Source organism: Mus musculus, chromosome 6 (genome assembly GCF_000001635.26).
Source record: "Mus musculus strain C57BL/6J chromosome 6, GRCm38.p6 C57BL/6J".
NCBI lineage: Eukaryota > Metazoa > Chordata > Mammalia > Rodentia > Muridae > Mus > Mus musculus.
Genome location: NC_000072.6, coordinates 122,374,482 through 122,446,570, shown reverse-complemented (window position 1 = coordinate 122,446,570; position 72,089 = coordinate 122,374,482). Strand labels below are relative to the sequence as shown.

General features: G+C 44.0%; 1 long non-coding RNA gene and 1 pseudogene across 1 annotated transcript, besides 1 other annotated feature; both read right to left on the bottom strand.

The window, feature by feature from the left end:
* Gm19254 (predicted gene, 19254) lies at positions 31,890–32,490 on the bottom strand (annotated as a pseudogene).
* Positions 50,248–53,966: an enhancer, noted in NCBI's record as "VISTA enhancer mm94". NCBI's record gives its function as "enhancer in: limb[3/5] | other[3/5]" and the evidence as "EXISTENCE:transgenic organism evidence [ECO:0001131][PMID:17130149]".
* On the bottom strand, positions 53,884–55,192 carry 1700063H04Rik (RIKEN cDNA 1700063H04 gene). The gene is made up of 2 exons (NR_152109.1): positions 55,040–55,192; positions 53,884–54,547 (listed from the first exon to the last, which is right to left on the bottom strand). It is a non-coding gene; the product is annotated as an RIKEN cDNA 1700063H04 gene (long non-coding RNA).
* Between the last annotated feature and the right edge of the window lie 16,897 nt (positions 55,193–72,089).

Here is a 72,089-nt window from a genome sequence, read left to right as displayed (position 1 = left end):
GTTACCTGGGTTGTTTAAAAAAAACCTCACTTTAAGCTAGGCACAGTGGCCCAGTCCTTAAATCCTTAGGAAACAGAGGCAGACAGATCTGAGTTCAAGGACACCCAGGGCTACACAGAGAAATCCTGTCTCAAAAGGGAAGAAAAGGGTGAAAGAAATTAACAGTGGAACAAGGTTTGGAATGTTCATTGTTCTGGAAAAACAACAGACTAGTGAAACACTGTGTACTTCCTAGTTCCCTTACTGCTGTGACCTTACACCCAGCCAAAGCAGCTCATCACAGCCTGGAGGGGAGGAGAGGTGCTCACTGCACCCTCAGCAGGAAGCTGGGTTGAGTGGTGGCCCACTTGCTTGTTTTCAGTTCAGGACCCTGGAATGGAGCTCCCCTTACTTGGTATCTGGGGAGAAGGCTGAGGGTGGGATAGCTTCCTACCTCAGTTAACCCAGTCTGGCAGATCTCTCAGGTGTGCCCAGAGGTTTAACTGTCACTCTTAGCAATATAGTATACCCCTCAGGTAGCAGGCCATTATCAGTCCAATGAGAAGTATCCCAAAGCCAGCAATAGCATGGCACTGAAATTATTTCTGCGAGAAAGTGCAAAAATTTTAGGTCCTGTTTTGTAGAAAACATTTGTTGAAGAATGAGCAGATTGTCTTATGGAATGACCTATAAACAGACTCTGGCACAGTCTAAAAAAGGTAAGAGTTGATGCCTCATGAAGTTAGTCCAACTCAACTTGTAAATAGGAAGCCACCCTTCATAGTAAGACGCCCAAGAATAAGCAAAAAGTACCAAAACATCAAATCTAAACATTGAGTAAATGTCAACTTAATTAGAAACGCATGACCATTGACAGATCAGGGGCATTTGTTTGCTTTTGGTTTTGGAAGTTCCTTCGATAAGCAGCAACAACCCTCAGCTTTGTTTATAAAATCCATACATAGTGTATGTAGATGACATAAGAGCTGATAAATGAAACTCTCAAAAACTGAATAGTCAAGAGAGTTTTAAGGAAAAGATAACAAAGAAAGGGAAAAGCAGCAGACAGGGATGCTTTGGGGGCACAGAGAGAACAGACCTCATCTGCACGCAAGCCTGCCAGTCTGAGCAGGCTAGCCATTAGGGTGCTCTAGTACTGCTTACGTAGAAATGGCCTGACTGGTGTGCCGTAGGAAGCCTGATCTGACAGGTGCATCGGGTCAAGAGTGCTAGAGGCTGTCAGCCAGGTGTTAGTCCCAGACCTGGGTGCCACATGCCCATGTCAACAATGTTTCATGCCTTAGTACTACACAGACACAGTTCACACACTTAGGGAACCCCTTCGTGGTTTCATAATCCTCTGAAATTCCCCGTGCCATTACCAAGGTCGCTTTTCATGCTCTTAGGATTTGCTGCATGCAGTCCAATTTGCAAAGCCATTGGCACCTTGCCTAGAATCTCCTGCAGCTACCCCTTGGTCTTTCTTGGTCCTTTCTTAGACTTAGCAAGGTCTTCTAATCTGAGTACAAAGAAAGGTTGAAGCATTGTTCCTGGGCAGACTGTTACTTCTGTACATGGAGTGATCACCAAGTAATGTTTGTTCCCTAGTAGCACATGATGAAAAGTGTAATCATGTTTCTTTCATTTTGTAAGGCATCTCCCAGCACACCCTTGACCACTGGCCTAAAATATTAGAACGTTGGTGGAATCCTACATCCTTGTAGATTTTACATCTTCTAAGAATACATCGTAGCAGGGTTTTGTTGTAGTGGCTACCTTATGCTCATTCTACCCAGTTAGCACTTCACAAATGAAATGGGTTTTGTAGTACATTATCCAAGCAGCTTAATTACGTTCCAAGAACTGCAGTGGGTGCCTGAAACGGCAGATAGTTCTAATTACTGTGTATATTCTGGTCTTTGTGTGTAATGGGATGCTCCCCAGCACCAGAGTTAATTTTATCTTTTCTGTGTCTTGTGTTATAATACCTCCGTGCACCTTTCTTGTGCTCTGGGCCATTCTCAAGTGAAATAAAGGTTACTGAGACACAACCAGTGAACGATAAAGCTGTCAGCTTAGTAACCAAGATAGCTACCACCAGAGCAAACAGGCAGAACACAGTGTGGATATGCAGGATGGAGGGACAGCTCGGCCCTAATCTAGGTTGGGCAGCAGAAGAACACAGAATTCTGACCTGGCACACACAAAAGTGTGCTACTTAAACCTTTGGAAATGGGCCTGGAGTGTAGTCCTGTGGTAGAGTGCACACCTATCTTGTACAAGGACTTTAACACTCTTAAAAAAAATAAAATAAAATAAAACTTAGGAACTGTTGACTCTTCGAATATTCCATTTCATACCTTCAGACCATAGTTGATTGTGATTAACTAAAACTGTAGATGGTTGAGGGGTATTCTGAGGGACATACTTGAATATCAAAGATTAAACCATTCCCAGAGCAAAAATAAATGTCTATTCCCCAGGGATGGGGACATTTCTGTTTTTCTTTCTTGATAGAAAAAAAAAAAAAGATAACCCACATTTACTAAATCAGAGATTATATATGTATTGTATAACTGAGTATTACCTAGTCTGTTCAGCATTACCTGGTCTGATGTCTGACATCAACAAATTTCTTTGGGTCTGAGGTGGATCCCAAAAGTGGCGGATGGAGGCCAGCTAGCCAACTACATTTCTTTATTACTTCTTTTTGCGATAGGGTCTCACGGTGCATGTCTGGCTGGTTTGGAACCGGATGTCACAGACCAGGCTGGCCTCAAACTCACAGAGATTGGCCTCCAGAGTGTTGCGATTAAAGGTATGCACCAATGTTCCTGGCATAATTTTATTTTATTTTTGTCAAGATTTTAAAAATAAACGGTTGGAAAAGCTGACTCAGTGGTGAAGGGCAATTGAAGCCTGTGCAGAGGACCTGAGTTCTGTTTCTAGCAGACATTAGGTAGCTTACAATCACCTGTGACTCCCAACTCGGCAGAATCAGACGACACGAACTTCTGGCTTCACAGGTACTGTACAACAGGTGCACATGCACACACAAATATTTTAAAATTTTTAATTATGTGTTTAACTTGGTCTTACAAGGACATGAGATTTCTGTGGGTCTTTTGTGCATCTAACAATTGTGTCAGCTATATGCATGTGCTGTGTAGCAGATTTCTAAAACTTACCCTGTGGAACTAAAATGTATATATTCATTCATTGCTTGTCAGATCATTTACCACTGCCCCAACCTGAGCCACCTCACTCTGCCCTTATCTTTTTTATATCTTGAAGGTTTTCGTGTTTCATGTCATAGCATTTCATGTGCATGTGTGTATGTACATGTGTGTGTATATGTGCATATGTGTGCACATGGTTTTTTTAATTTATTTATTTTGATTCATGGTCTCTCTATGTAGCCCTGGCTTGCCTGGAACTCCCTTGCAGTTCAGGCTGGCCTCTAACTCTCAGATCTACCGGCCTCTACCTTCTCGAATGTGGAGATTAAAAGCTTGCACCACCATGATAGCCCTGCAAGCATTTCCTTTTCTAAAAAGGGCTAGAGAGATGGCTCAGTGGTTAAGAGCACTGACCGCTCCTCTCAAGGTCCTGAGTTCAAATCCCAGCAACCACATGGTGGCTCACAGCCACCTGTAATGAGATCTGATGCCCTCTTCTGGGGTGTCTGAAGACAGCTACAGTGTACTCACATATAATAAAATAAATAAATCTTTAAAAAAAAACAATCATATCTCACCAGCCAGAGGCAGGCATATCTCTGAGTTTGAGGCCATTCTAGTCTACCGAGTGAGTTCCAGGAAAGCCAGGGCTACACAGAGAAACCATGTCCCCCAAAACAAACAATAAAAAAAGTTAAAGCTTAATCGTCTCTCATCTCATTCCATGAATATAGCATTTTTTTTGAAATTCTTGTCATCTGTCAACGAATTTGAAGCTGGTCCCATAGCTATGTTGAAAGATTGTACAAGAAACATGAAAACATATATTTTTTTAAAAATTGATTTCAGTTCTTTTGGATAAATACCCTAAGGTGGTGTCATTTCTGGGTTGTTTAGTAGCTGTATTTTTAATATGGGAGTTGGGGAGGGGACTCTACATTGTAGCCCCACGATTTCTCAGTGAGTTTTGTTGCAGGAGGTCGCGTCAGTGTTTATGATAGACAGTTTTCCATAGGAGAAGATATATTAAAGCCAATTTGTTGCTACTTGCCTCCTGTTGGTCGTACTTTAGAGCAGTGGTTCTCAACCTATGGGCTGCCACCTCTTTGAGAGTAGAAGTTTCTTCAAAGAGGTTATCTAAGGCCATCAGAAAACATATTTACATTGTGAATTCTAGCAGTAGTAATATTACAGTTATTAAGTAGCCACAGAAATAATGTTGTGGTTGGGGTGGGTCCCCACAACCAGAAGAACTGTATTAAAGGGTTGCAGCAGTCGGAAGGCTGAGATCCACTGTTCTAGAGGAAATCACTTTTGGCATTTTCTTTCATATTTTTTGGCATATTTATACTTCTTTATCTTTTTCTCTCTTTTAAAGATAGTATCTCTTGCATCTCAGGCTGGTCTTGAACTCACTAAATAGCAGAGGCTGGCTTTGAACTCTTGATTCAACTGGTTCCATATCCTAGGTACTAGAATGACATGTCTGACTCACTTATAATTATTTCTTACTTGGAGAGGGTTGTTGAGGCAGGAGCTAATGTAGCCAAGGCTGGCCTCAAATCACTATATAATTAAGGATGCACTTCAACTTCTTACCTTCCTGCCTCTGTCTCCTAAGAGCTGGGATTGCAGGTATGCCCCCCCCCCCATACCTGCATGTAGTACTTCTTAACCCAATTGGGTCATTACAGAAGCAGTGTTCTGTAGCTTGTATCCTGATGTTTTGTCATACAAGCAATCATACTGCTCTCTCTCTCTCAACATTGTATTTATTTTTATTTTTAATTTGTAGAAAGATTTATTTGTTTTATGTTTTGTGAGTACACTGTAGCTATCTTCGGATCCACCAGAAGAGGGCGTTGGATCCCACTACAGATGGTTGTGAGCTACCATATGGTTGCTGGGAATTGAACTCAGGACCTCTGGAACAACAGTCATCTTAACTGCTGAGCCTCCTCTCCAGCCATCTCTCAACATTTAAAATAGCATTTGATAGTCCACATTTGCTTCTATTATAATTTACTTGGGTGTAGCTATCTATAGAGAGAGTACTGGTTCTGTGTTAAGAGAACTCCCTTTTTGCTACATCTTGTTATTTTTAGATGCATTCGAAGAATTCTAATATAAGAAAGGACATTTACTTTATTTAGCATCTTTAATTAGGGTGACCAACTGAAAATTATTTTAACACATTACTATTCCTGGAAAAGTGAGTAATCCTGGGGGTTGGGAATCTATATACTTGTGTTTGAAAATTAGCACCTGGTCAATCAGTGGTGACACATGTCTTTAATTCTAGTCTTCAGGAGGCAGAGGCAGGTGGTTCCCTAAGAATCTGAAGCCAGCCTGGTCTATAGTATGAGTTCCAAGGCCGCCAAAGCTACATACAAGAAAAAATAGCACCTGGAAGGCTGTGGAATCACACTATAGTTGGGTCTCAAGGGAACTTCAAAATGTGGTCATAATTATCAGAATCAATAGAAAAAAACATGAGTTAAAAAAAATGCTTTTCTCTACCAACATAGTCAGGAATTCTCCTGGGACCTGGCCTAAGACAGCTGGAGGATAATGGACGTGACAGGAGTAAGGAACTGCCAGGTCCAATTAACATCTGGGGCCTGTAAAGGACCTACATAAGGAGCAAAGTCATTTGCACTTGTTTAATAAAATCAGTTGAATATTTGAACACACACTTGGGAAATATAATCAAACCTCGTGTTTAGCTAACGAGCATATGAGATCATAAGGAGAAGCCTGAAGGGAAGAGAGTCTGCCAAGAATTCAGTACAGCTCAGTTCCAAAGCCATGTTCTATAGTCTTAAATATTTTCACTGTATTCCCCTATTTCATTCCTAAATCTACAAGATAATCCATTTAAATGAAAACATAATGCTAATATTAGCTAGTCTATAATAAAGCAATATGTGTTTGTGTTAAATATATGTTGGCCACAGGAACAGATTCAGTTTGTGTTTTTAGCTTAGGGGTCACCATAATTCTAGACCACTTCCTATATGGAGAGCTCAATGGCTCTCGGTCTGATTGAGCCATATAAATATATAGTATAAATACATCATTCTCAGAGTACATCTATGCAGGTTTCCCAGCTTGAGGGGTTCATCATGAAGCCAGTAAAAGCTACCAGTTGTCTCTGCACCTGAGTCTTTACTATCTGACCTAATTATTTGACAGACGTAGTATGCAAATTTCAGTTAGAGTTAAATCTAAATTTCAGCTTTGTAGCTGGGCATGGTGGGGCACACATTCTATCCCAGCACTCCAGAGACAGAGGCAGGCATATCTCTGAGTTCAAAGCCAGCCTGATCTCCAATAGTAAGTGCTTGGACGGTCAGTGTGCTACATGGTGAGAACCTGTCTGAAAAATAAACAAGACACCCACACACATCTAAGATAATAAAACCAGAGGCACTTGGCAGGAAAAATGGATCTAGCTATATGATAACTGGCATACAGAGAGTTAACAAAAGTTAGAAAGTTGGGCACACCTTTGTAGAAGACCAGTGAAAAACTCACTGTATTCTGGAGTTAGAGGGACGTAGAATTGAAGAAAGAAAATAAGAGAAGTGCAGTTTTGCAGAAGCAATGACACAAAAATTCTGTTTGGATCATGCTAATGATTAGTCACCAATATGCCCTTCCACCTCTCCCTCTGTATTAAAATGTTCCCTGGGCGGTGGTGGTGCACGCCTTTAATCCCAGCACTTGGGAGGCAGAGGCAGGTGGATTTCTGAGTTCGAAGCCAGCCTGGTCTACAAAATGAGTTCCAGGACAGCCAGGGCTACACAGAGAAACCCTGTCTCAAAAAACCAAAAAAAAAAAAAAAAAAAAGAAAGAAAGAAAGAAATCAATTATTCTTATTTCTTCTGAGTGTTTGACTACATGTGTCTGAAAACTTCACGTGTGCAGTGTCCGAGGAAGCCATAAGAGGGCATCAGATCTCCTGGAACCAGAATTACAGATGGTTCTGTGCAGCCATTTGGGTGCTGGGAGAGATCAAGAGCATTACCTACTACCCGGTACTTGGGAGGCAGAGGCAGGTGGATCTCCAAGTTCAGCCTGTCCTGGTCTACTGAGTAAGCTCTCAAAATCGGGGAGAGAGAGAGAGAGAGAGAGAGAGAGAGAGAGAGAGAGAGAGAGAGAGAGAGAGAGAGAGAGAGATATGCTCTGCCCTGGCCTTCCCTGAATTCATCAGACTGAGCAGTGGAAGCAGGGGGTGCACCAGTGTGTCTGTTCACGGGCAGAACCGGCCTCATTCTGCACCTTCCAGTCCCGCTTCAACACTACACCCTGTATGTTTGTTTTCTAGAGACTTCATGAGAAGTCTGATTAGAGAAAGGAAGAGAAACTTTCCTGCATTGGTGTAAGACTCCCACCCATTGAAAAAAGAGGATCATAACCCAAGATGAGCACTGCCTCTGCCCAGTGCTTTCTCTTTGTCTCTAATTCAAAATGAAGGGTAGTATAAAGTCATGTCCCCAAAATGGAAGCAGACATTACCCGTGTCCTACCTTCCTCTAAAGAGATGGAATGATGTTGGGAGCCATTTTTGCCTGCTTCTGTGAAAGCCTGCCTGTCAGGCAGAGTCAAGGCAGGTCAGTGTCTACTGGTAGACTTCCTGGCCTGCTGACATAGGAAATGCTAAGATGGGATACATTTGAGGCTCAGGGTGAGGGGCTGAAAGTTTTGTTAATCTTGGTGGAACGAACATGGAGGCCTCTGGGTGGGAACAGATATCCTATGTATGTCAGCCATGGTCTCTGCTAGCTCGTGACTTTGTTTCCCATGGCACTGTAAAGTATAAAGAGGCTGAGAGAAGTAAACGGGAGGCTGGCATGGTATTGACCTGCAGCCCTCCTGATTTCTACCCTTTGTCTCTGGGTCTTCTTTCTATCTTTCCTGTAAGCATCCTCGCTCACCCACTCAGAGAACTGTTTGACTTTGTACCCACATGCCCAGTACAAAACTTCCCAGAAGTCTGAGCTTCTGGGAAGATGCTCTGTTAACTCCCAAGAGTTATCAGTCAGATTGGGAGAGAGCTTCTGGCACAATGCTTAAGGAGGTGACACAGGAAGTTTTCTACAGTCCCTGCTTTTCATTTCTCAACAGTCTACTGACCCAAATTCTGCCCTAAAGACTACTATTGGCCTGATAAATTAATATAGTTCGTCTTAAAAAAAAACAAATGGGTTTTAGGGAGTGTAACAGAGACTTAAGTGTAAAGGTATATAAAGCACAGGAAGCCGCTATAGACTCAGAGAAGGTCAGGGCTGAGACAGGGGTACATTCTGGCTAGACAGAGTAATGGACCCAGGGCTAGGACAGAGAGTACACATAGGCTGGTTTCAAAACTCAGAAGGAAAGCCCTAGACTCAGGGGAATTGGTAATATTTTTAGGTTTCCAATCAACTACACCTGATGTGAGAGGTAGATAGACCAAGGATTAAATGAGCAGATTGAAAAGTCCTACCAGAATTCAGTGGATGAGAGGACCAGGTTTGTACTGAGAGGATTTTGAGGACCCACAGCAGAGTCTCAGGAGGTGAAACTTCAACCTTCAGTACCAGTCCCACAGAAGAAAATAACATTTCAACCACCCTACAACTTGGTCTTCTAAACATCAATTACACACCCACTGAAAGAAGAAATGTGAGAGTTGGAGAGATGGCTCATCAGTTATAGCATGTACTACTCTTGCAGATGTCTTGATATGGGTTCCCAGTGTGGGATGGCTCTCAATAGCCTGTAACTTCAGTTAGCTATGAGGACATGACATTTCTCTGAGCTCTAATAAAACATGCTGTGGTGGTTTGAATATGCTTGGCCCAAGGAGTGGCACTATTAGGAGGTGTGGCCATGTTGGAGTGTGTGTGGCCTTGTTGGAGGAAGTGTGTCAATGGGGATTGGGGAGGGGATCTTTGAGACACTCCTCCTAGCTGTTTGGAAGCCAGTCTTCTCCTGTTTGCCTTTGGAACAAGATGTAGAACTCTTAGCTCCTCCAGTGTCATACCTGCCTGGATGTTGCCATGCTTCCTGTTATAATGATAATGGACTGAACCTCTGAACCTGTAAACCAGCCCCAATTAGATTTTGTCCTTGGTCATGGTGTCCCTTCACAGCAATAAAACCCTAACTAAGACTCATGCAAATGTCTAAGAGTTGCAAACCTTAAGGACAACAACAGGGATTTGAACAGAAGTGCTCAACCAACAAAGGGCCCCAGATGTGCAAGCCCCAGCCCAGGAACAAAAGACGGTGTGGAACACCACAGTAACACGTCTCTCCCCCAAATTCCTAACTCCACAGTAATGACACCCAATGAAAATGACTTGGAAGAACTCCTGAAGAATTAAAAAGAACGAGTTAAACTCTGCTCAGACAACTCAAAGAAGACATGAACACACCTCAGAGAGCAAAACCCAAGTTGAATGAAACGGGAGAGTCCATTCAAAATATGAAACAGCTGAGCAGCGGTGGTGGATGCCCACCCGCCTGCCTGCCTGCCATTAATCCCAGCACTCGGGAGGCAGAGGCAAGGAGGGTCTCTGAGTTCAAGAGCAGCCTGGAAAGACCTCCCGTGCTAATGGGTTGGAAAAAATTAATACCATTTAAATGGCCATTCTATTTAAAGCAATCTACAGATGCAATCTACAGATGCAATGCAATCTGGATAAAAATTCCAAGATGATTTTTTTTTTACAGACACGGAAGAAACAATCTCAAAAAGTCAACCTGTAGGACAAGCCGCCAGGCTGAACCCGCGTGCAGGTGCAGCATCCTATCAGATAACTGTGGTTAAGATTCAGTGTGAACTTGGGGAAGGAAACATAACTTAACCCACAACACTGTTCAAGAAATGTTCATTGACAAAGAATCTTTCCCTCCTAGAGCAACCTGAGTTTGTGATTCCCTTGTTTCTGTTTCTGTCTTTTAACAGAAACTTTCTTTTCTTTCTTACATTTGGGAGTTCCGTGTTGGTTCTCACACCACTATCTAAGCTTGGGCTGGGTGACCCGGCCATCTCTCTTGCTCCAGTGCACTTGTTGGTGAGCTTTGACACATTGAAGAGAAAAAGTAAACAGAGCTGAGCCTGCAGTGACTCAAGGGTGGAGGGGACACAGAGAGATCAGGGAGTGGCCAGTGTCACCAGTTCTTCCTTCTCTTTTCCTAGCATTGTGATTTGGTTGTGACTCCACTTCTCCAGATGTCGTCTTGAGTCTGCATTGCTAGAGGGAGCCTGAAAGGGGCCTCTCTCTTCTGGTCTCTGCTAAAATGAAGAGAATAAAACCCTGGCTACCAAGAAAGAGTTCCATCTCTTGGCAGAACGTACCAGGGTGTCCTTGGGGTGCCACCAAGTGAAATGGATTAGGAACGTACTGAAACCACATCACAGAGAATGAAAATAAAGATTATCAGGCATAAGGCCAGTGGTGTATGTGAGAAGTGGAAAGAGTCGGGGGAAATGAGGAAATAATATGCTTGAGCAGAACACTTTAGAAGAAAATATATGAAATACATAGAGGGCTGACAATATAGCTCTGTTGGTTTAGTGCACAAAGGAGTCTGAGTGTGCCTCTAGCATACGTAACACAGTGTGGTGTCGCCTGCCTGTAATCTCAACACTCTGGAGATGAAGCCAGGAGGCTCGAGAATAGAGGTCATCCTCACCAACAAACCAAATTCAACGTCAAGAAACCAAGGATAACACAAAGATAGAGGAATACATTAGAAGAGTGGTTCTCAACCTGGGGGTCGCGACCCCTTGGGAGGTTTTTGGTGTTTTTTTTTGTTTTTTTGTTTTTTTTTTTTTTCATATCAGATATTTACATCACAATTCTCAACAGTAGTAAACTTACAGTTATGGCATAGCAATGAAACAGTTTTATGGTTGGGGTTACCACAACATGAGGAAACAGTATTGAAGGGTTGCAACATTAGGACAGTTGAGAACCACTGCTTTGAACAAAGCCATTTTATTTTAGCTACATTGATAAAGATTAGTACCACTGGGCTGGGTGGCTGAGTGATTGTTAGTATGCACAAGACACTGAGTTCAAATCCCAGTAAACACACACACACACACACACAAGTACCACACCCTCACATACCCAGTGCACTGTACATGCATGCATGTGTATGTAACACTCACTTTTTTTTTCTAAAAGGAAGACCACTATTATTTGTTTGCATGGTTTTTTTATGCATCTGAGTGCTAAGCAAGTGGTCTACTTATAGAGCTGTAGCTTCAGTCCAGAAGGACCACTCTGGATAAGAAAAAAAAATTAGTTTCTCGCCCACCCCCCACCCCGCCCCCTGAGACACTGAAGAAAGAAAATGAGGAAGACACTAGAAGTGGTAAAGACTTTTTCCTCTCCCCCTCTCCCCCTGCCCATCCAGGGTCTTTCCTGGTTCAGTTTCTCAAGTACTTGGATTACAGATATAACCTATTATATAAGCTAAAATTAATCACTTTAGAGTCCACAGTTGGTGGCTGGTACTAATTTCAAGATCGTGAAAGTAAATAAGCCTCCATATATACTCAAACAAGCAACCCAAATGAAATGCAATACACACAAACACACACATACATGCACACACACACCACACACACCACACACACCACACATGCACACCACCCCACCTACACACACACATACAAACACCCCACAAACCCCACACACCACATACACCATCCATGCACACAATGCACACACACACATACCACATACACCATACATGCACACCACACACACCACATATACCACACATGCATCACACACACACCACATACACCACATGCACGTGGCATGTTTGTAGGAGAATATGCTAGTTAGTTCTTTTGTTTGTTTATTTGACTCAAGCTGAAGTCACCTGAGAAGAGGGACCCTCCACTGAGAAGATGCTCCCATTAGACTGGCCTGTAGGCAGGCCTGTGAGGACTTCCTTAATTGGTAATTGATTCACAAAGGCCCAGGCCACAGTGGAAATGCTGTTCCTGGGAGAGTAATTCTCAGGCGCATAAAAAGGCAAACTGAGCAAGCCAAGAGGCAAACAAGCAAACACTGTTTTTCCACAGCCTCGGCTTCAGTACTTCCTTCTAGGCTCCTGCCTTCAGTCCTGCCCTGCCCTCCCTTCTTGATAAATGATGAGCCAGAGCTGAGACAAGAGACCTGAAACAAACCCTTGCCCTTTATGTTGCTTTTGGTCAAGGTGTTTATCACAGGAACAGAAAACAACTAGGAAAGAGTGGCTTGTTAGAGGAAGGGCTTCAGTGGGAGGAGGAGATAGAATGAGGAAAACCAGATCAGAGTACAATGTGTGTGTGTGTGTGTGTGTGTGTGTGTGTGTGTGCATGTGTGTGTGTGTGTGTGTGTGTGTGTGTGAATCTTGATTCTGCATAAGAGAGAATCTCTTTTTTGTGTGTGTGAGTCTGGCTTATTTTGTTTTACATGATGACTTTCAGTTTTGCCCATCTTCTTCCCCAGGAGACATAATTATATTTCTCATCCTAGGATGTGAATATATGCCACATTCTTATCCACACATCCGTTGGGCATCTAGACTGAGTTCATGTCTTAGCTGTCGTGAAGAGTACTGCAGCAAACATGGCTGTACAGTGACCTCTGTGGGAAGCCAGCTTACATTCTTTGGGGAATATTTGTCATAGTTTATTTTCTTGGTTATAGCCATTCTGTCTGGGTGAGATAGAATATCAATTTTTAAATTTTCATTTTCCCAATGGCTAAGGTTGCTCAAAGCCATCAGGAAAGAAGCCATTTGTGGTTCTTCTTCTTCTTTCTCCTCTTCCTCCTCCTCCTCCTCTTCCTCCTCCTTCTTTTCTTCCTCCTCTTCCTCCTCCTTCTTCTCTTTAAAATAACTGCCTGTTCAATCCATTTGGTCATTTATAGGTTGGATTGTTTGTCTCATCTGTGTATGTGTGTGTGTGTGTGTGTGTGTGTGTGTGTGTGTGTGCGCGCTTTACTGTGTGGCAGCCTTTTAATTTCATTCGATCTCATTTCTCAGTTTTTGCTATCATCTTATCAGCTATTGGAATTCTTCTCAGAAGTCCCCTGTGTACGAGTACTTCCTTGAAGCGCATCCCCTGGTCTCCCCTGTCAGTTTCAGTTATGTGTTTAGGTGGTCAACCCATTTCTCATCAATTTTTGAACAGATTGAAACTAGTTTCAGTTTCCTATGGATGGATATCCAGTTTCCCCAGTACACTGGCTGTTATGCAGTGTGTGCTTTTAGGGACCTCTGTTGAAAGCTGGTTGGCTGGGGCTGGGGAGTTGTCTTAGTTGGTTAAGACTGATTGATCCTGCCCAGCAGTGCTGGTGCATACCTTTAATCCCAGCACTTGGGAGGCAGAAACAAACAGATCTCTGTGAGTTCCAGGCCAGCCTGATCTACTGAGCAAGTTCCAGGACAGCCAGGGCGGTTACACAGAGAAACCCTCCCTGTGTGCTAAGATTTTTCAAAACCTACTTTATTTTGGGTTCTTAAACACTTTCACACTCCCTTCTAGCTCACGGACCAGAGTTAGGGGGAAAAGAAGGTTAGTAGGAGAAAGGAGTTGGGAACCTGTTAAGAAGTAGTTCCTTGGGGCAATTTCCCTCTTCTCTGCCAGAATACCAGCAGTCCAGTTCAATAGCAACACCAAGCATGAATCAGTAGCTGAGGCTTCATCCAACAGAAACAGCAAGGCTCCACAGAATTGCCATATCGTTTAGGATACTTTTTCTTTTTTTTTTTTTTTTCTTTTCCATTTTTTATTAGGTATTTAGCTCATTTACATTTCCAATGCTATACCAAAAGTCCCCCGTAGCCACCCAACCCCACTCCCCTACCCACCCACTCCCCCTTTTTGGCCCTGGCGTTCTCCTGTACTGGGGCATATAAAGTTTGCGTGTCCAATGGGCCTCTCTTTCCAGTGATGGCCGACTAGGCCATCTTTTGATACATATGCAGCTAGAGTCAAGAGCTCCGGGGCACTGGTTAGTTCATAATGTTGTTCCACCTATAGGGTTGCAGATCCCTTTAGCTCCTTGGGTACTTTCTCTAGCTCCTCCATTGGGAGCCCTGTGATCCATCCATTAGCTGACTGTGAGCATCCACTTCTGTGTTTGCTAGGCCCCGGCATAGTCTCACAAGAGACAGCTACATCTGGGTCCTTTCGATAAAATCTTGCTAGTGTATGCAATGGTGTCAGCGTTTGGATGCTGATTATGGGGTGGATCCCTGGATATGGCAGTCTCTACATGGTCCATCCTTTCATCTCAGCTCCAAACTTTGTCTCTGTAACTCCTTCCAAGGGTGTTTTGTTCCCACTTCTAAGGAGGGGCATAGTGTCCACACTTCAGTCTTCATTTTTCTTGAGTTTCATGTGTTTAGGAAATTGTATCTTATATCTTGGGTATCCTAGGTTTTGGGCTAATATCCACTTATCGGTGAGTACATATTGTGTGAGTTCCTTTGTGAATGTGTTACCTCACTCAGGATGATGCCCTCCAGGTCCATCCATTTGGCTAGGAATTTCATAAATTCATTCTTTTTAATAGCTGAGTAGTACTCCATTGTGTAGATGTACCACATTTTCTGTATCCATTCCTCTGTTGAGGGGCATCTGGGTTCTTTCCAACTTCTGGCTATTATAAATAAGGCTGCTATGAACATAGTGGAGCATGTGTCCTTCTTACCAGTTGGGGCATCTTCTGGATATATGCCCAGGATAGGTATTGCAGGATCCTCCGGTAGTACTATGTCCAATTTTCTGAGGAACCGCCAGACTGATTTCCAGAGTGGTTGTACAAGCCTGCAATCCCACCAACAATGGAGGAGTGTTCCTCTTTCTCCACATCCACGCCAGCATCTGCTGTCACCTGAATTTTTGATCTTATCCATTCTGACTGGTGTGAGGTGGAATCTCAGGGTTGTTTTGATTTGCATTTCCCTGATGATTAAGGATGTTGAACATTTTTTCAGGTGCTTCTCTGCCATTCGGTATTCCTCAGGTGAGAATTCTTTGTTCAGTTCTGAGCCCCATTTTTTAATGGGGTTATTTGATTTTCTGAAGTCCACCTTCTTGAGTTCTTTATATATGTTGGATATTAGTCCCCTATCTGATTTAGGATAGGTAAAGATCCTTTCCCAATCTGTTGGTGGTCTTTTTGTCTTATTGACGGTGTCTTTTGCCTTGCAGAAACTTTGGAGTTTCATTAGGTCCCATTTGTCAATTCTCGATCTTACAGCACAAGTCATTGCTGTTCTGTTCAGGAATTTTTCCCCTGTGCCCATATCTTCAAGGCTTTTCCCCACTTTCTCCTCTATAAGTTTCAGTGTCTCTGGTTTTATGTGGAGTTCCTTGATCCACTTAGATTTGACCTTAGTACAAGGAGATAAGTATGGATCGATTCACATTCTTCTACATGATAACAACCAGTTGTGCCAGCACCAATTGTTGAAACTGCTGTCTTTCTTCCACTGGATGGTTTTAGCTCCCTTGTCGAAGATCAAGTGACCATAGGTGTGTGGGTTCATTTCTGGGTCTTCAATTCTATTCCATTGGTCTACTTGTCTGTCTCTATACCAGTACCATGCAGTTTTTATCACAATTGCTCTGTAGTAAAGCTTTAGGTCAGGCATGGTAATTCCACCAGAGGTTCTTTTATCCTTGAGAAGAGTTTTTGCTATCCTAGGTTTTTTGTTATTCCAGATGAATTTGCAAATTGCTCCTTCTATAGGATACTTTTTCTAGTTTGAGAAGAAATTGTTGGAATTTTTATGGTGGTTATATTGAATTATATATTGGCTAAAGTAAAGTAGTCATTTTTACAATTTGAGTTCTACTGACCGTTGAGTACGAGTGATCTTTCCATTTGCTAGTGGTTTTCTCAATTTCCTTTCTTCATGGCCTCACTGTGTTCATGGCAGAACCAGTCCACATTCTTAGTTATGTTTATTCAGATATATGTGAACATGAAGATGTAGGAACATATATCATTTTTGTTAACAACATTTCCCCATGACATCTTCCTTTGTGAGTTTGCTATTGGTACATAGAAAAATTAGCAATTTTTGTGTGTTGATTTTGTATCCTGCTACTTTGCCAATAGTGTTTTTCAGGGCTATAGTCTTTATGGTCTTATAGAGTCGTATCATCTGGACATAATTTCAACTTTTCCTTTCTTATTTGTCTCTCTTTTTTTCTTGAACTGTAACTGTAGATAAGACTTCATGTACTGCATTGAATGAGAATAGAGAGAGTGGACATTTTTCTGTTTCCATGGTTTTAGAGGAAACCTTCCCCATTTAGTATAACGCTGGCTCCAGTTTTGTCTTGTAAGTTTTTATTATGTTTGTAAGCTTTTGTTAGGTTTGTATTGGTTACTTTTCTATTGCTGTGCCAATACACTATGAGCAAGGCAAATTATTTTACAAAGCATTTACCTGGGCTTACAGTTTCAGAGGGTTAGAGCTCATGACCACCATGGTATGGAGCGTGGCAGCAGGCAGACAGGCATGGCATGGGAGCAGGCTGTGCACTCACATCTGGATCCACAAACCGGAAGAAGCAGAGAGTGTACTGAGGATGGTTGGAGGATTTTGACGCCTCAAAGCTTTCCAAATTTTCCCTAATGGCCCTCTGAATTTTATTGGTATCTGTTATAATGTCCTATGGGGAGTGAATGGAGTTCTGAGTGAATGTGTATCACTGACATGACCAGGGCCGTGTAAAGGACCTCAATGCCTCAGACCCATGTGGCTGGCAAGGTCTCCCCTGACCCAGGTCCAGACGTTGTGAGTGTGTGGAGAAAATATGAACCATAGCTTTGTCCTCCTGGATGACCGAAGCCTGACACTGCTCTCCTGCAGAGACTTCCTACTGAGGTCGGCTAACTCACCTCCTCATTCTTGTGTATGTAATAAACTTGCCACTTCCTTCAGCTGTATATAAGGGTTCTGGGCTGCCGGTGTGTTTCCATCAGAGCACAAAGTTCCTCCGATCCCAGCTTTTTCTATACGCATGGCTGTGGTGTCTTCATTCCACACTGCTTCAGTCGGGTCTATCCTAAAGCCAAGTGAGTCATATCTGTGTCTCATTTCCCATCTTTACTTTTATTGATTTGGATATTTTCTTTTGTTTGGTTAGTTTGGATAAGAGTTTGTTGGTCTTGGGCTGGTGAGATGGCGCAGTGGGTAGGAACACCCGACTGCTCTTCCGAAGGTCCGGTGTTCAAATCCCAGCAACCACATGGTGGCTCACAACCATCCGTAATGAGATCTGACTCCCTCTTCTGGAGTGTCTGAAGACAGCTACAGTGTACTTACATATAATAAGTAAATAAATAAATAAATAAATCTTAAAAAAATATATTAAAAAAAGAGTTTAAAAAAAGAGTTTGTTGGTCTTGCTTAGGTTTTTCAGAGACAATTCTAGTTCATTGAGTCTTTATATTCTTTTAGTCTCTGTGTAATTAACTCATGCCATGACTATTTAAATAAAAAAGTATCATATGTATGTGTATGGGAATGTGTGTGTGAACACAGGTGCCCATAAAGGCCAGAGGTATTAGATTCCCTGAGCTCAAGTAATAAGTAGTTGTAAACTGTCTGATATGGGTGCTAAGAATCAACCAGAATCCTTTGGAAGAGTAATACACCCTCTTAACCCCCGAGCCTTCTCTCTAGTCCAACCCTGAGCACAACTAAGGCTGGCTTTGGTTTGCTCTGGTTCTCCTAAGGCCTTGGGGTGCCCTTACACTGTTTACTTGTGATCTCTGACTTTTCAATGTAAGCAGAGCCATAAACCTTTCCATTGATCACAGACTATCCAAAAGAGGCAATTTAAGAGAGAAAGGGCTTATGTAGGGTTCCTAGTTTAAGGAATTCAGCCTATCAGGGCAGATGAGACAGAGTTCACGGTGGCTCTAGGTTGTGACTTAGCTTCCTTACATTTCAACAGACCAAGAAGCAAAAAGCTCAGGCCAGAAACAGGACTGGGCAATAATCTTCAAAGCCTGTTCCCCAGTGACTCACTTTCCCCAGCAAGGCTACACATCTTTTCTTGTTTTATTTTTTTCAAGACAGAGTTTCCTTGTGTAGCCCCGGCCCCTGACTTTCCTGGAACTCCTCAAACGAAGAGCTCCACCTGCCCCCCAAGTGCTGGGATTAAAGATGTGCACTACTACTGCCCAGTCAAGGCAACACCTCGTAAAGATCATACCACCCCCACCCCCCCAAACAGTCTTGCCATCTGATGACACGGTGTTCAACACATGAGCCTTGTGAGACATTGTAGATTCAAACAGTTGCACATTAACTCCAAGAGCTATTACGTCTGCACCCCAGGGTTCTGACAAACTGTGCTTTCATTTTATTTTAGTCTAGGAATTTAAATTTTCCTCTGATTTCTTCAGTAATTCACTGATTATTTGAGACAGTATTGTTCATCCCCATGTATTTGTATAAATTATATAGTGGGGTTTCTTGCCTTTCTCTTTAAAACAACCTACTTTCTGTGTACATGGTACTTAACACACACACACATACACATGATGGTACTTAGAGAACAGCTTTCTGTTTTTGAAAGGTTCTAAATTTTATTACTGGAAAAACACCCTAATTTAGACAAGAGTGGTGTGCCCTGAATCCATGGGAAACCCAGATGAGCCCAAGAATCGTGAAGTCCGATGCAACTTGCGAAAGAATCTTTTATCGTTTCAAGTTTGAACTCTGATCGCCTGCCTCACACTCACCTCATGAATGCTGGCAAGTGACCCCGAGTCCAGAAAACACTGGGTTTATATACAGTATAGTTAGGAATCTCCTAAATGTTCACAGAAAAGGGGAGTAGAGGGCTGTAATCATTTGGTGGAATGGTACTGAAGCTGGGAGGGCGGGTTAATGGATGTCTGTTCAGGGACTAATTTTATGTCCAGTCGTAACTGTCTGTGACCTCTGATTACCTTTTCTTCATGATTTAAACAAGAGGCTCTAGTCTCCCTTGAACTTGTTATTTCTCTCAGGTCTCAAGGACAGGCACCTGGAGAGTTCTGCTGCTTATCAGGAGGAGGGCTGGGTTTTGGAAACACAAAGGTGGGAAGGATGTCTCAAGCTGTCTCCTGAGGATGTCTTCATTAAGGGGGAGTTTTATGGGTAGTGCCATTCTAACACATATTTTTCTTTATATAAAGCATAATTTCAATCTCTCCTTTGAAGTCTTCATCTATAATTCCTGAATGCACAATGAACCCTTGAGATGTTAGTCTACTTCTTTCTAAAACCATTCCTACTGTCTTTGTGGTAGAGATCCATGAACTCTAGTGGGTATTTTACAGCATGGAATTTTTAGTGATAGTGTGAGATCTTTACTTGTGGCTAAGTCTAGGGCACCTCTTCCTTCTGTAGCATGCATTGGGTCTCCAATACTGAATTTAGTTTTCTCTAGTTGTTCTGTGGATTGCTGTCAGGAAATACCTGGGTTGTGTTATTTATTGCCAGGGTACAAACAAACCCCCTTTGGGAGTTTACCATATTTATAGGATTATCTCATAAGTAGCTTCCCCGTCAGTAAGGGATTACCTCACAGACTTCTTGGTGTTCTGCACTCGTTTGTCTAATGCCTACCTTTACCACACCTTTGACAAATCCCAGAAGGCTGAGATTTTCTAGAGAAGTCTCTGAGAATGTCTTGTCTACAATCCCTTTTCAAATGAACTTGTCTCCCACAGATAAAACAATGAACTTTTTGGTATCTAAGATTATTGGCCATTGCTTGTCCAATTACATAGTCATTAGGGCCAATATCAGCAGTAGTTCTAATCCATTCATCCTTAGGTGCTGATCAAGCTTTTATAGGTCTAAGAACTTTTTTACACTCTGCATTTGCATTTTCGGAAGCGAATGTTTACAATTAATATCTGTCTTGAATTTGGATCTGGTATTTCCCTGTTTATAGTGGATATTAATGTAGGTTTATATGTTTCAAAACCTACTTTAATAAGTGTACTTAAATATTTTAACCTCCCTTCTGGCCCACTACCCACCAGAGGTAGTAGAAGGAAAGGTTAATAGGGCAAAGGAGGATGTGGACCTGTGGACCTGTTTAAAAATAGTTCTTTGGGGAGAATCCAATCTGTGTTGTCAGACATCAGCAGTTCAGTTCACATGGATCAGCAGTGGCAGCTCCATCCACTTGCAAACACAATTAATGAGTCGGCAAATGCAGTTTGATCCAGAAGAAACTGAGAGGCTCTTTCAATCTGCCTAAATCCTCAAAAGCAGCATGAAGATGCTGGTACACCAACAGAAATTTTTGGGGGCATTTCTCTCTATGAAGTCACAATAAACGATAGTCAGCAAAGAATGGCAAGGCGAACCAATGCCGTATAGCATTGTCTGTTGGATTATATTTATACCCTTTCCAAACAGCACGTGTTCTCTCAAGTATCTGCTCTAGCAAAAACATCACATGCCCCTTTTCCAGGCAGTTCCAGAAAAACACCATGTCTCTATTCTCTGCAAAACAGCCTCCCATGTTTCTGCTTCAGCAAAAATATTCTTTCATAAGACAGTTTCCAGAAAAAAAAATCACTTGACACAATTGAGTTTCCAAAGAAACCAGAAATTTCCATTTCACATTAATCTATGTAAGAAGTCAGTAAAAGTCTCTCTGGGGCTTTGCATAATCTTCGTGAATGACATAGACCCTTTGCCTTGTTCCTCCACATTATCCTAGGCTGTAAAAGCTACTAAAGTACATTGCATAATAATAGACTCATCACAAATTGACCTTCACCTAACAATTGATCTTTCATAGTATTAACACCTTTAGACTTATCATAATTTTCTATAACTGCAGCTTCTTCTTGCCACCGTATCAGCCATTGTAACTGAGAGCCAGCTTCCAGTACAGCTGCTGCTAAGTCTTTCCAGTTTTGGGGGATAATCTTGTTTTAGGTAGCTCAGGTATTTAACATCTACCTCACGTTCTATAAGTTATTATTGTTTCTTTAAAATGTCTATCTTGTGTTTTAAAGGGATTCTAGACTAGTTCATTTTTAAAATTTTTACCATTTTCTAGCTTTTGTTCCCGGGTAACTGGGAAAAGCCAGTAGGAGTGGCTGCCTTTCCTTAGTTTCATTAAGAGGTGGTGCCATAGGTTCAATGGATTATCTAGATCCTTAATTTTGTTAGGTACCTTAGGAATACTTAGCAAGAAATAAGCATTTCTTGTTTTTTGTTGTTGTTGTTTTGTTTTGTCTTTGTCCTGTTCTCTTTTATCCTCTGTTTCTTATCTCTCAAGACTTTGTATTATCATATCTAATTTTTCTTGTTGTACAGCTATTGTTTTCAACCTTTTTTTTTTAGGAGAAATATATAAGGATTGCAATTGAAAGTCGGGAAGTTGCAATGAGTACTGTGATAGCCTTTTCTTTTCTTTTTAAAGATTTATTTATTTTGTGCATGTGAGTACACTGTAGTGTCTTCAGACACACTAGTACAGGGCATCAGATCTCATTACAGATAGTTGTGAGCCACTGTGTGGTTGCTGGGATTTGAACTCAGGACCTCTAGAAGAGCAGTCATCACTCTTAACCACTGAGCCATCTCTCCAGCCTCCTGTGATGATCTTTCCAAATAACCTTTCCAAATAAACTTTCTATCCTCTTAACTCCTACCTTTGGTGTTAAGGGATCTGAAATGGAGTTTTACTTCAGGAAAAGTCTATCTATATAATTAAAACTGTCTTTTTGGGTGGTGTACTATGATTCATTGTCTCTGCATCCCCTCCATTGTTTCTTGCTCTGGCCTTGAGGTTCCCACTGCTTCAGAGTCTCTGAAGTCTCCCTGGGAGTACAGCCAAACTTGAAAAACTGATGCTTCTCTGGAAATGGTCCTGGGTGAATATCTCCTCTGTGACATTTCTGTCAGATGTCTCCTGTCCTCTGTGACAATTCTGTCAGATGTCCTCAGCTTTCCACAACATTGGTGGGCTTTCTTCTTCTCTGATCAAGTTAGGCACCAGATGCAAAAGTAATTTTTATTCTCCTAATGAAATTTTGTCTTACTGCTCACTCTTTCTAGTTCTTTCTAAACTCAGGCTGGCTGGTTCAACTCAGCTGTTCTGGCTCAAACTCTTCTCCAAGCTGACTGATTCAATCTGGCTTCTCTCAGCTTCTCACTGAATTGTTCTGCTTGGCCTCAAATTCACTCTGGCATTTGTTCTAATCTTCTGGCATGTTCTTGTTCTCTGGCTTCAACTAACTCTGCTGACCAGCACTGTACTGCACGAACCCATGAACAAACTCAGCTCCAATTCACTGAACTCAACCGACAGAACTGAACTGACTTTCTCCCTAAGTTGCTCTTAAGTAGCTTTTCTCCTGAGAGCTGGGCATGTCCCATCTCTGATTTATTCTGTAAGATCGTTCTTTGATCTGTCCTTTTGTCTGTCCTTGTAGAATTCAAAATAAATTCAAGACCACTTAGCCCTCCCCCCACCCCGAAGGGACTTTCAGAAACATAGCGGTCAAAATGACTAAGTCTACAGCTGCCAAAACAAAATGAACTGTTCTCAGAAAAATAACCATAACAAGATTAGCAGTTCCCAGAGAAATTCCCCTACCCTGATCCACACTGAATTCTGAGAAAGACCACAAACTGCCCTGACCTTGCTAGAATTCCTTTGACGTTAATAGCTGAACCATAAGTTCAAAATGTACTGCTGCTTTGCTGACCAATCGTAATAACCCACCATAAGGGCAGGCAGAGTGAGTCACTAGGCCAAAGGTAGTCACCCTATGCAAACCAACCAATGCCTGAAAAGGTTACTTGCTATACCAATTAAAATAAGCCAGCTAGCCCTGTTGCTTAAATCTGCCCCTTACAAGGTATAAAAAGTGTGTTCTTTGTTTGTTCTGGGCCTCTCTTCTTGCCTGCATGCTGAGGGGGGTCCCCAATGTGTTGGATCAAAAAAAAAAAAAATCCTCATATGGTTTGCAGCGATGGTGGTATCTGTGGTCTTTGTGAGTGAGGGTCTTTTGATGGACTCCAACACCCTCAATTAGACATTATTGTTAGGGATTAATGGCATATGCTAAAGGATTCTAGCTAGGTCGATTAAAGGTATGTCTGCATTCTAGACAGATCACACAGACCTAGAAAACCTCTGGCTATGATTAGAGCAGCTGGATTAAAATTTCCCTATAAAGGGGAAGGGCTTCCCAACACTGGCAAGCATACGGGTCTCCTTGATAATCAATTTCAATGTGGATTTTCCAAAAGAACAGCTGACAGGAAGTGAGAGAACATATCCAGCAGCTACTCAGACAAGGATCAGTGCAGAAGGAAAAAATGGACTGGATGTTTGTTACCAGTGACTAAAACTGGGCTTGATTGAAACAGGTAAATCAGCGATACTATCTACAGGGGTTTTCGTGTGTTTTCATTATTTTCAACCTGCTAGTTTGATTTAAATTTCCCTTAATCATCATAACAAGAGTAATATAAAGGCTTAAGGATCTGTCTATTGCATTCAGAATGAGCAGTAGAAAGTTAACTAACAAGTCTCCCTTTAAGGATATAATGTCTTGTGCTGCTACCTGAGTCTCAAAAAGTCTCAAGAGAGTGCTAGAGAGGAGAAACCAGATAAGGGTTAGGGACAATTGTTAGCTATTTTAAAATGCAACTGGAGAAGTCTATTTTAAAACACATCCTAGTTTTTGGTTTTGTTTTCCCTTGACTCCTGTTTCCTTCTCCTGTGAGCTGGATAGATAGTCTTTCCATCAGGCAAGATGCGCACACAGAGTACAAAGGAATAATGAGAGTCCAGTCCCCACTTCCCACTAAACACACATGGTGTCTTAGAATTTCCATTGCTGTGATGAGACACCATGACCAAGGCAACTATCATAAAAGGCAACATTTAATTGGGGCTGGTTTACAGTTTCAGAGGTTCAGTCCACTATCATCAAGGCAGGAAGCATGGCACTGTTCAGGCAGGCATGGCACTGGAGAAGGAACTGAGAGATCTGTAGCTTGTTCTGAAGGGAACCAGAAGAAAACTGTCTCTTCCAGGCAGTTAGGAGGAGGGTCTCAAAGTCCACCCCACAGCGTCACACTTCCTCCAACAAGGCCACACCTCCTAATAGTGTCATTCCCTGGGCCAAGCATATTCAAACCACCACACATGATACCTAACAGCAAAGAGCTTAATGAAACTGAACAGATTAGAGACTAGGCTAGATAAATTAAAGTTATGAAAAGATCCTGTTGCCTTTGAGAGAATGCATTTTCTCATTTCCTTTGGTAATAGTAAAATCTGATGTGGGTATTTTACTGTTAAAAATATAACTCTTAAGCTTGAATGTTGATATCTTTCTCTAGACTTAGGAAAATCTTCATTATAATTTTGTTGAATAGATTTACTATGATTTTAGTTTAGTTTAAGTCATTCTTCTAGGGATGCAAGATTTTATCTCTTAATTATGTTCTATATCCCAGACATTTTTGGAAATTGATTTTGGAAATTGTGATCATATTTACTTGTTATTTTTCATATATATATATGAAAAATATATATGCATGTATGCCTGTTTATCACATGTATGCTTGATACCTGTGGAGGCCCGTAGAGGGTTTTGTATACTACAGATCTGGAGTTACAGACAGTTATGAGTTTCTACATAGATACTGAGAATTGAATATGGGTCTTCTGCAAAAGTAGCCAGTGCTAACTGCTGAGCTATCTCTCCATCTTCACATTGATTTTAAAATAGAACAATCTATTCATTATTCATTGTTGTCCTGATTTCTTCCTTCCTCTCTCTCTCTTTCTCTCTCTCTCCCTTTCTTTTTCTCTCTCTCTTTCTCTCTCTCTCTCTCTTTCTTTCTTTCTTTCTTTCTTTCTTTCTTTCTTTCTTTCTTTCTTTCTCTTTCTTTCGAAACAAAGTTTCTCTGTGTATCTCTGGCTGTCCTGAAACTTGCTTTATGGGCCAGAGATCTGCCTGCCTCTTCTTCCAGAGTGCTCAGATTAAAAGTGTGCACCACCATGCCCAGCCTCCTGACCCTTTCAACCAGCATGTTATATGAAGGCATCTTCTAGTCTATTGTTTTATTCCAGAAATCCCAAATGCTCAACACCAGTAAGGATGAATTGGAAATGTATAATAGTACATCTGAATAACAATTACAGATTGAATACATACAACAGTTATACCTAATGTTATATGTTAGTGTTCTGTCAATATAACAAATATAACATAATACCTGAGATAGTTGATGTGTAAAAAGAAATTTTTCATTTTTGCTGATGGTTTCAGAGCTTCCTGTCCAAGACTGTCCTGTCTGAGAAGTCCTATTCTTTGGGTATCTGGTGGGCCTGCTGGAATAGACCCTACAGACATCTTCAAGAGCACAAGCCACAGTGACTTAAGTACCTCCTACTAAGACCCACTTCCAGAAAGTTTTGCCACTTCTCAATAAAACCACTTTTTTGTTTTGTTTTGTTTTGTTTTGTTTTGTTTTTTTTCAGGACAGGGTTTCTCTGTAAAAACTGGAACTCACTTTGTAGACCAGGCTGGCCTCGAACTCAGAAATCCGTCTGCCTCTGCCTCCTGAGTGCTGGGATTAAAGGTGTGGGCCACCACAGCAATATCCTTTCAACAAGGTTTTTACTATTTTTCTTTTCTTTTCTTCTCTTTTCTTTTCTTCTTCTTTTCTTTTCTTTTTTTCTTTTCCTTTCTTTTCTTTTCTTCTTCTTTTCTCCTCCTACTTTTTTTTTTAAAAGATTTATTTATTTATTTATTATATGTAAGTACACTGTAGTTGTCTTCAGATACACCAGAAGAGGGCATCAGATCTCATTACGGGTGGTTGTGAGCCACCATATGGTTGCTGGGATTTGAACTTCAGACCTTCGGAAGAGCAGTCGGGTGCTCTTACCCACTGAGCCATCTCACCAGCCCCTCCTCCTACTTTTTGAGACAAGATTTCTTTATGTGGCTCTGGCTGTCTATAACTCTCTATATAGACCAGGTTAGCCTCAACTCAGAGATCCACCTACCTCTGTCTCCCAAGTGCTGGGATTAAAGGTGTGTGCCACCACGCCCAGCCAATAAAGCTACTTCTAAACACGGACTCTCAGGGGAACTTAGTGGTTCGTAATGCTTTTCAATTGATAGGATCTAGAGTCATCTTAGAAACAAATGTTTTGCACTATCTGTGAGTGAGCTTGTAATTGGGTGGATGGAGGTGGAAAGACCCATGCTGTATACAAGTGATATCATTCCATGAGCTGGGGAGATTAGACTACAAACAAAATAGAAAGCATGTCGATCACCAGCACTTATAACCCTCCTCCTCCTCCTATCCCCCTCCCCATCCCGGTCTCCTATTTGCAGGTACAATGTGACCAGTTGCTGCAACTTACAGCTACCATGAGTTCCCTGCAGTGATGGACTATACCCTGAAACTTCCAGCCTCTTTCCTTCAGTTTCTTTAGTTACAGCAACAAGAAAAGTAAGTAATATAGACTGACTTACCGAAACCATAGCATAAGATAACACAGATTTGATGTAATTCTTGTCCTATATATTTTTTATAATAAAAGTCCCAGTGGAAAAGCCCTTCCAGATAATGATATGTCTAAATATGATAAAACTCTGAAGCCAGAATTCTGTTGTTCTTCCTATCTATCTATCATCTACCTATCTATCCTATCTATCCTTCCTATCTATCTATCTATCTATCTATCTATCTATCTATCTATCTATCTTTCCTCTCTCTTTTTGACAACCATGGACAGCATCACAGAGCTGCAGAGCTCCACGCTCCTGTCCAACTGTAAATCTGTACTCATTAATGTACTCTCCTGCATCCTGCTCCTTGCCACTTCCCCTGTTCACCGAGAATGGAGATTAGCACAACCATTGTGTAAAACATCACAGAGGTTCCTCACATAATCTAGAATGGAACCTCCTGTGACCCTGCAACCCCACTACTGTGCAAAGGAAAGTGGACACCGCTCTACTCCCAACTCTAAGACATCAATTCCCAGAGTTCAAGTGTGCGTGAGATCGTGAGATCATGTGTCTCTTGTCTTTCTGTGTGCCCCTTAATTAACTTAAGAGAGCGCACTGTCCTTACTGATGCTCCAGGTGATGGGCACTTCCAATACTTCCTTTATTAGCTGTTGTGAATTGTGAGTGTTGCTGAGAACAGGGCGATGGGATCGCTTTGGCGCAATGGCTTCATTTCCTCTCTAGTAAGGTTTCTAGGTCACGTGGCCATTTCATTTTAAAAACTAAGTCCTTAATTTTTCCTGGCATCAGTACTGTTTTCCACAATGGATGTCCTAATTTCCAACTCTCACCAACATTGTGCAAAGGCCTCTCAATTTAGTCCACAAGCACTGTGTAATGTGACAGAAAGAGGGCGAGATTCAGCCTCACTTGGAATTAATTAACTAGACTTTGTTGTTTTGTTTTGTTTTTCGAGACAGGGTTTCTCTGTATAGCCCTGGCTATCCTGGAACTCACTCTGTAGACCAGGCTGGCCTCGAACTCAGAAATTCGCCTGCCTCTGCCTCCCAAGTGCTGGGATTAAAGGCATGCGCCATCATGCCCGGCTTAACTAGACATTTTTTTAAAAAAGATTTGTTTATTTTATGTGAATACACTGTCACTATATTGAGACACACCAGAAGAGAGCATGGGATCCCATTACAGATGCTTGTGAGCCACCATGTGGTTGCTGGGAATTGAACTCAGGACCTCTGGAAGAGCAGTCAGTGCTCTTAACCGCTGAGCCATCTCCCCTGCCCCTTAACTAGACATTTTTCCCCCACCAAATTCCAGGCAGATAATCTGATAAGTGCCCTTAAAGAGAGATTTTAGAGTAGATCAGAAGAGATTAAACACAATTAGGGGACCAATTGCCCGGTGTAAGTGGTAGAGTGGACAGCAGCTCCCACGGGAGGCCACTTGGTCTCTTACAGCGGAGGTGGTAGTCATGGGCCTGGGTGCTTCCCCAGCAGAGTGGTGGAACAGAGAAAATCAAGACTTACCCAGTGATGTCTTCTGTGTCTCTAACACATGCTGGTGTTGTGATGGAGCCTTTTTCATGGGTCTCTGGAGCACTCATATTCTGAAGTTTATTTAAACTGCAGTTTGGTTCAAACTAAAAACAGACGTGGAGAGATTCGCTGATTCAAATGCAACGTAGGTACTAATTAGATAGCAAATGTAGTTGATTGGAAAGTACTGAGCTGAATTAATGCAATGCAGCACCTGACTATTGAAGCGTATTTGAAGCTCCTAAGAAGCAAGATTGGCCCTCTCGGCAGTTAAAAGCCATTAAGCATCCATCTTTCATGGACACCCCAGGAAGGGCAGGTAGGAAAAAAATACTTTGTATATGTGTCAGTGAGCTTTCAATTGCTGTAAGAAAATCCCTGGTGGGGGGGGGAGGACAAGCTATACAGAGGAAAAATGAATTTTGATTCATGGTCTCAGAGGTTTCAGTCCGTGTTTTTGGACCTAGGGGTCAGCAGCGTATTGCCTTGGGGGCCTGTGGTTAAGCACTGAGCCTACCCCATGGCGGTCAGAAAACAGAGACGCAGAGGGGAGATGAGGTCATGATTGCTTCCAAGAGTGTGCCCTCAAATCAAATGACTTCTCTTCCTTTCAATAAGCCACACCCCCGAAGGTTCCCCTGGGTCCTTGCTGGGGAGCATTGAGGATCAGAACTGGAACAATATAGGATGGAAGGGCGTATTTAGAGAGAGGGGCTGGGGGTCTCATGGTGGTAGACTTGTCTAGCACGTGCCAAGCTTGATCACAGCACCACAAAAACCCAAATCAAGAAACTCCGGAATGTATTCTAGGAAAGAAAAAAAAAACCCATTGAATTTCATGTTTTTTAAACCCTCATATAAGATTACAAGGAAGATTATTTGTCGTAGGCAAGTGCTTATTTGAGGATTTACTTGGTGTATATCAAAACATTAATTGGATGCATTACTTTTCCCTTGTGCACAAATCAATCAAAGCCTCCGGGGAGAATCGTGAGGGCTCTGTGTTTAGTAAGCAGTGCTACCCGCGAATGAGTCTGCTCTGCCTGCTGTGTGTATGTGGCAGGGGACTTAGGAGAAATACCAAGGGGTTCTCTTGGATTGTGGAAACAAGTTCCCCAGAGTTTGCCTAACGAGGCTCTGAAGGGACACTTATGTCATGCATAACCAGTCTTATGCAACGCGTGAGCATACACACATACACATTAGGCATGTGTGTGTGTGTGTGTGTGTGTGTGTGTGTGTGCAAGTATGTGTGCACAAGTGTGTGGACAGTTGTACCAATATTAATTGAAAGCTTCCAGGTGCCAAGTACTGTACAATTACAATTCTTGGGAGACAGAATTAGCCAAACACAGTCTGCCTGGGCTCCAAACATTGCCCAGGGGAGAGCTTTACAAAGTACAGATTTGAATCGCATTCTGGGTCTTCAGAGGTGAACCAAAGACCCAAAGGTGTGGATTAAATTTAGCATCTCCATTGTTTTACTGTACATCACTGTTTACGCGGATGTGTTTCAGAAAATTACACACAATAAGACCTTGAAACAACCCCTCCAAGTTTTGAAGTAACTCCCTTTCCCATTGAAGGGAAATACATCTGGATTCATTCCACGGAGGACTCATTAACTCTGGCACCTCGTTTCTTCCACCCCACATGGTTACTATTTTCATTTCCCTCTGGGGAGCAGAGTCCCAATCTAAAATTGCTGATAATAAGGATAATAAGCTCAGAGACGTCCTGGGGGGGAACAGATGGAAAACAGTTTCCTGGCCTCTCCCTGTTGGCTGTTGGAGAGGGAGAGGTGGGCTTTCTGGAGACTTCCGATCTCAATGCCAAGAGGCCTTTCTGGCCACTGCTCCCTCTTACACTCAGCATTACAGCAGTGCTTCTCAAAGCACCATGCCTGGACCAGCAACACAAGTTCTGCCTGAGAATTTGATTCATGCAATAATCCAATTTCTTAGAACAATGGATCATAGACCCTGGGACAGGGACCTCAGAAAATGTGTGTTACCCTTGTGCTGTATTTCCACTACTAATAAATTAACCGAGACAAAAGCTGCATTCTCCCCATATTCTAGTCTAGAATATCTGTGGTGGTTTAAGTATGCTTGGCCCAGGGAGTGGCACTACTAGGAGGTGTGGCCTTGTTGGAGTAGGTGTGGCCTTGCTGGAGGGAATGTGTCACTGTGGGAGTGGGCAATGAGACCCTCCTCCTAGATGCTTGGAAGCATGTCTTCTGTTTGCCTTTGTAACAAGATGTAGAGCTCTCAGCTCCTCCAGCGCCATTCCTGCCTGGATGCTGCCATGCCATGCCATGATGATAACAGACTGCATCTCAAAATCAGTAAGCCAGCTGCAATACAATGTTATCTTTTATAAGAGTGTCTTGGTCGTGGTGTCTCTTCACAGCACTGGGAACCCTAACTAACACAATAGCTATCAGAATGAACAGTCACAATGCTAGCAGTCATAAACTCGTCAGCAACCAAGAGCTCCAAACACCGACTATTGAGAGTGTCTGTGGGAGCAGAAGGAGATAGAAGGAGTAACTGTGAAAGACGCAGAAAGGCAGACAGAAAGTAGGACACACACATACACACATACACACACAAAAAACGAGCCACACCCCATGCTCTCCATTTAGATGTCACACTGAGCCCTTAGGCTGGGGGAGAGCATATGGAAAAACAGTGGCTGTCACTCTGAAGGGCTTCATAGTGTGAGTGCAGAAAAAGTAATGCTCATGACAAGTGACAAGACAAAAAGCTGTGTCAGGCCCACAAGGTACTGAAGTTTGGGGCCACAGACAAAGGAGGAAATAGCTCTCCCAACAGCAATAGATGATGGTGGTTTGAGTTAGCATCGGGTATGGTGGCATATGCCTGCACTCAACTCTGCATAGCCGCTTCTGACCCCTCAAGTCTAGTGTGGTGCACCGAGAGGCCGCAGGTAATACACAGATGAGCTATTCTTACTGGTTTCATCAAAACGTTACTACAAAATAGACAGCATGCTGTGTTTGATCATTGGGCCACAATTAGCACAAAACCTGCATATTGCTCTCTTAAGTGTTTCCTTTAATATTACTGTTCCCAATAAATTCCCTCTGCCATGCCCTGCCCTGCCCTGCCCTGCCCTGCCCTGCCCTGCCCTGCCCTTTCCCTCCTCCTCCTCTCCCTCCTCCATTTTCTTATTTTTTCTGAGCTGGAGTGATGGCTCAAGGCTTAAGAACATCCTTAACTCTTAACCCTGCAGGCTACTCCTGCAGAGAATCTGGGTTCAATTTCTAGCACCCACACGGTCCTCATTAGCATCTGTAACTGCAGTGCCACCCATAACACCCTCTTCTGGTCTCCATGTGTCACAGGTACACATGTATTATAGAAACATACAGACAGGCAAAGCATCTGTACACATAAAATAAAATAAAATAAAATAATTTCTCTTCCTTTCATAGTAGGAAGATACATAGAATTTTGAATTTCCAAGTTTCTTTTCTTTTATCATTTTAATGTTATAAATGTGGTTTTCTGACTTATGTTGTTTCTCATGGAAATGGTAATATGGGTTAGTCACATGAGGTAGCTTAAATTCTATTTTTTAATATGATGTGTTTTTAATATTATTTAATATTTAATAGCTCATCACTGGTAACACCACATAATCAAGAATAAGTTAACAGGTTAGCATTTAAAAATGTCAACTTTAATAAGTGTACAGGTCAGCTTGTGGGGCAGCTGACCAAGATGCATAACGTGGGAGATACAAGAGACCACCTGGGGTTTCTACACTTCATTACACTTACAGAGTATTTATTAAGGTTGTTTAATATATGACTTTTCATTTGACATTTTGGAAGTCCTTTGTTGTAAGGATAATCCTATCTGCTGATGAACAGCAGCCATGATGATCATGCTGGACCGCCATGCTGGATAAATTCCATTTTTTTTCTTGAGACACTGTTTCTGTCTATATTTCTGAGGTAATGTTTACTATCTCTGCAGTGTCTGATGGCCCCTGATGCATCAGCAAATCTGGGGATATGCTTCCTTTTTAATGCTGTGCAGTTACAGAGCTATGGGAGGGATAGCACAGCAAAGCCCAAAGCTTCAGAGGCCCTGTTATCTCTTCTGCTAGGGAACCTTATAAACGGAGCATGTGGCCTCACTACCTGCACAACCCTGCTGGCAGAAGCCATCTTGCTGCCCATCCTGACGCCTGCAACCGTAGCTTGAGTTCTTATCTTCAGGTAGCATGTCTCTCTTCCTTGATCACCTTTGAGATTTCCTGGTTAGCTTTCTCTCTCTCTCTTTTTTAATAGTTTGAGTATGTGTTTAGGTATATTTTATTTTGATATTTATCTTTGGATGTCTCTGTGATTCTTGAACTTGTTTGGCATCTTCCGTGACATCTAGAAGAGTCTCACTCTTCAAACATTTTATTTATTTATTTATTTATTTATTTATTTATTTATTTATTTATTATCTAGCGACAGAGCCTCACATTTCTGAGGCTGGCCTTGAACTCACTATGTAAATACAGGAGGATGATTTTGAACTCCTGACCCTCCTGCCTATGCTTCCTGGGTACTGAAATTAAGTACAGACATCTGCTATAGCATCCAATTGTACCCTAGGCGGGGACTGAACCCAAGGTCTGTGACCAAAGTCTCCTGACTGAGCTACCTCCCCAGTCCCTAAACATTTCTTCTTTCCCTCTTCTCCCAAGCTTCCAACAAGCCGCTATGACTCTGTCCTTGGAGCACTTGGGTACTCTGCTCCATATTTCTTGCTCTGTTCTTCCTCACTAACTTTGGATGGTTTCTGTGACCTTACATCTTTGGTGACTGATTGTTTCAGCTAGATGTCCTAGTGAGCGTGTGGAAGCTGTTCATCTCTAATCCTGTATCACTATTTCCTCCTCCTCTTCTTCCAACCCTTATTCCTCTTCCTCCTCCTCTTTCCTCCAGCTGAGGTTAGACCCATGGCCTCACACCCATTGTGATTTTATTTTCTAGACTCTCTGTAACTTCCATCTTTCTTTTGAAATTCCCTACCTGTTCATGCATGTGAACATGCATGTTTTTCATTAGATCTTCTAACATACAATTTCTATATATCTTAAAGTCTTCCTCTAGTAATATCTAGGTTGTCTTTGAGTCTGATACTGTCAACTACCTTGTATTTTCACAAAAGAAACAGTTGCTGTTTTCCTCTTTTGGTATACATTATTATGTTTTCTTTTAATTTTTGTCTTTGTTCTTAGAGCGGTATGGAGATCAACCTATAGCTTTACATGGGATGTAAGCTGTCTACCACTGAGGTACATTCTTGCCACCCCACCACCACTACCATTTGAAAATTGTATTTGAGGGCAGGTGAAAAGGCTCAGACAGCAAGAATGCTAATTGCCAGTGCTGATGAATTCACTCTCCAGAACAACATGGTGGAAGGAGAGAACGGACTCCTGAAAGTTGTCCTTTGACTTTGAATAACATGCTGGGATATGTTCCCTACACCAGCTCCCCACCAAGTAGATAAATAAATATAAATAAAAAAAGAATACTTTGAGGCAGGGTCTCACTATGTAGTCCAGGCTATATATAGGCTAGCCCAAGACCTGAAATTGTCCTGCCTTAACCTCCAGAGTAGTTGAAATTACCAGCGTTTGTCAACATACCAAGCACATTTTATTTTATTTTATTTTATTTTATTTTATTTTATTTTATTTTTTTGATTTTTCGAGACAGGGTTTCTCTGTATAGCCCTAACTGTCCTGGAACTCACTTTGTAGACCAGGCTGGCCTCGAACTCAGAAATCCGCCTGCCTCTGCCTCCTGAGTGCTGGGATTAAAGGCTTGCGCCACCACGCCCGGCCCAAGCACATTTTATACTTTTTTTTCAGCACTGAGATTGAATCTTGGACATTCTACATGGGAGGCAAGCCTGCAGATGCTATATTTTTTTATTGAATACCCAGCACCATTTTGTATGTGAAATGAAACATAATTAAGAATATAGTACTTGCCCCTGGAAATGAACACATCTCTCCACAGCTGCGCAGGACAGCAGACTGAGTCCCTCTCATTAAAAGGTGTGCTGGGATGGGATTTGGCCAGGATTGTCTTCACTGAGCCACAGCCTCCCGGTTCCCTTACAAAACCTCGTGTGTAGGCTGTGTCTGGATGTGGTAGGTTTCTCATCCCTCCCTTTCCATGGAGCTCAGGCTTCTCATGTACACATGGATGTACCACACAGGAACCTCTCTCCCTCCATGTCCTTGCCTCTCTGTCAGTAAGAGGCACACAGCTTCAACAATTTCCACTAGGGTGAAGGGAGCAGAGGCAGAGGCCAGAAGAGGGCATCGGCTCTCAGTTGTGTGTAACTCCACTTCTGTGAGATCCACTGTGTGGATGCTGGAAATCAAACTCTGGTCCTCTGGAAGAGCACCCAGTGCTCTTAACTTCTGAATCAGCTCTCTAGCCCTATAAAACAATGTTTCTGATTTTAATTTGTCTTCTAATGTTTGATGTAGAGTCTTACTACGTAGCCCAAGCTGACCTTGAACTTGAAATCCTTCCCCCTTAGCCTTCTGAATGCTGGGATATGTGCGGGCACCATACTTGGCCTAAGAAGCATTTTAAAAGTTATTGTCATCAAAAAGGCTTTTATTTTACATTTACTTATTTATTGTGTGTGCATGAACGCGTGCACATATGTAAAGGTGAGAATATGGAGGCCAGAGGAGAGGCTTTGGGAGTTGGTCCTCTCCCTCCACAATGTGGCTTCGGGGATTAAACTTGGGTATTCAGGCTTGATGGCGAGCTCCCTTATTTGCTGAGCCATCTCCCCAGCCCAAGGAGCATTCATTATACTTTGATAGTTACATATACTGCTTTATGTCAAAATGACAGTTGGTTCAACCGAACCTGTATCATTGGACACTGTGTCAACGGAATGTCTTATTTTCCGGGCATCTCACTCCAACTCGCTTCCTCTAGGTAATGGTCTCTGCTTTCTTTGGGGAGTTTCCCTTGCTAGCTCCATGGGCATCTAGCTAGGTTGTCAGTCCTGGTGCCCTATCAGTTTGGCCTTGGGGTGAGCGGGAGGCACAGGCCCTGTTCAGCACAGCACCTTGGCTGTTAGGATTCACCTCTCATTGTGATGGTTGTGAGCCACTGTGTGAATGCTGGGATTCAAACGACTGATTCGAAGTGAAGCAAGTGGGTGGAGGAGCAAAGCTTTCAGTCACTTGGAGCCACAGAACTGGAAGAGCGTGCCTGGAGACCCAGCAGCCATTTTCTTTACCCTTTGAGGGCAAGCCTGAGTGTGTAACACAGAGTCTGGCCCGAGAGTGGGGACTCCTGGAGAGATGCGTCCTGATAGCCTAAGCCCACATCCTAAGCAGTCTTCCATTGTCCTGGTTCTTTCCGTTCTTTCTTCGTGTCCAAAGTGCCCAGTTTCCAGAAGCCTGATTGTTTGTTTGTTTGTTTAAGTTGCTTTGCTATGGCTCAGTCCAGGAAAGCATAGTCCATACAACCTGTAGTATAAAGAACACAGAAGAAATGAAGTGGCTGCATCTCCTCCCCCAATAAGATGTGTTCCCAGACTAGGAGATGCAGAGGCAAAGAACATGCACATCTTAAAGACCTTTGCTGCACGTGGCCAAAGTGCTCACAGCCGACTATGCCATGCATTCTTTTCTCCAGACCTATACATGTCCCTATCGCCACACAGTCACACCGATACTAAGTAGCACTGAAACTTTAAAAACTCCAAACTAGGGGTTGGGGATTGAGTTAGCTTAGTTGATAGCCTGCTTGCTTAACGCTCACAGAGTACTGGATTGGATGCCAGGAAACACATAAACCAAGCATGGTGAAAGAAAAACACAAGTTTGTAATTAGATAGAGGACCATTGCTTCTCTCTCTCCTTCTCTTCCTTCCTTAATACCTATCCCTCTCTCCCTTTCTTTCCTCTCATTTCTCTCTCTCTCTCTTTCTTTCTTTCTTTCTTTCTTTCTTTCTTTCTTTCTTTCTTTCTTTCTTCTTTCTCTCTCTTTCTTTCTCTTTCTCTCTCCCCCTCTCTTTCTCTCTCCCCCTCTCTTTCTCTCTCCCGCTCTCTTTCTCTCTCCCCCTCTCTTTCTTTCTTTCTTTCTTTCTTTCTTTCTTTCTTTCTTTCTCTCTCTCTCTCTCTCTCTCTCTCTCTCTCTTTCTTTCTTTCTTTCTTTCAGACAGGATCTCATGTAGTCCATGGCTTCAAATTTAAAATCCAGTCAAGGCTAGCATTAAATTTCTGATCCTCTTGCCTATCCTTCCAAGTGCTGGGCTTTGTGGCATGAGCCACCACCCAAGGCTACATTTGACGCCCTGCACTTGCGGGGTGTCTGTATTCCCCAGTGTGCTCAACAGAATGAAGGCAAAGGAGATCCAGGGGGAATGTGAATTTGAAATGAACCCAGAACTTAAAGGAGGAATACAGGATGTGTTCTGCAGCTTGTCTTCCAGAAAGACTCAGCCTCTCCCCAAACTAGTGCTGAGGACTGGTTGGACCATTAGGAACATTCTAAAAGGAGTCAAGAGAAGAATCAGTGGCTCTACCCTGCTCTACCAGCCTGGGTGTTTAGGATTTAAGTGGGGGGAACATCAGAATTCCTAGTTGCTGACCCTGGGAACTCTGGTTCATTCACAGAGATGCAGGTCCCACTTCGACTGGAAACACTGGTCCTAATAGTGGTGGCAGCAGGCTCTTTCTGTGAGTTATGGGTGTCAGAGCTGATCGGAGGACAATGGCTTTTTTTTTTTTTCCTGTCCTTCTTAGCATAAACAAGGGAAGGCAAACCAAACCCATGGTTTACTTAACTTTCTGTTTCTTCTTTCTACTTTTTCTACATGGAAAAGCTGAAACCCTAAACTTGAGTTTAACAACAAGAGGACTCTATTAAAGTGTGAAAATGTGCGGGTTCTTTTTGTCCTGTTCTTTGTGACAGACCTAATTTTGTCTTGGATGCTCCAGCAAGGCTTGGGCTTTCAGTGATGGCCACTGGGGAAGTGGGGAGGTTTAGAGCTGGACACTGAGATCTGGGCTGTGTCTTTCTCCTTTATTATAAAAAATAAGGTTCATGAAGGCAGGAGCATACTCAGCCTAGCTCAACGCTGAATGCCTCTAAAGGAAGAGATTAGCTTTTCATTGATGAATGAATCACTGCTGTGCTGAATAATGTTTTCCCTCTTAGTAGGAAAAGCACTTGATGACACACCCAGCCCAGCTTGCCGTTCCCTCTACTCAGAAGGTGCGTTTGGATCTGAGCCCTGGGAGCTGTGATGTAAAATTCACTATTACCCTGGAGATCACAAGACACAGAAATTGCTAAAACAGTTTGACAGTTTGGACTGAAGAAGAACTTCCACTGTACCTCAGATTCAGTAAGAGAAAAAAAGGAAGATTGGACCGTAAAGCTAATTCCTCACTTCCGGGTCTCCTCCCTCACTTCCGGGTCTTCTCTCTCGCTTCCGTAGTCTGACTTCAAATATGGTTCCTGCTATAGAGCTTCAGCTGGTTTTATTTATTTATTATTTATTTATGTTTTTTCGAGACAGGGTTTCTCTGTCTGTCCTGGAACTCACTCTGTAGACCAGGCTGGCCTCGAACTCAGAAATCCTCCTGCCTCTGCCTCCCAAGTACTGGGATTAAAGGCGTGCTCTACCACGCTCAGTTTCTAATTTTGTCTCACTTAAACTTCAGTTCCAGGTGGGAGCTTACCCACAATTCCCTTGCCCTCACATCTCTTTTAGTTCATCCTTAACCTCTGATAATACTGCTTAATACTGCTTCTCTCTTTTTCAAGTGTTGCCTTTTTTGCCTATTCCTTTATTTTATTTAGTCACTTTACATCCTGACTGCAGACCCCCCCTCCTCTTCTCCCAGTTCTACCCTCACATTCCCTCTTTCACCTACCCTCCTCTTCTCAGAGAAGAGGGGCTCCCCCGTGGAACCAATCCACCCTGGCATATCAAGTCTTGGCAGGACTAAACACATCCTTTCCCACTGAGACCAGAGAAGTCAGTCAAGATAGGGGAAAGGAATCCAAAGGCAGGACAACCCTCCTCCCACTCCCATTGTTAGGAAGAGCAAACTGTGTGTCTGCTACATATGTAGAGGAAGCCTTGGTCCAGCCCATGTGTGTTCTTTGGTTGGTGATTGAGTCTTTGTGAGCTCCCATGGGCCCAGGTTAGTTTATTCTGTAGGCCTTGCCTTCTTGTGGTGTCAACTTCTAGCTACCTTAATTCTTCCTCGTAATCTTTCACAAGACTCTCTGAACTCCTGTCTGTTGTTTGGCTATGGGTCTCTGCATTGATTTCTATCAGCTCCTGGATGAAGCCTCTCAGAAGACAGTGATGCTAGGCTCCTGTCTGTAAGCATGGCAGAGTATCATTAATAGTGTGAAGAGTTGGCTCTCTCCCATGGGTGAGACTCAAGTTGGGCTACTCACTGGTTGGCCGTTCCCTCAGTCCCTGCTCCATCTTTATCCCTGCAAATCCTGTAGGCAGGACAAATTCTGGACCAAAGGTTTTGTGGGTGTGTTGGTGTTCCTCTCTCCACTGGAAGTCCTGTTTGACTACATGAGGTGGCCACTTCAGGCCACCTGCTGCTCAGTGTCTCAGCTAGGACCACCCCCATATCTCCCAGGAGCCTCCCCCATCCCAGGTCTCTGACTTGTCCCAGAGATGCCCTCCCTCCCCCAAGCCCTTCTGCCACTGATTTCCATTCTCTCTCCCAGCTCTCCCCACACCTGATCCCCAACCCTGTTCCCCTCCTACCTCTCACCCCCACCCAATTCCCTCTATCCATCCTCTTCCGATATCTATCTTATTTCCCTTTCTGAATAAAATTCAAGCATCTTCCCTTAGGTCTTCCTTGTTACTTAGCTTCTTTGGGTTTGTGGATTATAGCATGGATTACAGGATATCCATGGCTAATATCCTCTTATACGTGAGTACATACCATTCATGTCTTTCTGGGTCTGGATTACCTCACTCAAGATGATATATTCTAGTTCCATCCATTTGTCTGTAATTATTCACAGATGATATGATAGTGTACATAAGTGATCTCCAAAATTCTACCAGAGAACTCCTACTACTGATAAACACCTTCAGCAAAAGGGCTGAATGCAAAATTAACTTAAAAAAAATAGGTAACCCTCCTTTATACAAACGATAAATGATTTGAGAAAGAAATTAGGAAAACAACACTCTTCACAATAGCCACAATTAGTACAAAATATCTTCTAGTAACTTAAACCAAGCAAGTAAAATACATGTATGACGAGAACGTAAAGTCTTTCAAGAAAGAAACTGAAGAAGATAGCAGAAGATGGAAAGATCACCCATGTTCATGGATAGGTAGGATTAACGTAGTAAAAATGACCATTTTACCAAAAGCAATCTACAGATTCAATACAATTCCCATCAAAATTCCAACACAATTCTTACAGACCTTGAAAGAGCAATTCCTGACTTCCCATGGAAAAACAAACCCAGGATAGCTAAAACAATCCTGAAGGATAGAAGAAGTTCTGGAGTTATCACCATCCCTGATCCCAAGCTGTGGTACAGAACAATAATGATAAACAACAACAACAAACAAAAAACAAAAACCATGGCATTGGCATAAAAACAGACAGGTTAATCAATGGAATAGAATTGAAGACCCAGAAGACACAGATACTTGATTTTTGACAGAGAAGCCAAAGCCATACAATGGGAAAAAGAAAGCATCTTCAGTGAAAGGTGCTGGTCTAATTGGATGTCTGCACATAGATGAGTGCAAACAGATCCATATTTATCACCCTGCACAAAACTGAAGTCCAAATAGATCAAAGAGCTCAGCATGAAACTAGACACACTAAATCTAAGAGAGAAAGCGGGGAATAGCCTTGAACGCATTGGCACAGGCTTACAGAATACGGAGGGAGAAGCAGGCAAGTGTGGGGATGATGTGTTCTGGCCTGATTGTGAGTCTTACTTTAGCGAGCGTGTGAGTGGAGTTGCTGGTGCTTTCGGGTGTCTAACACAAAGGTACAGTATCTCCCAGAGGCTAACGTATCACCTGGGAATGGTTCTTATGGCTGAGAAACTGTCTAGTGTTTGGCTAGAACCCTGTTCTTTTGTTCATTTTTATCTTGCGAGGCATTCCACTCTGAGGTCTCACACTCAGGAGCCCTGGAGAGAAACTGAGAAACTGTGGGCTTCACGTTTCTCTCACACTAAAAATAAAACAACCTCCCCTCTCCACAACCTAATGGGGTTTTCCTGACTCAGAAATATGTGTGAGGAAATAAAACGGGCAGAGGGGAGATTCTGGGAGGGGAACCCTCATTGCCAAGGATGCCCACTTCTTTTCTAGTGTTTTTCAGAATCTTTACCATGAGCAACAGCCAGATTCCAGTGAAGAGCAAGGTAAGAATTCAGCTCAGAAGAGTGAAAGGTGCTCTAACGACTGAGAATGAAGAGAAGGGGTTGCCAGGTTGTGAGCTGTAGAACATGTGCCTCAGGCACCACACCACAAACACGGAGCCACGTCTGTGTGGGCAGTGGCACAGGTGGGAAGCCAGGTTTCAGCCTTACATCCACAAGTCAGTTAGAATAACATTCCCAAGAGATGGCTGCATTTGCTTATGTTTAAAAAGACCTATTGGCCTGTGAGGTGGCTCAGTGGTGAAGAGGCAATATTGCTGTTCTGGAGGACCAGGGTTCAATTCCCACCACTCACTTGGCAGCTCACAGCCATTTGTAACTTCTGACCTCAGCAAGCACTGTGTGAGTGTGATTCATGAGTGATGTGTGCATATATATACATATATATGTATATATATATGTATGCAGGCAAAATTTCATACACATAACATAAACAAATCTAATTTTCTGAGGAACTGCCAGATTGATTTCCAAAGTGGTTGTACCAGCTTACAATCCCACCAGCAATGGAGGGGTGTTCCTCTTTCTCCACATCCTCACCAGCATCTGTTGTCACCTGAGTTTTTGATCTTAGCCATTCTGATTGGTGTGAGGTGGAATCTCATGGTTGTTTTAATTTGCATTTCCCTGATGACTAAGGATGTTGAACATTTCTTTAAGTGCTTCTCAGCCATTCAAGAATCCTCAGTTGAGAATTTTCTGTTTATCTCTGTACCCCATTTTTAAAATGGGGTTATTTGGTTCTCTGAAGTCTTACTTCTTGAGTTCTTTGTACATTTAGTATATACAATTGGAAATAGTTTTACTTGAAGACCCAGCTATATCACTACTTGGCATATACCCAAAAGATGCTCCAACATGTAACAAGGACACATGCTCTATGTTTATAGCAGCCATATTTATAATAGCCAGAAGCTGGAAAGAACCCAGATGTCTCTCAACAGAGGAATGGATACAGAAATATGGTACATTTACACAATGGAGTACTACTCAGCAATTAAAAACAATGAATTTATGAAATTCTCAGGCAAATGGATGGAACTAGAAAACATCATTCTGAGTGAGGTAACCCAGACACAAGAGAACACACGTGGTATGAACTCACTGATAAATGGATAGTAGCCCAAAAGCTCATAATGCCCATGATACAAACCACAGACCATATGGAGCTTAGAAGAAAGGAAGACCAGGGTGTGGATGCTTAAGTCCTGCATTGAGGGGGGAACAGGATGATCGTGGGAGGTGGAGGGAGAGGGGGACCTGGGAAGGAGAGAGGAGGAGGAGGGAATAAAGAAGGGCCATATCAGGTACTGGGGGAGGGGGACAGGAGAGAGATACAGGGGGTCAGGAAATGGAATAAAAATATGTAGCAGTGGAGGATGAGGAACTGAGGATAGCCACTGGAGGATCTCATACACCAGGGATGCAAGAGGCTCCCAGGACCCAACAGGGATGACTTTAGCCAAAATGCACAGCAAAGGGGAGATAGAACCTGCAAAGACCACCTCTAGTAGATAGGAACGGCCCCCAGTCAAGGGATGGGGCCACCCACCCATCTCAAAGTTTTTAAACCAGAAATGTTCCTGTCCAAAGGGAAAACAGGGACAAAAAAAAATGGAGCAGAGTGAAGGAAGGGCCATCTGGGGACTGCTCCACCTGGGGATCCACAGTGTCTACAGACAACAAACAACACTGTTGCTGTTGCCAAGAGGCACTTGCTGACAGGAACCTGGTGTGGCTGTTCCTTGGGAGGTTCTGCCAGCAACTGGCCAATTCAGATGTGGATGCTTGGAGCCAACCTTGAGACTGAGCTGGGACCCTGGTGTGGAAGCTGGGGAAGGACTGGAGGAGTGGAGGGGGTTGCAACCCCATAGGAAGAACAATGTTGGCTGGCCGAACCACCCAGTGCTTCCAGGGACTAGACCACCAACCAAGGAGTGTACAAGGCGGGACCTACGGCTCCAGATACATATGTAGCAGAGGATGGCTTTGTTTGACATCAATGGGAGGAGAGGCCCTTGGTCCTGTGGAGGTTTGATTCTCCAGTGTAGGAGGATGCTGAAGCAGTGGGGTCGGATGGGTGGGTGGGTGGGTGGGTGGGAGAGCACCCTCACAGAGGCAAAAGGGAGGGGGCAAGTGGATGTGGGATGGGAAATTTATGGGGTAACCAAAAAGGGGGATATCATTTGAGATGTAAACGAATGGAATGGTTAATAATAAGTAAATAAATCTAAACAAAATAATCTAAAGACTATCTCTTCAGGAATGATACCAAATGGCTTTGCAGTTTAAATATTAAGACATTAAGACATGCAGTTCAGTGGTTGGGAGAGAGAGAACAGGGCTTACTTATTAAAAGGAAAAATAAGACTATATACTTCTACTATCTTATAAAAATTAAGAGGCAATGCCTCTTAATTAAAGGTTGTAAATGCCTTAGTACCAGAACTCAGGAGACAGAGGCAAGCAGATATCTGAGTTCTTGGCCAGCCTAGTCTTCATATTGAGTCCCAGGACAACTAGGGCTACAGAGAGAAACCCTGTCTTAAAAAAACAGAACAAGCCGGGTGGTGGTGGCACATGCCTTTAATCCCAGCACTTGGGAGGCAGAGACAGGCGGATTTCTGAGTTCGAGGCCAGCCTGGTCTACAAAGTGAGTTCCAGGACAGCTAGGGCTACACAGAGAAACCCTGTCTCGAAAAAAAGAAAAGAAAAAAGAAAGAAAGAAAGAAAGAAAGAAAGAAAGAAAGAAAGAAAGGAAGAAAGAAATTAAGAAAAAAGAAACAACAAAAAAACCCCAAATAAACAAAAATTAAGAGACAAGATAATAAATAATGTGATTTACAAAGTCAGCTTTCTTCTGGCAACATTAAATGTGGAAAATTAAAAGTGTGGTAACTAGGCAAACGTACTTCAATATTCCTCCAACTCAATCCTTAAAATTGTGTCTTTTCCTAAAACCTATATTTTTCATGTTGCTGGAGATGAAACCAAGGCTGACCCATGATAGGCAAGCACTCCCCCCCAGAACCACATACTGATGGTAACTTTTTATAATGGGTTTGAACTTGTCCTGGGCAAGTTGTGGTTTTTACATCTTTGGTCCTTACCTATTGGATGCCCCCCCCCCCCCCCCTGTAATCTTCTGGTTTGTTAGAGTGGACCTTAAATAGAGGAAGGGCATTTTTTTCTGTTTTCTGTCTCCATGGCTTCAGAGGCTCCTTTCCCTGTGTACTCCTTACTGGTTTGCAGTCATAACTACATTGTTTCCCAGGTTAGAGTCTTTTAGCTTCTCTTTCCTATCACCTGTATCTATCTCCTCTCTAGCAGAGTTTGGTATGCTGGTGGGTTTTGATTTCCAAACTACAGGGGCAGTCTCAGTCGGTGCTTAGACTCTACTGCCCCCTGGAGGTTGATCATTAGCTACCTCGGTTAGACTTTCCTCTGCCCAGATTGTTTAAAGGGTTGTGGACTTTGTTATAAAGCCTGAGTTATCTTCTAAAAGGATTTCCCCTCCATATTCCATTTACATAGGTCTAGAAGTGACATTAACAAAAGGAATTTTACCAAGAAGCCAAAGGAAGAAACGACAAGTTTAAATAACATAGTAATTTCACACTTGGGATGAAACAGGAGAATAAGTTCAAGGCTATCTACTGAATTGAAGACCAGCCACAGCTGAGTGAGATGCCACCTTCAAATAAATAAAGAACACAGTATTTTACTCTCAGAGTGGTAGAATACAGCAGAAATGGGCCGGTGAGATGGCTCAGTGAGTAGAGGTGCTTGCGGCCAAGCCTGATGACCCAAGTTCTTCAGTCCATGGGGCAAAGGTGATGAAAGGAGAGAACCAACTTCTGAAAGCTGTCTTCTGACCTACACACACACACACACACACACACACACACACACGCCATATGCATACTATATGTACACCACAAACACTATACACACTCACACACACATGCACACATAACACATTCGTACTATGCACACTCACACATATACACACTCACATACATACACACACATAAACTCACACACACACAAACATATACACACAAAGCACACACATACAACCACACATACACATGTGCAAGACGTATACAAGCACATACACACATATACACACACATGTACCACACACACATATACTATAAGTATATAGCCAAGATGAAGTGATGACACTCCATTCAGCTCCTCTCAGACACTTCCAGATAACTGGCCTCTTCCCTGACCCTTGGCCCCTGTATTAAGAAAGTACTTTGTTTTCTGGTTGTCTTTGTCTATTCCCTGTCGCTTTGCATAGTAATAAAAGTGGTATTTGCCTCCTGGTTGTCTAAATATCTTCAGGTCTGTGGGAAACTTATGTCACTTTGATCTTTGTTTTGGGCTCTTCAATTTTTATTTAAATTACATGTTTAGGTGTGCACACGTGAAAGGCACGACACACGCGTGGAGGTCGGAGGACAACCTGCAGGAGTCAGATTTCTCCTTGCACCTGTGGGTGCTGGGGATCAAATGTCCTAGGAGTGGTGGCAAACACCTTTACAGTCTCATCCTGCTGGCCCTTTTTTGGCTCTTGAAGACTTGCTACCATCCCTTCCTTGTGTCATTTGTGTTCGTGTTGTGTTAGAATTACGTGGTACTTTCCCAGTAATCAAAGGTGTGCACTGTCTTGATTTCACCCCATTTGGGGAGTTAGAAGCAAACTAGTTTCCTCTTTTGAGTGACTGTACTTCTCTGAGTGTAACTACAAACACATGGTGTCGGGATTCATTTATTTCACCTTAGAGAACACTGTACAAGAGCTTTTAGTGGGCCACTTTTAAACTTTAAAAAATTACTTCAGCATGAGTGAAAGTAAGATCACTCCTGGCCACAGGCTTCCAAGTGTCAAAAGAAGGTGTCAAGGGATAATTTGCTCCCAAGGGGAGGTCTAACATGTAGGAGTCCTGGGCACTAGCATTTTCCTTCAGGGACTGGAATCACATTTCTTCAAACCTTTTTAGACTTGTAACCCTCTGAAAAAAACTCTCTCTTTTCTACTGGATGAGTCTTTGAACTCAGTGTTAACTCTTCTTGAGGCACATAACAACCAGGGAGAGACGATCTCCCTGGAGGGAAGGATTTCCCTGTGTTGTTGTGCTTATAGCACACTAACCTGTGCTCTGGCTTCCATTTTCAGTACTCCGCGGTGGAGCTGAAGGGACGTGGAAGCTGCTCTTCTCCCTGAGGGCTTGCAGATGGATGAGAGCTTCGTGCCCAGGGAAAGGCAGGAACCATTCAACATGGCTCAGAATTTCAGGACTCTACCCCGGCACCAGGAAGCCACAGGTTCACCCACACATGCTCTTCCCACGGTCATATGCCCACTGTGATGGAAACCCCTGTTGGGCAGGACACCAGGCCCTGCTGTGACCGTATTCACCTCTGGTTCTGGTAACATGTCTGTGCACTGTCCACTTACGTGTTGTCTCTGTCAGATAAAATAGCGCCTGTTGTCATAGAAACTCAGTAGCTCAACAGATCAAATCCCTTTGAGAAATGCCTCAAAGTGTGAGACTGCTATACCGCATCAACTTATTTATTTATTTATTTTTTACAGAATTACCCATGTTTTAGGCAGTTTACAACCAATTCCCTCAGCCTTGTTTCTCATGAAGGAATGAACATGGAAAACACTCCTGGAAAGTAGGAGCTTCCGGCCTGTCTACTTACTGAGGCCTGTGATAATGCTTGCAAGAACTCAAAGACCTGCTTTCTCTTGAATGAGGCTGGATTTACAATAATAAAATTATGACTCACACAAGGAGCTTTTTTAAAAAATAAATAATCTTAATATTTTAGTGTCCTTGAAGGACAGAGGTGGACATTGGATCACCCCAGGAATGGAGTTAAAGATGGCTGTGAGTCACCTTGTGGGTGCTGGGAATTAAATCCAGGTCCTCTCCTCTGGGAGAGTAACTGGTGATCTTGGCTGCCGAGAGCCATCTCTTCAAACCCTACCTCTTTTTCTTGGATCCAAGACTGAGGAGCAATGGGTTGAATTCATTCCCTGCTTTTTGAAATGCAGAGAAGGAAGCCAAACAGCCGGCTACATTGTGTGTTTTCTCTTTATTGGACACAGCACCTGAATAACAGGATTGCACAGTAGCTGGGAGAAAAACCCCAGCAAGCATTGCAGACTTACCATTTCTACAAGCCCCAGAGGCAACGCTGGGCATCTTGACAGTGACAGTGGCTGAGGGCAAGGCCTTCGGCACCTTCATTGTGGAGGAATATGGTAGGTGGGGAAGGAGCAAGTCAAAGCCTTAGGTACCGTCTTGATACAAAATCAGCAAAAGTATCAAGGGAAGGGGAGTGTTCCTTCACGTTTTTAATCAGTGCTGAGTCCAACTTCAGGAACACTGTTTAAACAACACTCCATTAATTAACTAGCAACTTGAATTACCACTGTTTCTATACTTCTCCATTAACGAGCTATGCCAGGACCATGTGCTTCTTCCTGCTCTCTCTAGTGTTGCCTAAGTTGAAGGTAGAAGTGTTGGAACTAAAGCAATTACTGACCATGGAGGAATTCTTCTTTGTAAAAATATGTTGCAGAGAAGATCCAGAGCTTTGGCGCTGATGGAGATGAAAGCTTTATCGATAGAGGGCTCAGGGGAGTGTGAGGGGAGGGGTTATCACGGGTGATTTGATGCTGCTTGGAGACATGAGCCTCAGAGGAAGTTTATAACTGCCGGTGTGCTCTCACTCTCCATTATTAACTTAGTCAGGATTGTGGATTTAATTTCTACTCTCAACGCAGCACAACATTGATATCTCTGGGGAAATGAGTGAAAGGAACCTTGGGACTGGTGGCACAGATCTGTCTTCCCAATAGCTCTGGAGGCTGAGGCAGAAGGATCCAAAGTTCAAGGTCTTTGAGGGCTGTGGAGAAATTTTAAGGCCCGTGTCCACCTCCGACCCCACTGGATTAATATCATGGCTTTGGTGGTGGAGGAAAGGACAAACAGGAGGGGTGCTGCTTGGAATCACTCACCTGGTATTCCACAGGCAGTTCTCTGGACGTAAGCTCCCCACTCCAACCCCAAGGGGAGTAGGGAGAACATGCCAGAGAGGAGCCTCCCCTGGGGGAAAGGCTTTTTTTTTATATATATATTTTTATTTTTCTTTATAGTTCTCCCTTAGCATGGAACTCCAAAACATTTATTGGATGGCCCCAGAGAAGGTTTGCCTTAGAGTTTTCCTATTTTTTAGGAATGAAAACCCTCATATCTGAATCACTACACACTACTCTTATACTTGTGGTAGTGCAGACTTTTAATCCCAGTGGAGACAGATCTCTGAGTTTGAGGCCAGCAGGGCTCTATAGATTAAGTTCCAGGACAGCTGTAACTACACAGAGAGATCCTGTTTCAAAAGACAGAAACAAACAAACAAACAAACAAACAAAAAATAAGTCCATCCTCATTTCTGACTGATGCTGTACTTGAGCAGGGAGGGCAGTGGCTCTGACTGAAGCCTTCCCCCTTCCTTTCCTTCTTACTTGTAAAAATGGCTCTCATCGGTCAGTTTTCCACCTTTCTGACAAAACACCTAAAATAACCGACTTTAATAGAGGAAACATTTAGTTTGGTTCATAGTTTCATCGTTTTTTAATCTATGGAAATGTGGTCCTTCTTGCATCTGTGGAGGCAGGGTACTCACGATGGGCAGAAACTGCATGTGTGTGTGTGTGTGTGTGTGTGTGTGTGTGTGTGTGTGTGTGTGGGGTCAATATCCTTCCTCTCAGGACCTCACTTCCTGTCATCAGGTTCTATATCCTAAAGGTTAGTCCACCTCCCAGGCTGGAAACCAAGCCTTCAATGTATGGCCTTTGAGCGTGGGGTGAGGGGTGGGGTTTCATGATCCAAGCACCAAGGCCTGTGGATTTTAGATGATTAGTTAGCGAGGAAGGGTGATCATGTCAGTTATTAGTGGGACACCGCTGTCCAGTGAAAGCCATGAAACACTCAGTCAGTCACTGCCATAGAATGGAAAGTACTTGATGCTCGTCCATCCACAGTGGTCACTGGGCAGACGATATCAGTGGACTTTTGTATATGTCTGTGAGCTGCTAGCTGAAAGCTGGCGTTCTACCTGTCTCTCCTATTCCAACCTGCTAGCCCACACGTATGCTTAAAGCAGCAATAACATACAAGAACAAGAGCCAACCCACCAAGAGTTTTCCTGAGTCTCAGGTCAGCATGAAGTAACTTCCTGTAGCCATCAGAGTTATGTAGCAGGCACACAGTCAGGCAGAGAGGATGCTATAGAATTACCTGGTGAAAAATATTGGTGCAGGAATAGGATGAAGGAGAGCCACTGTGGCAGTCATTCCACCACAGTATTTAAGCAAGCACATACAGTTCGTCTTATAGCTAATTTAACTAGGTCTTTATTCTAGGTTTCAGTCAATCATTGCATTCAGAAATGACTATTTTTTCAACCACCTCATTCTCTATACTTAGTGTTCCTATCCCTAAAATACAACCTTGGTCATGCTTATCTACCCAGCAGGCACCAGTCTTATGCTGGTCTATCACTCACAACTACCCATTACTTGACAACTATAATACAGCCTTCCCAGCCCTGGCTTCCATATGGCAATGTTACTGCACACACCATTTCATGGATTCTTCACCTGTTCATGGCTGGGCCTCTAGTGAAAGGTCCAGTTGTCATCTGTCATTCTCGGGAAGTGACAATTGGAGAGAACTGAAGAGTTCTAGGATTAATAGCATATTAAGAGCATCTCTCTTTCTCCTCCTCTCCTCTGCTCTGTTCTGTTCTCCCCCCTCCCCTTCTCTCCCCTCCCCTCCCTTACTCTTTTCTTCTCTTCCTTTCAGGGTAAGTTCCAACTGAAAAACTTGGTATATAACCCAGAATGTTAGGATTCAGACCCAGGACAAGCAACTGAGGTGTTATTTTACATACCAAAGTGGATCTGGCCTTTAGGTTCTCCCAGCATCCCTCAGTCCTTACCTGTTACAAGGTATGGCTGGCATACCCTGCCCTCTACCCTGAACTCTCTAGACCAGAGTCTGGGCTACCCTTCCTCCAGGAGTTCTTCAATATATAATCCAGACATTCCCTCTCCCTCTCCCTCTCCCTCTCCCTCTCCCTCTCCCTCTCCCTCTCCCTTCTCCCTCTCCCTCTCCCTCTCCCTCTCCCTCTCCCTTCTCCCCCTCCTCCCCCTCTCCCTCCCCTCCCCCCTCCCTCCATCCCTCTGTATTTCCTCTCTCCTCTCTCTCTCTGCCCCTTCATTGCTACCAAAATGCCCATCTACACATCCCTCCTACAGCACCACCTGAAGCTTCCTGGTAGCCTTCCAGCAGCCAAGTAGCCTGGTGAGGCCAGACCCAGGAGGGGCTGGTGGACAAGTTCATTGATCCAAAAGATGCAAGCCCTGACCAAGAAATCATCTTCTCCTACTATGTGAGTTGGAAAATGAGGGCTTGTGAAAGGATGTTGAGAGGGAGGTCAGCCAGAGGTGAGAGACAGAGCCTGGGTGGAGATGAAGGGCAGGACATGTATGTAAGTGCAGAATTTTACAGACATGGTTAAAAGGCTAAAACATTGGAAAGCTGGGTATGGTGGTATAGACCTAGAATCCCCAAACGCAGGACGTAGAAGCAGGAAATCAGAAGTTCAGGGTTGTGGTAGTTTGAATAGGTGTGGTCCCTATAGACTCATGGGTTTGAACAAGCCCATGGGGGCCAGGGAGTGGGATGTATTGACTTGAATACGTTATTTTCCCACAGGGAGTGGTACTATTAGGAGGTTTGGCCTTGTTGGCAGACGTGTTTCACTGTGAGGATGTCTTTGGAGGTCTTCTCCTGTGCTCAGGTTCCACCCATTGCAGAAGAGAGACTCCTCCTAGCTGCCTAAGAATGCCAGTCTCTCCTGGCTGCCTTCAGATCAAAATGTAGAACTCTCAGCTCCTTCTCCAGCACCACGTCTACCTGCATGCTGCCATGCTTCCTGCTGTGCTTTCTATGATGATAATGGTCTAAGCCTCTGAATCTATAAGCCAGCCCCAGATAAATGCTTCCCTTTGTATGAGTTGCTTTGGTCATGGTATCTCTTCACAGCGATGGAAACCCTTAATAAGACAAAGGTCATTCTTGGCTACATAGGAAGTTCAAGGATAGCCTGGGCTACACAAGTCCCATCTCAACAAACAAGGAAACCCAGCTAGGCTTGTGGTCCTTGCCTGTAATTTCAGTATTAAGAAGGCAGAGGCAGAAGGATCGATTGCAAATTCAAGGTCAGATTGACGTTACTCCACATCCAATCTCAAAAAGCCAAAAGAATGAAAGGTTTTTTTTTTTTACTAAGTTTTTTTTTCCACTCAGCACACATTTAATCCTTAACACATACCTCAGTTACAAGTCACTGTGTGTCAGGAACCATGAAGACTGGATGCTGTCACGTGTTCAGTATTGGCACATACCTACTGGCAACTGTACTGCAGCATCTTGAAATAAAACAGGGCATGGGGGGTGAGGACTGAATGCAGAGTTTGAACAGAAACCCAGGATAGCTGTATAGGAAAACAAAATGAGAAATTAACCAGGAAAATGTTGCTGGCCGGAGCTGAAGGGAGGACGGTGAGGAGGAGGAGAGGGAGGGGGACTGTGGGACTCAGAAACAGTTTCATTCTGTAGTCCATCGCTCCGTGTTTTATTTGATTTGATTGTTGCTAGTGCTGAGGACTGATCTCAGTAAGCACTCTGCCACTGAGCTGTACTCCCAGTCCTTCACTGCCATGTGTATACACTACACACATAATACAATCTCTCTGTCTCTCTCTGTCTGTCTGTCGCTCTGTGTGTGTGTGTGTGTGTGTGTGTGTGTGTGTGTGTGTGTGTGTGTGTCTGGTGAGTATATAGAGACCAGAGGACAACTCTGTGAATTAGTTTTCTCCTTCAACCTTCCTGTGAGTTCTGGGGCCTTCCAGCCCTGGAACATTTATTTGTTTACTTGTTTGTTTGAGTCAGGGTTTCTCTGTGTAGCCCTGGCTGTCCTGAAATTGGCTCTATAAACCAAGTTAGCATCAACATCATAGAGTTCCACCTGCCTCTGCCTCCCCAGTGTGGGAGTTAAAGGCACGAACCACTATCACCCGTCTTCTGGACTATATTCTTAAAGCAAACTGAAAACTGGCATCCCTGGCAGCCTCATTAGGGAAGCACAACTCCAAATTGGTAGACAGAAAGCAGTGTGTAAAGACAAACAAGTTATTGGCCACTCATGGTGACAGAAGGAACTAGACTCAAATAAACCTTCAGAGGGGTGAGCAGGAGTCTTTCTGTTTCCTTATCTTCTCAATGTCTATGACATTCTCTCCTCTGGATCTTTCCAGTTGCTTCTGTCTTATCTCTGTCTCCAGCAAGCTAAAAACAAACGTCTCGACCCAGCAGAATGAGGAGAGGTGTGCAGAAGATAACAAGTCACAGTGACCATATAGACAGGGTTCTGAGAAGGGAGCGGGAGGCCAAGGGGTAACCGAGGGTGGGGACAGGGCCTGAGGAGCTCTGAGAGTCAGGCAGGCAGCTGAGAACTGGCAGTGGGCACTGGGTAGGATCAAGACTGCCAGCCTGCTGAGATAGAAGCCACCGGGTTCTAGATCCGGTGAGAGTACACAGGTCGTGTGTAGGAAGTAGCATTCTCCTCCTGAGAACCAGATGCCTGGTCAGCCCTGGACAGCCTAAGATCCATTTCCATCACATTGAACCACTGCATAAGGAAAAATTGGGAGGATGGATTTTAGCTGACTTATGCTATGAGAATTGTAAAATGATAAAACTTGGAGATCCTAGGAAAGTTCTAGAGAATGACCTGCCATGGGGGATCGCTTTTATGCTCTCTGGTCCTTTGTTTCTGCCCAACCTCTACTCTGGTTCTTAGCCAAGCCTCCACTTGGAGAACAGCGGTCATCAGGCCCTGTGGGCAGCCCCTGCCTCTGATAAGCACACAGCTGCTCGGTGAGGTAATGCACAGGCTCTGGAAACGTGCGTAGAGCTGCTGTTCGTGGTGAGATACAGACATAGCCCCTAGGGAGGCCCCAGAGGAAAGAAACTGACTTCTGAGCTTTGAGGGGTTTTCTGTCTCTTCATTAGTCACCAGGGAAAGGAAGTTCGCAGATGGAGGGGCAGAAACACCTGAGGGTTAAAGCGAAAGGTGAGTGCGTATGCGTAGTCTCAGGGAAAGCGATGCTTTACAATCCTAGATAAGAGTTCCTATGCACAGAGACAACTGGAGGAGAATGCTAACGATAAGGAGCGACTTCGAGGCAGTGTGGACCCCGAGGCCTCAGCAGACTGAGCAGAGCAGAGGTGTGTGTAGAATGGCTTGTGTAGGTGAACATGTGGCTCTTGTTTCCGCCATCTCTCTTCTATTTCCGGCCTGGAAGGCTCCTGCTCTCATTGACCTTCACCTCCAGACCGCCCCCGCCCCCTTCCCTCATCATCCACAGCCCATTTCCCAGCAGAGCTGTCACAGCTGACGAAATGCAGTTCTTCATGGAGATGTGCTCTGGCAATCAGGTGAGAGGGGAGTAGAGAAGAGTAAAAAAATGAGTTGGGCCAGAGCAGCGGTGGCGCACGCCTTTGGACCAAGCATTCGAGAGGCAGAGAGAGGCGAGCGGATCTCTGAGTTCGATGCCGCCCTGCTCTACAGAGCAACAGAACAAGGAAGCTTCAGGACGGCCAGGGTTACAAAGAAAAACCCTGTCAAGAAGGGGTGGGGGTGGAGGAAGGAGTTAGGTGAAGAGAAAGATCTCGTGTGTGTTCCGGAGTTGGAGGCAAAGCAAGTTCAGCGCGCAGTGTGGAGAGAGCATCAAAGTCGGTTGTCACACTGTACCTGCCGTTTAGAAAATCTTTGGTGTTTAGATCTATGCTGAAATCTCTTTCTCCACCACCCCCATCGTCCTCCTGGTCTCCCCCCTCCTGCTCCTCCTCCTCTTCCTTCTCCTTCTCTTCACCCCCCTCTCGACACCTCCTGAAGTCATGACAGAGCTAGAGGTGGATAAGATGATTGTGAGTTCAGGACTTTAAAGAATGGTCAAATTCTGAGGACCCAGTGACTAACGCTTGTAGAAAGCATAAACATCTTTATTTTTAATACATTTGTGGCTGAGCTAGCTAGACCTCATTGGGCACATTGACGCATCATTTGTTGGTCTCTATGGTCAGGACATGCACTTGAAAACTTTACTAGATGCCAAAGTCAAGAAGCCAGGAGATGGCAGTTGCTACCCTCCACTCGACAGCACTGCCACTCAGGGAGGTAAGCTGTGGGACCCTGGACCCTGAAAACCAGCTCTGCTCTCAGACCGAGTCTGCCACTTCAGATTGGTTCTGTGTCGTAGATGCAGGACATTTCCAGAATATCTCTCCAGGAAGAGCCTTTGAAGCCTGGATCCCGTATCTGTTCAGTCTCTGATCACAACTCTTTGTCCGTACTTCCCCGGTGGCCTTTCTGACTTCTCCTCTCCGTGGCGGTCCTTTTCTTTGTATGAGTGAGTTCTCTGGTTGGCTCTGAATTTCTTACCAATCTCCCAGATCATAATGGGAGTCTTGTTTTCCTGTATTTTCTTCTTAGCCTCGTCAGCAGATGGCGGTATTGCCCCGAAGGCTGGGTTGGCATCGCTATCGCCATCGCCCGCAGACAGAGGGCTCTCAGAGGACTCCAAGTCTTTCCCAGAGACCTGGCTGTGGGAATTGATTCCAGTAAGTTTCATGTAAGCGATGGGATAGAGTCTGCAGAAAAGTCAGAATCGTTTTTTTTGGAAAATCTCAGTGTCAGGAACTCCTCCCCCAGCCCCACCCCCGGAGAACAAACTACACATCCACGAAGCGCACGCACACTGCATGTTCACCCTAAGTCCACACTGATGCTTAAAAACACTGACTACGTTCCCATTTTTGACAAGCCAAGAGCCACATAATCGTGACACCCCACCAGCCACATAATCGTGACACCCCTTTTCTCGGGTGCGGACGCCTCTACTTTTCCTTTTGCAGATCAGTCCTCTCCAAGGCGCTGCTGCTCCCCCCACACCCAGCAGACCTAACTTAGATTCTTGGGGATCAGGGTGATCCAGGCCACAGTTCCCGGTGCCATCACTGAGCGGAAGGCTGTGACAGTCTACAACCTCCCATTCCAAAGGCTTCGCCTGGGCTGACTGCTTTCTGCCCACTCTTGGTTGACCTGACGCTGCTTTTACTCAGTCATTCGTGGGGAATCCTTACTTCCACCGTCTTCAGTTATCTAAAGGACTGCATCGGGATGAGAATGGGGATACTAGAAGCTGTGCAGCCCTGGAGTCTCGGGCCCACACCACAAGGCTGTCCCTAAATTGGAAGCATACGGGACTTCCCTGGGAGAGGCCATGTTGGCGTCTCAGGCCCCGAGTTTCCCTAGCACTATCTTCTATGCTCACACCACCCTTCTCTCTCCACCCCTGCCCCCTCCCACCTCCCTTCTTTCCTTCCTTCCTTCATATGTAAGTTGAGCACACGGCTTCAAGCCCCCTAACCAAACGCTCTACTTTTTTGTTTGTTGGTTTTAATTTATATTATTCTTGGACAGTTCCATACATGACTACATTTTTATCGTTCCCACCTCCCGTTATCCTTTCTCATCCCATTCCCACCTCCCAGCCTGCTTTTTATTTTGAGATGGAGTCTCCACAAAGCTGCTTCCACTGGCCTTGAACGCACTCTGTAACCCAGCCGGGATTTGGGTTCGAGCTCCTGACCCAGCCTGCTGAGGAGTGTTTACAGGCCCGTGCTGTCATGCTCCACTTTCCAGAACTTTATCTCTTTAATCATTCGGGTTCAGACTCACGTGATCGTGAGTGCCCGTAGACTCATGGCCAGATTATCTGGCCTCCAGCTGCCTGTGCGCTGATGGTGCAAAGACCTGTCAAGCTGGGGAAGCGAGGGCTGATGGGCTGGGAAGCCGGCAGGCTTGGAGACCTCCCTCCATGTTTCCTGCTCCATGTGCTTGCTTCTGCTTTCCTCCCGTTTATTTCCCTCTCTCCTTTCCTTCCGAGGCTATGTGGTAAGTAAATGAGCAAAGACTCAAAAATGATGTCCAAACAAATCCATCCAACCTGGAATATCCTGAGGGTGAAAGGAGAGCTTTTGGTACTTATGACAGGACAAGGACTCACCACAGGACAGGTAACTAGTCTGCTTTAATGTGTTTACCCATTTTTAAAAATATTTTTTATTTATTTATTTTTTTTATATGTAAGTACACTGTAGCTGTCTTCAAACACTCCAGAAGAGAGCATCAGATTTCGTTAAGGATGGTTATAAGCCACCATGTGGTTGCTGGGATTTGAACTCAGGACCTTTAGAAGAGCAGTAGGCGCTCTTAACCACTGAGCCATCTCACCAGTCCTACCCATTTCTTAAAAAATATTTTGTAATAGTATCTTCTAGTCTCCTGTTGTAATTGTTGTCTCTGAGGCTTACTGTGTTAACTTAGGCCTAGTCCTGGAAGCTTCTAGCCTCTGTATAGTCTTATCTAGGCCTAGAATGTTTCCAACCTCTGAGACTTACTGCTGAGTGAGCTCACCCTTTCTTTTTTCTGTGGGAAGCCGTTGCAGAGTGGCAGTTGCAGAGTGGCAGTTGCAGAGTGGCAGTTGGCTACTGCTGGCCACCACACATACATAGGCAGTGAAGGTTCTTTTGCCAAGACAAGTTAACCAATCAGATGTGAGATACACCTCTCCTAGGCCTATGTAAGCAGCGCCAGTTCTGGGCTCAGGGTCTTTCGCCTCTACAATCAAGCTCTCCCAATAAACGTGTGCAGAAGGATCCTGTTGCAGCGTCGTTCTTCCTGGCCAGTCGAGCGCGCGCAAGATTTTTCTTTTTCTTTTTTTTTTTTTTCTGAACTCTATTGAACCAACTGAATTGCTCTGCTTGACCTCAAGCCAACTCTGGCAGTATGTTCTAATCTTCTGGCTTCTTCTTATTCTCTGGCTTGTTCTGTCTTCAGCTGTATCTAGCTTGTTTTCTCTTTAACCTGTTTCTGTAAAACTCCTCTCTCTCCCCCACCCCCTCTCTCTTCTCCTCCCCTCTCTCTCCCCTTTTTCTTTTCTGCACTTCTCTCTTAAGTAGGCTCTCTTTCCTGTCTGTTCTCCTGAGAGTTGGGTGTATCCTATTCTGTCAAATCTTTCTCTGATTTGTCACTTGGTCTGCTATTCAATTAGGCATCACTTTCAAACATGGGCACTGCCTTCCACAAACTAACTTTACCTTCATTGTTTAGGATTAAAGGTGTGTACTAAGGGCATGTCTGAATTCCAGCCAGAAGGATGAAATGTGTGCTAAGACTGAGCCACACCACAACTAGAAACAGCTTTTTCAGCAAATAAACCAATCTCAAGGTTCACAGTGTGATCAAATATATCCTGTAACAATGTTTGTTTGTTTGTTTGTTTGTTTGTTTGTTTGATGTGTATATGCCTGGTGTGTGTCCATGTGCCATGTGCATACAGGATCCTGTGGAGGTCAGAAGAGGATCCCTGGAAATGGAGTTATAGGTGGTTGTGAGCCACCATGCCCATATTGGAAATTGAACCAAGGTACTGGACAAGAGCAGCCAGTGATCTTAACCTCTGAGCCATCCTTCCAGCCCCTATACTGAATCATTTAATCTTCATACCAACCAACTGGCTGTTCTCTTGGAGTAAATAACTGCCATCAAAATATGTATTAGTTCTAAATGACTGTAAAACTTAGTGGGTTGGAAGAACAAACATGTATTTATTTATACACAGTCACATATATTTCAGGTTGACCTCAGATTGGCTTTGTAGCTAAGGATGGTCTTGAACTTCTGACCCAAGCCTCCATCTCCCAAGTGCTGGGATTATTGGCATATGATCCCACCCTTGGTCTGTACGGCATCCAGGTCTCTCCTGAAGCTGTCTAGCTGTGTTTTCACCTGCAGACTCGAGAGGAGAAGATTGGCTTTCAAGCCCGCTTCAAAGCCTCAGTTTCTGACAGGCACACAGACTGAATGCCACAGTTCTTGGCTTCGGCTGTCAGCTGGAGTTCTCCTTCCATAGCTCACCACATGAGTCTTCTCTGGGCTGCTGCATCACCAGGCAGCTGCCTTTCTACAGAGATGGCAAACCTGCACCCTAGAGAGAACCTGCAGTCTTTGTATAATACTAAGAAGGGATAACCCATTACTCCGGCTCTGTCTCTTCACTAGAAATGAGTCACTTGGGCTGGGAACACGCTTCAGTGGTAGAGTGGTGGCCTAGGATGTGTTACAAGGTCCCTAGTTCCACCCTCAGCACCAAAACAACAGCATAAAACCAAACACCCTACCCTACTCAGTGATGTCACTCAATCCATCCCTCACCTCAAAGAAGGTAGCCATCAAAATTCAGGGCTCCTATACTCTTGGCAGTCACCTTTCACACTGTGACCTCCTCACTGGCATCGCCCAGGATTGCCAGAGAGATGCAGAATCCAGGCACTGTGACAAGACCCCAGGCCATGCCAGTCTGAGCTTCTAAAGGGGAAGAGACCTCACTGGTCCCTCTGATGATTATGGCTGATACCTTCCCTTCCTTTATCTCCTCTCGGGTCATATTAACTTCAATAATATTACAAAGACTATAGGAAGCAATGAACTCTGTGGCTAAAAGGGAATTGTCCCTAACAGAGGCTGGAGTGACACTCTCTCATCAAGTCAGTCCTTGTCAAGGTCTTTCAGGCATGGTTTCAGAGGTAGAGAAGACAACCATACAGGATGCTCAGTGCCTCATCCTGGCAGTCAGTGCCACAACCCACATACTCTATTCCCAGTCTAGAAACTTCTGTGTTGTCCTCCCTTGGCCCTCTACTTTAGCCTTTTGCCTCATCTATACCCATAGCCTATGAAAGTGCTCAGTGTGAAGACTGGCTCACTGGAAATACCCAAATGAGTGTTCACTTCCCTTATTAAAATTCATGACCTCATCAGTTGCTGTTTTAATCCATTATAAACCCCACTGTCAAGCCTCTGAAATTTTTTCTAAAGTTGCCCCTAGATGTAGGCTGTGTCTAGAAAGAAATTTACAGAAAGAGCCCATCCCTGGATTGAAACAAAGTCATTCTACGCTTTGAAGAAAACCTCCCCTCTCTTAAATTCTGAGGGAAGCCATGGGAGCATGGGGAAAGGCTTTGCACCCCTGCCCTCCCCCATCCTTCCTGTTTCTGTTCCTATCATGCTGTTCATCTGATGCTCACCTGTGGGGAGCCGCACTCACATTTGCCATTATAAGATGGCGCTGACAGCTGTGTTCTAAGTAGTTAATCTGCACATGTGCAGGGGCAGTTTTCCCGCCATGTGCTCTGCCTTTCTCGTGATGACAACTGGGTCGATGGGCTGCAGCCAATCAGGGAGTGACACGTCCTAGGCGGAGGATAATTCTCCTTAAAAGGGACGGGGTTCTGGCACTCCCTCTCTTCGTCTCTTTCTCTTCCTCTTTTCCTCTGCTCTCTTCCTCTGCTCTCTTCCTCTGCTCTCTGCCTCTCTCTCTCTCTGCCCCTCTCTCTGCCTCTCTCTCTGCGTCTCTCTGCGTCTCTCTCTCTCTCTGCCCCTCTCTCTGCCTCTCTGCGTCTCTCTGCGTCTCTCTCTCTCTCTCTCTCTCTCTCTCTCTCTCTCTCTCTCTCTCTCTCTCTCTCTCTCTCTCTTCCTCTCTGCCTCTCTCTGCCGCGCTCTTCCTCTCTTGCTCCTGAGTAAGCAATAAAGCTTTGCCGCAGATGATTCTGGCTTGTTGCATCTTTCCTGGCCGGTCACGAACGCCCTGGATTGAAACAAAGTCATTCTACGCTTTGAAGAAAACCTCCCCTCTCTTAAATTCTGAGGGAAGCCATGGGAACACGGGGAAAGGCTTCGCACCCCTGCCCTCCCCCATCCTTCCTGCTTCTGTTCCTATCATGCTGTTCATCTTTTGCTCACCCCATTGTATCATGCAGCCCAAAGAAGCCTTACGGAGAAGACTCACAGCCCAGAAGGTGGGTGGACCAGAGAGCACGCCTGGGAAGATGTCCCTTGGGCAACGGGATTTTCATAGCCAAAAGGATGATTCTGCTGCACGCGACAGTGCAACCCATAATGCTGCTGAGGGCAGAAGCAGGAGGATCGCCACACGTTTGAGGTCAACTTGGTCTAAACTGAGACTTCTAGGCTAGTCAGGGAGAGATCTTGTCACCAAACCAAACCAATTAATCAACCAACAAACAAACCAAGCAGAGAAATGTGAGGGACTAGAAGGGAAAGTGGTTCTGGGTTATAACCCCTAATGGGATCAAGGAACTGAAGAACAGGATTAAAAAGAAGAGAAGGCGGAAGAGTAGGAAGAGCAGGAGGAGGAGGAAGGAGAAGAAGAGGAGGAGGAGGAGGAAGAAGAGGAGGAGGAAGAAATGGAGGAGGAGGAGGAGGAGGAGAAGAAGAAGAAGAGGAGGAGGAGGAGGGGGAGGAGGAGGAGGAGAAAAAGTAAAAAATTCTAAGGAGCACATTTGTGATTCCTTGAAATTGACTTCCAGCAAAACTCACTGAGTTGGCTTAAGCACCTCTGCATCCCACCCGGTGGAAAGTACTAGAAAGCACTGGCTATATGAAAACCTAGATTCCAGAGCCCAATTCAGAATCCCATGACTTTCACCACCCATCTCACATTTCCTCTGTGGTCACAGGAGAGACAGCTTCAGAACACGGCTCCCTGGAGCTCCCTGTGGGTGTCGTTCCTGACCCCACTGAGGCTTACTGCTCTGCATAAGCAGTGGCAGTCTTGCTCAGAAAGGAAGAGGTGGGCTAGAGGCTGCAGAGGCGCAGTGGGGCAGCACGTGGACACGAAGTATCTCCAGTCCCACAGAATGAAAAAAGAAAATCAAATCCTGTGCAACAGCAGTGCCACAGAGGGATTGCAAACCTAACTTGAAATGCAGCATGGTTGGGGGCTGCAGGTTAAGAACACACTCTGCTCTTCCAGAGGACTGGAGTTTAGTTCCAGGCAACCATGTCAGTTGGCTCAAAATTGCTTGTAAGTGTAGTTCTAGGGGATCTAGCATACTATTCTGGCTTTTGAGGATACTTGCATGCACACGCGCGCGCGCACACACACACACACACAAATAAAATATATCTCTTTTTAAAGGAAGGAGTTGGGCAGGAGGAAGCACAATGTTACAGATATTTGATATGTACAGATATTTGATATATATTTGGGTTTAAGTTATCTATAAACTGGTAGAAAAAAAAATAAAGTGTTTGCTGCAGCCATTCAACTATGAAGTATTTGTGTGCTGTAAGGGAAGGTAATGACCACGGTCACATAAACAGTGCACTTGCTCCTTTGGGAGAACAGTGGGAATAGACACGGAGTTTGATGCATCCATCCTGCCACTGAACCCCTTCATGACCTGAACAAGTTCACAGATAACCCCAGCCTCCTGTTCCTTCTGTGAAACATTGTAACCACGTCTCAGGACTGACTACAGACTAGACTATGCATACAGAGTTGTCACCACAACATCTCACACCTAGCGGGATCCAGGCAACCATTCAGTACTTTATTCTCTCGTTCCTTCCCATCGCTTTTCTCTGTTGTGACGATGATGTATCAGAAACACTGCAGTCGTTTTCCTCCTGTGCATAAGCTCATGAGATTGGTCTTTACTCTGAAAACATGGGTCCTGTCCTTTTGCTTCCTGTCTCTGCCAAATTCCTTTGATACGGCTGATACCAAGTACGTGTTTGTAGATCCGAAGTGAACCTCAAATGTCGGGAACACGAATGAGTCACAGTATCCGACTTACGGGTTGTGTGCTGCGTCAGTAGATATAACTTGGAGAAAGTATTAGCACTTTGGGTGTGTGGGGAAACATGCTTATTTGGGGGTAAATGTACGTGCAGTTGAGGAGCTTAAGTACCAAGTATGGCAGTTTTGTAATGTCACTTGTCATCTCCGACGACATGTGCGCTTAAAAATCCCGGCACTCCCTTGGACAGTCTGCGTGCTTTCTCAAGCTCCTGCATCCCCCACAGGCCCAGTTTTAGAGAACTTTATTAGACTTGCTTGTAAGAAACTAAACTCTTTACTAATACTAGTCCTTTTTGTTTATCTGGTTGGTTTGGTTTGGTTTGGTGTATGGGTATGAATGCTGTCTGTCTGTCTGTCTGTCTGTCTGTCTGTCTGTCTGCTTGTTAACTGATGCCCACAGAACTTAGAAAGAGGGCATCAGATGTCCTGGAACTGAAGTTACAGATTGTTGTTATTGTGATCATATAAAGAGATAAAGAGCTATAAAAATATGTTCTGGCCGGGTGTGGGGGAAGGAGGTGTCTCAGCGGGCCCATGCGAGGTAGCTCTTCCCTCTGAGAGACCACACACACACCGGTATAATATAGAATAGAGTTTATTTAGGGCATGGGGAGGGAAGTTAAGAGGGAGGCAGAGGCAGAGAAAGGCAGAGAGAATAAAGAAGTGGGAGCCGGCCATAGCCACATGAAGAGACGGGGAAGGGAATGAGGAACAAGGGGGCAAGAGGCAAGAGAGAAACAAGAGTCTAAGAGAGAGAGGAGGGGCCAAGCAGCCCCTTTTATACTAGGCCAAGCCTACCATGCTTTTACCAGGTAACTATGGGGCAGAGCATACCTGGCTGCTGCCAGGAACTGTGGGGGTGGAGTTTAGACAGACTACCAACAGTCTTGAGCCACCATACAGGTGCTGGGAACTGAACTCAGGTACTCTGCAGTCAGAGCTCTGAACCACTAAGCCACCTTTCTAGCTCCTGGCTCTTTAAAGGTAGTAAACATGTCACACTTATGGTTTCTCCCCAGGACATACAGCAATGACTCACTAAATCATAGCTAACATGTGTTCATCTATCTATCTATCTATCTATCTATCTATCTATCTATCTATCTATCTACCTACCTACCTATCTATCCATCTACCTATCTATCCCTCTACCTATCTATCCCTCTATCTAATCTCCTCTTAAGAACTCCTTCCTTTTTACAACACCCTTGATTCCTGTCTGAATCTCTGCAGCACCTAGGTGATCCGGTGGAGATGCCCAGTGGCTCTGGGGAGCAGACCGTGCTCTTTGCTTTGCTGCCATCCTCTCTGTCTTGCAGTACCTGGAGAAGACAGGGCTGCTGGCTGAGGAGATCCAGTCTTAGGCAGTGGGCTTCCTGGAGACAGGTAAATTAAGCCTTTCTACGTTGGACCATCTTCCCTAAGGCTTACAATAGGTTCATAAGCTGTAGAGAAGTTAGTCTCTGAAGTGCCCCCACATCCTTGAACATCCTGACGATGTGAGTTGACGTTGTCATGAGCTCTAAAACCACAGCTTGGTCCCTCGGGGTTCCAGAAGGAGCTGATATATAACCACAGCAATGGCTCATGGTTCCCTTTGGGGAACAGGGTGGAAAGGATAATACGTGCTGACACTGCCTGCTTTCTGACAGGTCCTGTACTCCAGGACCTGGTACTAGTTACCTGAACCACCCACTCTCTCTCCTCTCTCTCCCTGCAATCTCCATTCCTCTTGCTCTCTGCCCCTGCCCTGTAATGAGGCTTAGTTTTGCTCACACTTGGTCAAATCTCTCACTCTCCTCCTGGACCTTGTAACCTGCCTTCTTCACCCTTTTCTAGGTCTCTAATACTCTGTGTCTTGGCCCTCTTCTGGAACCAGAACAAAATGGAATTATATGCTGTCACCTGGAGACTCCTCCTTTTTGCTGTGATTTCTTCTTCAGCCATGTAGGCTGACAGCCTTGGTCACAAATGTTATGGCAAACTTCAGAAATTCATCTTCACTGATGGGAATAAAACACCCAGGATGCCCTTAAGTGGATGGCAGGAAACCAGCCCCCTGGTGGCTGCTACACCAATGTGGGAAAGCTCCTGCCCACAGCTAACAATGTGGAGATCCACCCATGGGCCTGCAACCCCCACTGTGTCCGGGGTTAGCTGTGAGTGATCTTGGTCAAGTGCTTACCAGTCCGGTCCTCAGTCCTCAGTCTTCAAGTCTGTAGAATGAAAAGAGTCTTTGGAGTTTGGTGTTCGGATCAAGGGCATCAGCTGGGAATTTGCCGGAGATGCAAATCCAGGTTAATGGAGAAATGGGGTGAGGGGTCATGGGGACTAGGAATGACCTACAGCAAGGACACTTGGTCACTTCAGATGATCATTCTTTTTTTTGGGGGGGGGGGGTTTGAGACAGGGTTTCTCTGTGCAGTCCTGGCTGTCCTGGAACTCACTCTGTAAACCAGGCTGGCCTCGAACTCAGAAATCTGCCTGCCTCTGCCTCCCAAGTGCTGGAATTAAAGACGTGTGCCACCATGCTCGGCTGAGTGTATTTTCTTTATCTGTGTGCGTGGAACTATATTTCCAGGCAGACATTTTATCTCAGTTTCCATCTCTGTGAGCAGCACTGCCACAATGTCCTCTCATATGGATGCAGGATAGCTTTTGTTTTGTGTGTACCGGCTTGCACTGAGAGTGGGCGGCACACATCTGTTCCCCGTTAGATTGATTTATTGTGCTTGTCTCCTTTGCTTTACCTTGAATTGTAAGCCACATGCTTGCTGTTTTGTTCTTCCTGTTAGATTACCTCATTGAGTTGTTTATTATCTCAGCTTCTTTTTACATAATCGTCTTCCACTTTTCTTATTCCCACGTGGTTTTTTTTTTTCAGGTTGTCCATTGTCATGGTTTACTACTGTTGCATGTTCTACCTGACTGTGCTCCACGTTCTACCTGACTGTGCTCCACGTTCTACCTGACTGTGCTCCATGTTCTACCTGACTGTGCTCCATGTTCTATCCGACTGTGCTCCACATTCTACCTGACTGTGCTCCACATTCTACCTGACTGTGCTCCATGTTCTACCTGACTGTGCTCCATGTTCTATCCGACTGTGCTCCACATTCTACCTGCCTGCCTGCCCTATTGGTATATTTTATTTGATTGCACTCATTAGCTTGATTTCTTCTATGGTTTCTTAGCATTCATATGAATCTCTTATCATTTTTGTTTTGTTTGTCTAAATGAAGTAGATGGTGGAAAAAATTGCTGAAATCTTGTTCAGTAACAACTGCAAATGCCCCAAGCACATAAAACTCTTATGAGAAGTTTTTGCCTACTTGTTTTCATTAACCTCTGAACCTATAAACTCACAAGAATGGTTCACACATATTTCTACATCAGGAACATTTATTGACCCTCCAGCTTCATTTAACTATGTGTGGTTGTATTCATGTGTGTGTGCATACACATACAGCATACATACTCAGAGCTAATAGAATCAGCTGATTCTGAGAAATATTTTCTAACCCACAGTTGATTCTTGGCTGACACTTCTCTACTCTACAGTGTGATATTTACTAAGTGAAAATGAGAGAGGCCTTTGCAGTGGTGCTCATTGCTCCGTAAGAGCATTTGTTCTCTGGAGCCAGAAACCGGCTGGTTCAGATGTCCTTGATCTGAGCCTAAAGCTTTGGATGTAGAACTTACAGCCTATGTATTGTCAGCCCAAGTCACCAAGGACAGACTGACTCAGGAGGAATTAGCTAAGGCCAATAGCACAGTGGTTCGGTTGGCCAAGCAATGCAATGCATATGGGGGCTTCTCTTCCTCTGCCGGGGGGGGGGGGGCAGCCTGCTTTCCTGCCACAGTCAGGTAGGCTTACATCTTTGAAGATGGGGAAATATCTCCCTTGCCCTCTGGGCCCTTATAATCTTATAGAAAGGGAGAAAAGACCTATGAAAAATATATGGAAGGATTAATAAAATCAAGCCATGTGAACATGTTGTTTTAAGGTAAGCCCATCAGAGACTACCGCATAGGCACTCTTCAAGCAGAAAAGAGTATTGCTGGCTGGCAGCTGTATGGGGAACTTGCCCAAATCCTGTATCTCTGAGCCTTACAGCCCTTCGTCTTTTATGCACAAAAGCCGCATAATGGTTGTCACATTTCACCCAGCAAGAAGCAGAACTACAGAAGCCAAAAAGCAAAGCATTTAGGGGCTTTCCTGAAACTATGGACTAAGTCTTTGATCGATTGAGTCTTTGCTTTTATTTTGGCAGGTATTGGGGGCCTACATGCTGGGTTTTAGGGTCAGAATGGTGTCTCTAACATGTCAGTTATGCTACGACCTGTTGGCCTGTTACAATGTGAATGGTACCAGATAAATTTGGTTTTCCTGCCGGGCAGTGGTGGTGCATGCCTTTAATCCCAGCACTTGGGAGGCAGAGACAGGCAGAGGCAAGCAGATTTCTGAGTTTGAGGCCAGCCTGGTCTATATAGTGAGTTCCAGGACAGCCAGGGCTACACAGAGAAACCCTGTCTTAAAAAAAAAAATTGGTTTTCCCTTTGTAGAACAATGATTTTCAATTTTTCTAATGCTTCAACCCTTTAATACACTTCCTCAAGTTATGGTGACCCCCAACCATAAAATTATTTTATTGCTACTTCATAACAGTATTCTTGCTACTGTTGTGAATCGTAATGTAAATATCTGACATGCAGGATAGCTGATATGCCACCCTTGTGAAAGGTAACTTCACACACACACACACACATACACACACACACACACACCACCAAGGAGTCACAACTCACAGGTTGAGAGCCACTGTTGCAGAGTGCTTTTATATATGTGCTGGCAATTGTCAATTTGACACAAGCTAGACTCATCTAGGAAGAAGGATCCTCAACCGAGAGAATGCCTCCATCAGATTGGCCTGTAGGCCAGTCTGTAGCACATTTACTTATTTAGTGATTGGTGTGGGAGGGCCCAGCCCACTGTAGGCAGTGCCAGCCCTGAGCAGGTGGTCTGATGTGGTATAAGAAAGCAGGCTGAGCAAGCTAATAAGCAGCACTTCTCCTTGGCCTCTGCTTCAGTGCCTGCCTCCCTCCAAGTCCCTGTCTTGTTTGAGTGCTTGCCTTAATTGCCCTTAATGATGCCCTGCAATTGGGTCATGCAGACCAAATAAACCCTTTCCTACTCAAATTGTTTTTGATCATGGTGTTTATCATAGCAATAGGAACCAAATCAGGACAACATGTAAGTAGGATGCCCATAATTATGGCAACATTTATATATTCACAAATTATACAGCCTATTAAGGGATCTGTACGTATGAAAATCAAGGGTTCATAGGCATATCCCCTTCTACTATTGCAGGTACTGGACAGTTAATAAGATCTCTACTCCAAGTGTTCACAGTATAGAAGGAAAGCTGGGTCACATTTCATATAAAGGAAGGAGCCAGGCATCACAGTGGACACCTTTAATCCTAGCACTGAGGAGGCAGAGGCAGGCAGACCCTGTCTCAAAATATCATATAAATGAAAGAGGATCTGGAATCTAACATCATAAAGGTGCAAACTGTATCAACTTGAATTGACAGAGAGTGTGGGTGTGTGCTCACATCATCAGCTTGAAGGATAAGAGTGGTCTGTGTGTGTGGCGGGCAGGGACAGGGGTTGGATCAAACACACTACCATTGAGCTACATGCCAGTCTAGATTAAAAAACAAAACAAACAAAAACCCCCCCAAAAAAAACAAAAAACAAAAAACATTTCACAAGTGGTTAAAGGAGAGAGATCTAAAGGGATAGATAAAACTTTGGTAGGCAACTGTGAAAGGAAAGGGAAATGGTGTGAACAGAGACACCAACCTGTAAAAGTGTAGATTGGATACTGGGAGAACTGGTTTTAGCTGAAGCCAGTGGACCATAAGTTAGCTGGAAACCAATGAAGCTCATATGACGAAGGGCTGTAGATGGCAGGCTGCTACTGCTGTGCCCATTTCATGAGCCCCCATAGACCACCGAGGAGCCAACTCCGATGCAACATACACAAGGAAAGTCTTTATTCAAGCTTGAGCGCAGGCCACACCATTATCACATCAGCAGCAGGAGGATAAGCAAGCAAGCAAGCAAGCAAGCAAGCAAGCAAGCAAGCAAGCAAGCAAGCAAGCAAGCAAGCAAGGGGGTTCCAGCTTGGTACACACCTGATTGAGGGCTTATTATGGAATTTTGTGCCTTTTAAAATGACTGGCTGACTGACTCTTACCCTCTTTTGCTCTTGCCTCTCTCTTGTCTCTTCCCCACTTGAGCCCCCTCTCTCCCATTCCCCTACCCCCTCTCCATGTAGTCATGGCCACCCTCTACATCTCTACTCTTTCCTTCTCTCTGCCTTTCTCTGCCTCTGCTACCCTCTTAACTCCCCTCCCCATGCCCTGAATAAACTCTAATCTATACTAAATAAATAAATAGGTGATTAATTGGTGCTGAGTGCTAAACCGTAAACACTCACAAGTAAATATCTCTAGGTATAACTGTCACTTCTGCTTTCCTCCTGATTGGTGGTTGTTAGGGCATGATCTGGAGACCAGTGCTATATTCAGGCCTGGTGGTTGAGTTCAACCTTAGGTCAGGTTCCTTTAAGATGGAACCTGAAGCCGGGCGTGGTGGCACACGCCTTTAATCCCAGCACTTGGGAGGCACAGGCAGGCGGATTTCTGAGTTTGAGGTCAGCCTGGTCTACAGAGTGAGTTCCAGGACAGCCAGGGCTATACAGAGAAACCCTGTCTCGGGGGGGAAAAAAAAAAGATGGAACCTGAAACCAAGATGGAGTTGGTCTGGTCTCTCATTACATAATTCCAAGAGGCTAGTGGTGGCTGTTTTTGGTTTTCAACCTGTTGCTTGGTATGTGGAGTAATTTAGAAGAGGGAGACCCAGGACTTGAGAGAGACCAGGAGACTGTTACATAGAACTAGGAGAGTAGCCAGAAGAGATATAGAAGAAAGGCAGAATTTATGAAAATTTGAGTGTATCAAAAATTATATTAGAAGCTGGGCAATGGTGATAAATGCCTTTAATCCCAGCACTTGAGAATCAGAGATAGGCAGATTTCTGAGTTTGAGGCCTGTTCTATGGAGGAAGTTCTAGGACAGTTGTTGTGGAAAATATTTTAAAAAATGAACCTGTCAACTCTCCGTGGTGCCAGCAAACACTTCCACACTCCTGTTGGCCTGCCAACTCGCCGCAGCTAGCCCCTGCAGCATCTGGCTCGCTTGTCCCTCGAGCTACTTGTTCCCTCTCTGCTATAATTCCTGTAACCAGCAGTCCTGCACTCCAGCAACCAAATAGATCCACCATCCTCACAGTTTGAGAACACACTACCCAGTAACCCAGTAAAATCAGACTCTTAAGCTTATAGTTAACCAATTAGATTTATGTATTAATAAAATCCCAATTTTCAAGATGCCAATAAATAATTTCAGAGCCAATTGAAAATGATAAAACTTTAACCCAATATTTCTTTATTTTTTTTTTTAATTATTTACTCATTTTATGTGAGTACACTGTAGCTGCCTTCAGACACCCCAGAAGAGGGCATCAGATCTCATTACGGATGGTTGTGAGCCACCTGTGGTTGCTGGGATTTGAACTCACGACCTCTGGAAGAGCAGTCAGTGCTCTTAACCACTGAGACATCTCCAGCCCCTAACCCAATATTTCTAACTCTATGAAATCATACCTACTTGTATCTGGTCATTGCCACGCAGGTTCATGTCTGCTGCCACGGTACTTCTTCCACCCCTATTCTGAGATGCTCTCTCTACCTCCAACTCTTAGCTCTGCCTCCCTTTCCCTGTCCAATCACAGGCCTCCTCTGCATGAATATAATTGGACAGGGAAAATCCTTCGACAGACAGTCCAGGCTACACAGAGGAACCCCAGGCTCAACAAACAAACAAACAAACAAACAATCTTAGTCCTCAAAATAGCTCAGTGGTAAAGCACTTGCCTATTCTGGGCAAGGCCTTGGGTTCGTGTAAATGTAACTTTTGTTCTCCAGATGTAATTGTTGTCTTGGAGGCTCACTGCTGAATAAACTCACCCTTTCTAGCTCTTTCTGAACTCTAGCTGGCTGGTTCAACTCAGCTGTTCTGGCATAAACTCCTTTCCAAGCTGACTGATTCAATCTGGCTTCTCTCAACTTCTGACTGAATTTCTCTGCCTGGCCCCTTATTACAACTGTCTCTCTTAAGTAGCCTCTCTTTTTTATGCTGTTCTCATGTAAGTTGGATGTATCCTATTTCTGACTAATTCTGTCAAATCTTTCTCTGATTCATACTTTTTCTTCCCAGCAATTAGAAGTCATTTTCAATCAATGCTGCTTCCTTCTACAAACTAACCTTCATTGTTAGGGATTAAAGGTATGTTCTAAAGGTGTGTCTATATTCCAGTCACCTCATACTGTGTAATTCAGGGTATGCTTGCATTCTAGCTAGATCATATAGACCTAGAAAGTCTTTGGATGTGATCCATTGCCAAAGCAGCCATGTTGCTGGATTAAAATTCCTCTACAGGTTTGATCCACAGAGTACTCATTGCTTATACACTCAAGTACACACACGTGTGCATCTTATCATAACAGAGCAACACACACACACACATGCACCTTATCATAACAGAGTGGTCATTAGTACATTATCCTGAAAATTAATTAAATATCTAACATATAAAAATTACTTGAATAAAGAAGAAAATGTATTCCTTGTCTGCATGGAAATTATAAATTAATTTATTGAAATTAGTGTCAGTAGTATTAATATGTAACATGTCAAGGAGACCTAGGAGAGGGCTGGTGAGATGGCTCAGTGGGTAAGAGCACCTGACTGCTCTTCCAAAGGTCCGGAGTTCAAATCCCAGCAACCACATGGTGGCTCACAACCATCTGTAACAAGATCTGACGCCCTCTTCTGGAGTGTCTGAAGACAGCTACAGTGTACTTACATATAATAAATAAATAAATCTTTAAAAAAATAAAATAAAATAAAAAGGAGACCTAGGAGAAAGAGTGAGCTAAACAGATGAACATTTTTATAAAGATGTAAAAAAAAAAAAAAAAAAAGAAGTTTAAATATGGTAACATTAGTTTTTTGTTTGTTTGGTTTGGTTTGTTTGTTTTGGAGGGTTGTTTATTTTGAGACATGGTGTCTCCATGTAGCCCTGGGTGTCTTGAAACTCACTATGTAGACCAAGCTGGCCTTGAACTCCTGCCTCTGCCTCCTAGTGCTGGCATTAGAGGTGTGCACCACCACATCCAGCCAATTTAACCATCTTTTTAACAAAAGAAGAAAAAAAAAGGTATAGTTCTATGCTTTCTTATTTCAGGGAACTTCTTTTGATGTCTTTCCTTAGGGAATTGAAAATAGTTTTTGTTTATTTTCAATTTTTGCTGCTGGGGATTCAAACTTGGGCATTGTACCTGATAAACACATAGTTGGCCTTCTGACTACACCCCAGGCTCTCAGGGGCATTTTTGATCAGGAAATGCCTGTTGTCTAGCCGTGTGTGTGTGTGTGTGTGTGTGTGTGTGCACGTGTACCAATATTTTGCCAATCGGTAAGAGAAATCTTTAAAAATCTCAGTGACATGTGCCTGTCAGAATTGTTTTTCAATAAAATCCTTAGCAATTACAAGGAATCTCTGTGTCTGTCTGTCTGTGTGTGTGTGTGCGTGTGTGTGTGTGTGTGTGTGTATCTGTCTCTCTGTGTATGTCTCTCTCTCTCTCTGTCTCTCTGTCTCTGTGTGTATATGTGTGCGTCTGTCTCTGTCTGTCTGTCTGTGTCTCTCCATCTCTCTGTCTATGTTGTGTGTCTCTGTCTCTATCTCTCTGTTTCTCTGTTTCTCTGTTTCTCTCTCTCTCTCTCTCTCTCTCTCTCTCTCTCTCTCTCTCTCTCTCACACACACACACACACACACACACACACACACACACTCACACACAGACCCTGGAACTTCAGCCAGTGGGAAGGCCCTTCTGTTGACTTGCTTTGGGAAGCTGAAACAGTAATGATTCCCTGGCTTCTACTCACAAAAGGGTAAATGTTGTGTCTGGCCAGCAGATCACAACATGGGTTCTAGCCTGGAAAGGCATTTTGGAAACCTGGAAGAGAAGAGGGGCTAGGTGGCGAGATAAAGAAATGTAGCTAAGACAGTCATTCTGATCAAAGCTCAATTTTACTGTTCCTTACAGATGAAGTTTGTTTGCAGCTTCCACAGGGCATCCCCACCTTCTTACTTCACAGGGCAGTCATGCCAATATGATTGGTCTTCAGAGGATATGAAAAATGAAGTCCTTTAGTCTGTAATATACGTTTTATGGTGTCAAGCACGTAAAAGTTCTCCCAGTAGAGAGTAGAATATAACAAGTTGCACTGAGCACCTCATTCTCTTCCTCTTTATTGTAATCT